The sequence below is a fragment of the Sprattus sprattus genome (assembly GCF_963457725.1).
Source record: "Sprattus sprattus genome assembly, chromosome: 3".
Lineage (NCBI taxonomy): Eukaryota > Metazoa > Chordata > Actinopteri > Clupeiformes > Clupeidae > Sprattus > Sprattus sprattus.
In genome coordinates this window covers 3,664,434-3,736,340 of record NC_137922.1, presented here as the reverse complement: position 1 = coordinate 3,736,340, position 71,907 = coordinate 3,664,434, and the positions used below count along the sequence as shown (strand labels likewise).

General features: G+C 42.0%; 6 protein-coding genes across 6 annotated transcripts in view; 4 read left to right on the top strand and 2 right to left on the bottom strand.

The window, feature by feature from the left end:
• The window catches only part of creg1 (cellular repressor of E1A-stimulated genes 1), a 12,293-nt gene extending 10,899 nt beyond the window's left edge, over window positions 1-1,394 (bottom strand). The window contains exon 1 of the mRNA XM_080834717.1: window positions 975-1,394. Coding sequence (XP_080690843.1) covers window positions 975-1,253 — 279 coding nt within the window. The 5' untranslated portion in view covers window positions 1,254-1,394. The remainder of the gene's footprint in view (window positions 1-974) is intronic.
• Window positions 1,395-1,630: 236 nt separating this feature from the next.
• On the top strand, window positions 1,631-8,388 carry LOC308362226 (uncharacterized protein). Its single transcript, XM_080834789.1, has 9 exons — window positions 1,631-1,743; window positions 2,002-2,251; window positions 4,775-4,894; window positions 5,114-5,346; window positions 5,513-5,650; window positions 6,574-6,767; window positions 7,246-7,325; window positions 7,620-7,703; window positions 8,032-8,388. Exons 2-9 carry the CDS (start codon window positions 2,065-2,067, stop codon window positions 8,175-8,177), a joined length of 1,182 nt encoding a protein of 393 aa, XP_080690915.1. The 5' UTR covers window positions 1,631-1,743; window positions 2,002-2,064; the 3' UTR covers window positions 8,178-8,388.
• Window positions 8,389-15,520: 7,132 nt separating this feature from the next.
• LOC308362558 (keratin, type I cytoskeletal 50 kDa-like) lies at window positions 15,521-18,555 on the top strand (the record flags this gene model as incomplete). The annotated part of the gene is made up of 7 exons (XM_080835273.1): window positions 15,521-15,979; window positions 16,187-16,269; window positions 16,605-16,761; window positions 17,038-17,199; window positions 17,502-17,627; window positions 18,032-18,267; window positions 18,369-18,555. 7 exons carry the CDS (start codon window positions 15,521-15,523, stop codon window positions 18,553-18,555), a joined length of 1,410 nt encoding a protein of 469 aa, XP_080691399.1.
• Window positions 18,556-22,887: 4,332 nt separating this feature from the next.
• On the top strand, window positions 22,888-25,880 carry LOC308362271 (keratin, type I cytoskeletal 50 kDa-like; the record flags this gene model as incomplete). Its single annotated transcript, XM_080834845.1, has 7 exons — window positions 22,888-23,346; window positions 23,546-23,628; window positions 24,016-24,172; window positions 24,424-24,585; window positions 24,813-24,938; window positions 25,357-25,592; window positions 25,694-25,880. 7 exons carry the CDS (start codon window positions 22,888-22,890, stop codon window positions 25,878-25,880), a joined length of 1,410 nt encoding a protein of 469 aa, XP_080690971.1.
• A 4,207-nt stretch (window positions 25,881-30,087) lies between these two features.
• Window positions 30,088-33,300, top strand: LOC308363012 (keratin, type I cytoskeletal 50 kDa-like; the record flags this gene model as incomplete). Its single annotated transcript, XM_080835767.1, has 7 exons — window positions 30,088-30,546; window positions 30,735-30,817; window positions 31,428-31,584; window positions 31,836-31,997; window positions 32,225-32,350; window positions 32,770-33,005; window positions 33,114-33,300. 7 exons carry the CDS (start codon window positions 30,088-30,090, stop codon window positions 33,298-33,300), a joined length of 1,410 nt encoding a protein of 469 aa, XP_080691893.1.
• Window positions 33,301-63,226: 29,926 nt separating this feature from the next.
• On the bottom strand, window positions 63,227-66,301 carry LOC308361476 (keratin, type I cytoskeletal 50 kDa-like; the record flags this gene model as incomplete). The annotated part of the gene is made up of 7 exons (XM_080833834.1): window positions 63,227-63,395; window positions 63,504-63,739; window positions 64,159-64,284; window positions 64,511-64,672; window positions 64,924-65,080; window positions 65,547-65,629; window positions 65,843-66,301. 7 exons carry the CDS (start codon window positions 66,299-66,301, stop codon window positions 63,227-63,229), a joined length of 1,392 nt encoding a protein of 463 aa, XP_080689960.1.
• Window positions 66,302-71,907: the final 5,606 nt, after the last annotated feature.

Here is a 71,907-nt window from a genome sequence, read left to right as displayed (position 1 = left end):
ATTACATCACATTGACATAATTTATGTTATGATTTATGTTATCGATTCTACTTCACAGTACAGTGTTTATCAGTTTTTCATAATCGAGCCTAGTGCTTCCTCTGCGGCAACTCAAACACCTTTCGCCAGCACCTCTCTAGAATTACAATAGAGCCAATCAATGGTTTGGTTTGCTATGTTGACAAACAACTTTGGCCTACTGTCCATGTCAAATGCTGTCAAACTATAAACTGCCCTCCCGTCTTTTTACTGTTTTGTTGTCATCCTGATGTTTCTCCCTGAAAGTGCTGCCATGCTCATGTAGCTTCAGCTTTTTTAAATGATGGCGTCCACAGGCCACACACATTTACTTCTAAAAATGTAAATATTTTTCTCCCAATGTTATGGACGGTTCACCAATTATTTGTTTTTGTCTACATGAACTGAAAACATGATTCAAAACAAGATGCCATATCCCAGTAACTACAGCCATGTAGGCCATATTGCCCTGCCCTAGGCAGCATGTATATCGTAAATTCATTTTGACGATAAACAGTCATGTGAAAGAGTGATAAACAGTCATGTGAAAGAGCGATAAACATTCATGTGAAAGAGCGATAAACCCGGCTGTCTGACACACCAAGACCTATAGTTTTGTGGGACACAAACTCCCCAAAATCACAAAACTGTACACTGCCCAGTTTACAGAACAATGGATTACAATTTTTGTTAAATTACATGGGTTACAATGCTGCTAGCTTTTATCAATGACAGATGATTTTAATGGCATTTTGATGTTTGCAACGCAAGTCGTTGCGTAGCCTATCTATCTGTGCACCTGTCTGACTATCGTCACTCTTAAGACAGCTGACTCGAAGGGACTTGCAATGACACTTGGCAGCTAAACTGCATAACACATGTGAAACATTCACATAAACAAAACAGTGGCTTCAAGTTACTACAAAGGACAGCATATATTCACTGGTGATTCCTACCTCCAAATCCTTCACCGATATCTCCATTCGAGTTAAATACATATACGGAATCCCTGTCCCGTAACCCACTGGGCCATCGCTTATAGAAAATACGTTGGAGAAAGGTTGTCCTTTCACTGGGTCATGAGTAGAGATAGTAGCCATTGAAGCCCACTCGCATTGGTTAACAACAAATCGTGCAACCCGTGCTACCTCTTCATGAGGAGGAATTCTAGGTTGCCCAGTCGCGATACATGTGAGGTCCAACACCAACACGAAGGCGAACAGCAGAACACTCATGTTTAGACACTCTTGAGGCTTGAGGCTTTTCCAAATGTGCGCTCCACCGTTCGTAGCTTCGTGTCACCTGATCTCATTCCGATCATGTGACTATTGTTTATGAAAGATCACTTTAAACACGCCTCTCATCATTATCTAGTATCGCCAGCTGCCCTTAACACAAATGGTATCATGAGCACTTAAATGATAGTTTGCATAGATATTGGGGGCCCGTTTCTTACCGAGCAGAATAGTCTGCATAACTCCGTTCACATTTCTAGAACTGGAAAGTAGTGTCTCCTTTTCTGTGAAATGTTTCAAACAAAGCAGGCGTCCACATTTATGTTGTTTGCATTCCACAGGCTTCCGGTAAAGTTTTGTAACATCGCCAGTGAACAATTACATCATTCAGGTACATAACGCGTACTAATGGAACCAGTCCCTGATAGCTGCCGCTGCCACATGACATTGACGTGACAACGTTTTGTAAGGCTCCGTCCGACCTTCATGGGTAAGTTAGCGATTTTGTAACATATCTTAGCTAAATAAAGAATTGAGCAAACGTGAGCTTGTTACAAATCAGCTCAGTCATATTTACCGCTTTGCCTACGAGTCATCAATATATTTTCTATGGATAGTAGGCTAACTTTAAGCCATAATAAAACGATTTTCTGTAGCCTACACGTTTGTTAAATTAAATAACACTGGGTACAAATGTAAAAGTCATAAGTTGTGACTCTACAAAGAATTGTGGTACTTTGTTTTATAGGGATAAGCATCTTCAACTGGTAATGTAACAGTGCTGTGACGAAACAGCGAATTCCTGACTGCGATGAATCCGATGCAGCGGTTAAGAGGTGAGGCGCTCTGGGGAATGTGCGCCGCTGACGCCATGTCCATGCCAGTCCATTGGTACTACAGCGTGCGAGACATCAAGAAAGATTTCGATGGCTGGATAACTTGTTTCAACCAGCCCAATGATAAACACCCTACGAGCATCCTCACTCTCTCCAACGCAGGTATTGACTGGTTATATTTGCTATATTACGAACACTTATATTACACAATATTATAATATAAACACACACTTTAGAATCACCCAGAAATTACGTATTTATCCATCAAATAAGGTGTAGATTTAATCGAAAATAAAGGAATTTGTGAGTATTTGTTTAATACTCATCTTCCAACCAGTATTTGTTTCATTTGGCCCATTTTAGTATTTTTCTTGCATTTTGCCGGTCTTGGAGATTGCTTTTTTTTTAAACTCTTCCTAGAAGGCCAGCGTTTCTGAGCCTCTTCACTGCTGACGATGAGACTGGTGTTTTATGAGTGCTATTTAATACAGCTGCCAGCTGAGGACATGTAAAGCTTATGCTTCTTAAACTAGATTTTTGATGTTCTTATCCATCTGGACAGTTATTCGCTGGGGCCTCCTTTGTTAAATATCTTTAGCTTCTTGCCAATTGCTGTTATTACCCCATCACTCTTTCTCCCTCTCTCACTCCTCATCAGGGGCGGTTTTAGCAAATTGGAGGCCCTGGGCAAAGAACAATGTTGAGGCCCCCCCACCCCCCCAAAAAAAGAAATCCACAAAAGCACCAACCCCACACACATCCAGACACATACACACACACTTAATGTTATGTGAAACTGACATTTATTGTGAGTTTCTGACCTTAACAATTAATCGTAAATAATTTGAATAATTTGAGTGCAGTGTAATAGTAGTGTTACTTTTTTATTACTTGATCAAAACAATGTAACTTGTTACATTTGATTCATTCTTTATACTTCTGTTTCTGAATGTTTTCAACTGAAAGTTCCAAATGTGTACAGGTCCTGTTTTAACAGGTCCTGTTTTAACAATTTCAATTCTCTATCTGTTAATTTGTCACGCCATAATACTGGGTCTTCACTGATCACTGTATCACCATTGGTGTTTCTCATATTGTTGAAATCACTGCTCTCGTTATCATCCAGCTGTGATTGAGCAGTGATGATGACCATGGCAGTATCATGTGCGTCGTCAGTGCAGGTGTCAGTGTTCCGGATATCAGCTGTGGTACATGATGGCTCACCCGTTTGTAGAAGCAAGGCAGACAGGGATAGTTGTTGCTGTAGTAGCTGTTGTCTGCTGCTGCTAGCTTTAGCTAAACATGGCTCAGCAGCACTTGAAACATTATCAGATCAACTCGAAACATTTTTAGAAATATCTTCCACTTCCACAGACGAATTCCTTGATTGAAAATATTGTGTTACCTAAGGTAATTTGTCCCTGAACTTATCATCCTCCCGTGTCTTTTCTCATGGTCACTTAGAAATCGTTTCATGCTTTACTTTGCAAGTACACATGGCATCACACACGTCAAATTGTCCGTGACAGAAACGTCACGTGACCTGGAATAATTTGTTCCATGATGGATTAAAGATATATTTTAGGCTGATACTTAAAATAAAATAATCGCGTTTTATGCTTACTATGAATTGTCATTCGTTTGCAATGACAAGTGATTCCTTTTAATTATTATAAAAAAAATTAAAAATCGACGTAAATACGATGAGGCCCCCTGGTGGCCGAGGCCCTGGGCAACTGCCCGCTTTGCCCATCGGCACGCACCGCCCCTGCTCCTCGTCTATCAATCTATCACTCCATCAATCCATCCATCCATCGATTCTCTCTCTACTCTACTTTCTATCTATCCATCTACTCTATCACACTAAAAGTCTATTACTATCCCTCTAGCACTATCTGACCATTTTTAGATGCGTCCGGCATCTCTATAAGAGGGTATGTCCGTCCGTCTGTCGGTCGGTCGGTCTGTCTGAAACGCATTCTTTCAATTGTAATTCCCTCCTGTGTCCACAAGGTGGCAGAGTTGAGTTGACGCATCTTGTTGTCCGCTCGGACTTGTTTCACTCTCATATGGTTTTATTTAAAGTGGACATATTATGAAAGTTTCACTTTTTAAGTGCTTCTACACATTCTTCCACACTTCTTTCCTTTCTTCTTTCCTTCTTACACTCTTCTTTCCTTCTTCCACTCTTCTTTTACTCTTCTTACCTTTATTCTTCCTTTCTTAACTTTTGAATTTCATGCACTGGTATTTCCTCCAGGAAATGCATTTTCTAGTTTTAATTATTATAAAAAATTTTAAAAAATCGACGTAAATAAACGTCAGTTTGTTATGGTTCCTCTATGACAGAAAGGATATGTTTCAGCAAGCACTTCAGATTAGCTGCTGCTTGTAACGTCCCAAGAGGAGCTTATTAGTATTAGACCGCCCCAGAGCCATGTAGGGAGTCTCTCTCCCCCATCTTACTTGACCCACCCACGGGATAACAACAGCTAATTTTGCAAATGTACGTCATTTACTGTGCATTTTGAATTGATACTTTTGTTTTGTGTGATGTTTTCTAATGTTCTGTGTGTCGCTTTAGACATATGTTGGACACCGCTATCATATAAGTAACTTTTGATGGTAGATGCAGGTAAAAATGTACTGTACTGTAAGTTAAAAGTGTTTTGTTCTCATTTGTAGCTGGAAGTGGGCGCAATGGCTGGTCAAAAGTCAGCAAACCTTCAGTGGTTGGTAACATCATCCTCCACGACAAGCTGAAATACTGGAAGACACCTGGAGGCAATGTCCACTATCATCAAGGTGGCTGAGGCATCATTTGATGTGAAAGATTCAATGATATATGGTGTATTCTGAAATCCCTTCTCAGGTTTTTTTTACCTAGTGTTCAAAGGCTAGAATGGGCTACACAAGTACTCCCAACATGCCCACAGAAAGTGGGTTTCTTTCACACTTAGATATGTGCTCTCTATAAGAAAGAAGAGAATTCCTTCTTATCCAAATTCCTCCTTTTCTACCCAGGTCTGAAGGCAGGACAGAACACATTGAATACTCTGTGTGCCCTTGGTGTGGGGAGGACTCTCACCTCTGGGAGATTCAGCAGCATGACCGAACCGCTCGCACGAGCTGCAGTCCTCGCCGACTATGTGAAATTTATGACTACACCTGGTAGCCATGACGACACCTATGCAGAGTCATTCCACAGATCTTTCTTCTCTGATTGGCAGGAATCACGACCAACTTCACCAAGCAAGGTAAACAGACTGACAGAAATAGTGTTTCCTTTAGGTTTGACAAGAGCTTGGCCCAAAAAATTATCCAGGTTTTAGCAGTTATTAAATGACCTTGAGTTATTTTACAATCTGATTCTATATTGTATGGAATCTAAGTCACCTATCCATTTCATTTTTCTTAATACAGGTCCTTGAGTTTGCAGAGAAGCGATACAAGCAGAAGATGAATGCGCATCCCCCTGATAGCCAGTTAGAATCCATTGGGTGCCTTCCAATGGCCATACCTTTCATCCTGCTATCAGCTACAGACGATGAAGAGAAAGCTGTGAGTACTTCAACCAGAAATAGCCTACTCTTAGAAAGGTGTCGACTCTTTGTGAGGTCCTTTATCAGTTCTGATGATGAAAAAGAAATGTGTGTATTTTACCCTAGAAGTTGTGTCCCTAACAAAGCATAGGTAGATAGTGAACAGGAATGAATGATAATATGTACGATGGAACACAAGTGATAATATGTATGATATTTCTGTAGAATAAGTAAAAACAACACTTATGGGCATAACTGCTCTAAGGATCAGAAAGGGAAGAACAACCACTTAGCTTGAATAGCAAGACAACTGAACGTCATGTAAACTAATAATATGGTGTTCAGTACTCAGTTCAACCACTAGATATCACTCATGTCATAGCGACCGTTGTTACACGAGTGAGAGGATAGGAAGGATAGGTAATCACAGCTGTATATCCTTCACTAACCCCACAACAACACAAGTTAATACAACAATGGTTCAACTACTAACTAATTGAGTTTGAAGACACCAAATTGTGATTTGTTTAGTGTATTTCGATTTAGTTTATTCATTTTCCCCAAAAAGTATTAGTTTCAACTGGAGCTTTCAGCATTAAGAGTTGTCAAAAATGTCACTGTGCAGCCAAGTCATGGAAGAGAGGCTTAAGTGCCGTTTACATGGAGCCTAGTTTGTCAAACTGATACGGATAGCTACAGATAGCCCTATCATTTACACGAGCACTCTCTATCCGTATTAGTTGTCCTGGTCATTTGGAATTGCACACCATTATAGGGAACGGCAAGTAATATGGCCACTTCATAAGGATCAACCTCAAATGTTCAGACACTGCACTGAATTGCCTTGACAGTCCTGAGATGCTAACTGAGTTGCAGTACAAGAGAAACAAACAGGTGAAGTAAAACTTTGAGTTTATTAATGATATCTCTCCTCTACATCAGGTGACCGCATCAGTTCAGTTCGTGCGGCTCACTCACCCACACCCGAGAACGGAGACATTTGTGGCCCTTTATGCACGAGCGCTCCATGCTACGCTGAACGGAGCCTGTCTGAGGCAGCAGGCGGAGGCGGCGCTGAAGTCTCCCACGCTGGATGTCTGGGACGTCTGCCAGAGCTTCATGCGCAGGGCAGCCAGGTACACATCAGCCCTCCTATCTAGTTTATTGCTATTTTACAAATAAAAATAGCTTAGTTGCAAACATACTGTTCGTGTAGCCGAACAGTATGTTTGCAACTAAGCTATTTTTATTTGTAAAATAGCAATAAACTACTACTGGGTGGATCCTATGACAGCGGCACAATATTTAGCCTTATAGGATTCTCCCGACAGCATAATATTCTTTTCTATAAACTCATCTTAATTTCTTTGTTTATTTTATGTATCTAATTTATTGTTTGTTATTCCATCAGTAAAATTGTACTAATATTGTTGCTGTCAAATAAACAGTTCTGTGTGTTGGTTAACTAAGTGGTTGTTTGATCGATTGATGCATCTGCCGCTTACATTTGTTGATTTACTGACTTCAGGTGGATTGACTGATTGTTTTGTGGGCAGGTAGATTGCCAACATATTTTGATACATCATTGATTGAACTCCTCTGAATTCAATGTAGGTTCCCTGTCGGTTCCGAGGAGAGATTGAAGGTACATCAAAGTGCTGTAGAGATGCTTGGCCTTGCCTGCTACACTAAAGGTAGAACCTCTATCCATCATATCCGTTGCTCTTTTTGATGACATAATATTGCAATACCTTGCATGAAAGGACTCACTTTTGATATGCATTTTGAGTCATTAGATATTGATTAGATAGAAATTCACCACATTAAAAAACAAGAGGAATGATGAGTAGAGGAACTGCATATGAATGGAGCCAGGACAGAATTCTAGCCACACTCATTTTATGAAAACAAACTCATTGTATGTATCTATGTGGAGTTAGGTCAGTGCTATGCATGTGCACATCAATAATATTGCACCCATTTTGTAGGTGCCCTTTGCAGTTTGTTTTACCTGGCCCATGAGTTTCATAGTGATCTCCATGGAGGGGTCTTGGCAAACACTAACTGTGGAGGTAAGTTCATGTTAAGAGTTCTATCACTTGATATTTCGCTACCCTAGAATAATAAGGTTCTATCTGACATTTTTGTCAAAATTGAGTTATTTACATATTCCTATTCTGGCATAATTTATGAACATTATTTAAGGTGTTTAAAAAAAAAAAAAAAAATGTGCCCCATTTGTCAGTTTTGGTAAATGCAATGCTAAAACTTTAAACCTCAATATCTCAAAACTGACCTGAACGCAGATAGAACCTTATTATTCTGAGGTAGCGATTTATATGTGCTTACCTTATAGGTGTTTTTCTGTACTCATTCCTGTTTGTGTGCATGTGTCCACAGGAGAGAACTGTAACAGGGGAGCAGCACTGGGTGCTCTGCTGGGCTCTCAGGCAGGACACATGGGGAAATGTGTCCGTCAGGAGTGGAAAGATGGCCTTCAAAATGCTAAAGAACACATTCCAGACATACTTCAGAACCTATCCTAACACTAATGGTCTATGACTCCCTCCATGATTGTCTTTCACTCGCACAAATCGAGTGTTTTGAGCCACCCTTAACTACCGAGAGCCTGTATCTTCTCCCTCTGTTCCCAATTGCAGCTTATGATTTAGGATATTATGCCATGGACCATCATATCCTTCCCAGTTATGTACGGTGCCTGTGCTATGCTTTTTTATCGATCCAAATGATGTACTGTGCCTGTGCAATGCTTTTTGTTACAGTAAATCTGTGTGAAGTTGAAAGGTATTGCTTGAGAATGTGTTCTAGGAGTTTCCACAAGCAGCTTTCATTCTCAAACTAGAGAAATTAATCATACTCCTGCATTACCCATATCAACAGGAGTATGAGTGCATTTTCAGAACATTTATCCTAAAGGGGAGTTTTTTGAAAGATGATGGACTAAATCTTAAATAATATTGGGCCAATTTACCAATGGTATTTTTATCTAAAGGTGCCGTTATGGATCTACTGCTTTGTCACACAATTGCTTCGACAAAGTCGTGAACATTTATAGTTCTCCGTTGGTCGGTGTCGCAAAGCAATAAAAAAAAAAGATAGTCGTATTTGTACTTAAAAATTGCTTGTTTGACTTTTTTTTTGCCTAGATTTTTTTTTTTTTTTAAAGTTACAGAGAAATAGACATTGTGCAATGTAAAAACCCTGTTATTGTAACTGAAAAATACGTATAAAATATATATATATATATATATATATATATATATATATATATATACATGAAATAAAAAACAATAAAATGAAGTGTTAAAAACAAAAAGACCTGTAGTCATGAATAGGCTGTAGAAAATAAAGAAGTTTTAATTCCCTTTTTAAAAGGGATCAGTTGTGAATAATTAAGCCCGAAATCATGAAGGGTGATTATCCAAGAGGCATTTTTATGTAAGTCATCGGTAAATAAATCTAATGGAAACGCGTATACATCCATGGGGATTTACAGGATTGTGAATACTTGACGCCTAGAGAGTTTGATGACAAAAAGGTCATAACAATGTAGCTTAAAATCACGAATTTCTTGAAAAGTAAAAATGTAGAAAATGTAGAGCTTAAAAACCTTCATATTGCAAATTTAAACACCCATGTCCCGGTCATTTTGAGCCCAAATTCAAGTGTCTACGACCTTCAGAAGCTGAGATACAGATGCGCTGGACGGACGCACACACGTGCTAAAAGAGCTCAGCAAAATCTTGATGTTCGTTCGGGTTACAGTAAACAACACCCTAGTTTTGTTCCTCATGGTCAAATTAGCCAGAAACCGTTGAGAAATGTTGTGCCCCTCATAATCCATACTCAACCTATAGCCTGCTACTGTCGCATAGAGACATATTAATATTTATTTTATAGTTATTTGTTTTTTACTTTTCATGATGACAAGTGAGGCCTCCCCTGCCCGCACGTCTCTGGTAGGCAATATGTTGGCCCTAGATGTACAGGCAGGTGCCGGTAAGCATTCATACCTTCATGGTGATGCAATGTGACCTACTGGTTGTAAGGTCTTGGCTCTGAAGTGCTTGACTACACCACCTGGGGCCTTTCACACCAAGATATACAGGAATGGCTAATTGTACCTTAACAGAAACAAATGGGTTCTCACACAGGAAGGCTCCAGTAATGACGGAGACATGGTATTTCAATAGAACAATGAATATTTATATATACATGGCTAAATTGCAACAAAATACGGAAAAAGACCACTCGCAGCTAGGCTAGAACCACATCAGGCCACCACAATAAAAGTAGCCATCAGATAAGAGGTAGGGTTATGGCTGCCACCAGAAAAGTAGGGGGGGGGAGCAGCTGTTGCAGGGGGTTACCTGTCCTGGGAAAGGAGTGAGACCGACATGCCACCCATGCTCCTGACTCTGGTGCCTACTCGGATGTTCACACACAAGCACACCTGCACACAAGACACCTAGCACATACACTGCAAAAAGGGATCACAGCAAGGTGATGAGCTGCACGTTACCATTGGAATACAGCATGCCGTGCGCAAAGAAAAAGGACTCAGATCCGGCGACCTGCCCCGCAGAACAACTGCATCACTCTCTGTACTGTTCTAAAGAGGAGAGGGAAAGAGGAGTTGGGGTTAAGCCTAACTGACTGTGACAGGGCAGAGTTCAATCTTTTAGGGGGGTTCCTCGAACCGGGGAAGAACACTGGGGCAGCCAATACCACACCTATTGCCTGAGCAACGTGGTGGGGAGGGGACAGCAATGAAGGCAGTAAGCGGCACACTAGGTCCTGATCATGCCGAGGCCTATGCTTTGTCAAACTAATAAATACAAAACAAAAATACTGAGGCAAAACAAAAACACTGAGGCAAAAGCTGTAATTATACTAAATTCACACTTAGCAAAGCAGCAGTGGACAAATCTTCCTGAAGGAAAAAATCTTTACCTGGACATATTTGGTGAACTATAAACACCACAAAATTCATAAGACAATCAAAGATTTCTCAAAGGAGTCAAGAAAGAAACATAAAAGGAGTTCTCTGCTATGGATGAATGAAAATGTTACTCAAATGATGAGAGAAAGGGATCGAGCCCTTAAAACATCCCTGAAGTCCAAACGGATAACTGATAGGCACACTTTTACAGCATTAAGAAACAAGGTGACAAGAACTTCCTTTCCTAGGAATAATCGTAAATTCTAAAGGAGACTCTAAACAATTATTGCAACAAATAAATAAATGAATTGGACAAAACAATATTAGAAAACAGATAGATCTCAGGATCAATGACAGTCTTTCACATGATCCGCCCCCTGTGGCTGAAATGCTAAATGAGTATTTTGTGGATTCTGTGGCTGCTGTTGCCAACAGTTTCCCTTCACACCAGCAGTATGGCATTTCTCATAATCCAACTGTGCCCATATTTAACCTTGAAAAGGTATCTGAAGAACAAGTAGAGAAAATAATCGAATCATTCAAACCCAAAGAGTCAAAGGACATATTTGAAATGGACTCTGCCATGGTTAAAGACCTTTGCCTGTTGTTAAAAAAGCCTACTTCCCATATTGCTAACCTGTCATTCTCTCAAGAACAGGTTTTCCAGAACACTGGAAACCTGCAGTTGTAGTTCCTATCTTTAAAAATGGTGATCCTCACTCAGCAGTCAATTACAGTCCTATTAGTATACTTCCCATAATGTCCAAAGTTTTGGAAAAATTTGCAGTAGAGCAACTAACTCATCATATTCACTCTAATCAGCTTTTACACCCTATGCAGCATGGTTTTAGATCAAATCACTCCACCGAGACTGCAACGGTCTATTTTATTGAAAGGGTCAAGTCCCTTATGGATAGAGGAGTTGTGGGTGCAGTTTTTCTAGATCTCCGGAAAGCGTTTGACACGGTCAACCACAACATACTTCAGTCTAAGTTTGATCAGTTTAACTTCTCTTCTTCTGCATCCAACTGGTTCAAATCATACTTATCAGTCTTTACATTACATTCAGTCTTTACATTAACGATCTGCCATCTGTTTGCCAAGATTGTGAGGTTCTGATGTACGCAGACGACACTGTGATCTTTGGGTGGGGTAAGAATAACGTAGAGGTCGCTGCTAGGCTTACAAAGGTCATGGTTGATGTTTCTGACTGGTTAAACAAAAGTTGTCTTCAGCTTAACAATTCCAAAACCGTTGCTATGTTTTTTTCTAAAACCAGCAAGTCTCACACTGAACCGATGTGTTTATTTCTGATCAAAGAATCAAGATTGTGAAGGAATACAAATATCTTGGTATCTTGATTGATAATCAACTTACTTTAAAAAAAACATAAGACGTAAGAAAAATATGCAAAAAATGCAAAATTAACCTTGGCCAACTTTAGGCATCTTAGAAATCACATGTCCACTGAGGCTGCTAAAATGTATATGTTCTCATTGATTTTATCTCACATTAACTACTGCTTACCCACCTGGTCTACTGCAAACTCCACTACTCTTAAACCAGTCATGTCTCTTTACAAACAGGCTCTCAAAATACTTGATAAAAAACCTAATATACACCATCACTGTTCAGTCCTCCATAAGTACAGACTTTTAAGTTGGGACAATCTGATCACATTTAAGAACTGCTGTTTAATGTTCAGAATCCTGTTTAACCTGGCCCCCCCACCACTATGCAGCCTCGTAAAATTTAGAACAGCAGCAACCACTGCTACTCGAGGGGCAGCAAGAGGAGACTGTGATATTCCTTTAAAAAAAAGTGTATTTGGACAGTCGGTTTTCTCAATTAGGTCAGCCCAGGAATGGAACCATCTCCCACAGAACATTAGAGAATCAACCTCATTTAACAGCTTTAAAATAAATCTTAAAACATGGTTAATAAATAACCAAAAAAGTGAGCATTAGTGGGTTCAGTAGAACTTATTTATTGGGATTTTATTTAATTTTATTGTATTTTATTTTGTCAATGTTATGTTTGATATATATGTTAAAGCCTTTTTTAAGTTGTTTAGCCATTTTCACTCTGGCAGGGGGACTGCCAATGGAAACTAGCCTTTTGGCTACAATTGGGTGCATTTACATTTTAATGTTTATTAATGTACACTGTCCCTCTTCATCAAATAAACAAACTGAAACTGTGGCCAAACACTTAACTTAGATACGAATGGTCATACAAGCTGCACGCTAACCGTGGGAATGCAACATACTACAAGAGCACATACTGCAGCAAAAGCACGGAGAGCAAGAATGTGGACACCCAGAGACCTGAACTTTTCTTCCAGTTGAGCCTGTTATGTGAGGCATTACCATAGGCGCGTTTCTTACCACTTTACTGGAATGATAAGCAGGAGAAAGGAATTTCAGTCAGTCAAAGCTTACCAGCATAGAAGATTAGGCTTATAACCTCATACCTCAATAAAATACAAAGGGCAAGGGCCGAGACAGACGCTAATACATGAGACTAAAATGACATTTGAAATCTGAAATCGAATACGTACTTGTCATTGATTGATTGATTGATTGATTGATTGATTGATTGATTGATTGATTGATTTAAGCCTCGGAAAACACAATGAGGAATAAGACCCACATTTGCAATGGTTCCGAGGGTACAATGAAGAGTTAATACATTGAAAACAAAAAATACATACAAAAATAAATATGCATACTGTATATATATATATACAGTCGTGGTCAAAAGTTTTGAGAATGACACAAATATGCATTTTCACAAAGTTTGCTGCTTCAGTGTCTTTAGATATTTTTGTCAGATGTTACTATGGAAGGCTGAAGTATAATTAAATATATTTAATAAGTGTCACTGGATTTTATTGGCAATTACATGAAGTTAATGCAAAAAGTCAATATGTGCAGTTTTGACCCTTTTTTTTCAAGACCTCTGCAATCCGCCCTGGCATGCTGTCAATTAACTTCTGGGCCACATCCTGACTGATGGCGGCCCATTCTTGCATAATCAATGCTTGGAGTTTGTCAGAAATAGTTTTTTTTGTTTGTCCACCCGCCTGTTGAGGATTGACCACAAATTCTCAATGGGATAAAGGTCTGGGGAGTTTCCTGGCCAATGGACCCAAAATATCAATGTTTTGTTCCCCGAGCCACTTAGTTATCACTTCTGCCAGGAAACTCCCCAGACCTTAATCCCATTGAGAACTTGTGGTCAATCCTCAAGAGGCGGGTGGACAAACAAAAAAAAATATTTCTGACAAACTCCAAGCATTGATTATTCAAGAATGGGCCGCCATCAGTCAGGATGTGGCCCAGAAGTTAATTGACAGCATGCCAGGGCGGATTGCAGAGGTCTTGAAAAAGAAGGGTCAAAACTGCATATATTGACTTTTTGCATTAACTTCATGTAATTGCCAATAAAAGCCAGTGACACTTATTAAATATTTTTAATTATACTTCAGCCTTCCATAGTAACATCTGACAAAAATATCTAAACACACTGAAGCAGCAAACTTTGTGAAAATGCATATTTGTGTCATTCTCAAAACTTTTGGCCACGACTGTACAGCTTAATACAGTAATACAGGGAAACAGTCATAAACATCAATTTTGAAGATTCAATAAAATACTATGGTTAAGTCAACTAACCACAACAGTTTCAATCACTACACAAGAAGTCAGTTGTACATGAGATAAGATTCAAGAATTCCCTTAGTGAAATAAATGAGCATTACCGTAAAGATTTTTGGACCTGATTGCAAATGTAGGGTGCCTTATAACAGAAAGCTGTCTTCCCCAATTTAGTGTTAACATGAGGCAGATATAATGAAAGTCAGCTGTGGGAGCGGGTATTGAGGGCATTACAATTCCAGCTGATGAGAGAGGAGTGATATAGTGGCAGTAGCCCAATGATCGTTTTGTAAATCAAGATCTTCCAATGACCATCCCTTTTTTCAGACAGGGCTGGCTAGCCAACCTTGTTGTAAAGAGTACAGTGGTGTGTGCCATAGCGGTCTCCAGTGATAAAACTAAGAGCAGAATGGTTTACAGCATCCAGGAATTTCAGTGTGCTTTGGGATGCATTCCCATAAATAACGTCACCATAATCTAAAACTGATATAAAAAAACAGACTCAATAATGCGTTTTCTGGCTAGGAAAGTGAAACCGCACCCATTTCTGTAGAGAAAGCCCAATTTTGTTCTTAGCTTTTTTACGAGTTGATTCACATGTGGTTTAAAATCAAGCTTCCCATCAACCCAAAAGCCATTACCTTCACAATTTATGCCAGAGTGGCTGGCCAACGCCAGGTTCTCGGGAACCATGATGTGCTGTAGCCTTTAGAAATAGATCACGCTCTAATCTCGCAAAGTTTCACAGCAACAAGTAAAGGTGCAGTCTGTTTTCTGTTGTGAAAGAAAATAAATGCTTCTAGACGTACAATCATGACGCATATCTGAAAGATAATCACTTACAGTGTTTTGAGTATGCTGTTTTTTAGTTTGAGGTGTTGTTTTATACATTTGTTCAGAATTTAGAGGGTATAAAAGTTGCTAAAACAGAGAAACTAAATGTGTCAGATGGAAGGTCCAGTACAGTATCATCGTAAACCCAGAGACAAACACATTTTCATTTTTGACAACGTAGGCTATATCCCATACAGAGCGCCTAAAGGTTTTAAGGATTATAGCAGAACCTGGCTGAAAATGCCTCACTAATGCAAACTGACCTTTAAAAACGCCTGCGGGACTACTGCAACACCCGAGGCCGAATTGCTGGGATATTTTTGAAGCCATGCCAGTGTACCCTACGGCTTTTGCATTTGTATAAAAAGGCTCAGTGTCCGTCTTCTCATCACTCCTGAGCAGCTCGAAGAAGCATCAGCAGCCTCAACTCACAATGGCAACAACCTTCTCCAGCCGTGTGTCCATGTCCTCCGGATCATCCATCGCAGCCGGGGGTTCGTCCGGGCTCTCCCTGTCCGGAGGTGGAGCTCGCTTGAGCGTCATGAGGGCTGGTAGTGTCTATGGCGGTGCAGGAGGATCCGGAGTTCGCATCTCCAGCGCTTTCGGAGCAGGCGGTGGTGGTGGCGCAGGGTTCGGGTTCGCTGCTGGTGGCGGTGGCGGTTTCAGCATGGCCAGCGGTGGCGGCGCTTTCGAGGCAGTCATTGGCAACGGTAAATTCACCATGCAGAACCTGAACGACCGTCTGGCCTCCTACCTGGCCAAGGTGCAGACCCTGGAAACGGCCAACGCCGAGCTGGAGCTGAAGATCAGACAGTTTCTGGCGTCTAAGATCACCCCTGCTGCCCATGACTTCTCTGCCTACATGGTCACCATCAACGACCTCCAGGCCAAGGTGAGTGTTGCTAGGAGCCCAGTGACAGTGCAGAAATAAAAGGGTTCTTCTGAGACTTCTAATATGGCTTGTAAGATGTATGGACTATCTTAATTATTCTGAAGTTCATGTGATTGTAAAACCATAACAAGTATATAGCCTCATTTCACTGCCTGTTGTAAGACCTAAATTCTTTTTCGTTTTTTTTATTTTTTTTTTTACTTTAAGATTATGGCCATCATCAGTGTTAAAGGAGGAGCTGTGCTGGGTATTGACAACGCCAAACTGGCTGCTGATGACTACAGAGTCAAGTAAGTTTCAGTCCTTGTCTACTCTTTGAACATCATTTGATTGAATTGGTTTTCAGCAAAGAGCTTCCCCAGAGAGGCACTTCAGAAAAGAGGAAGGTTTATTCTAGCACAGTATCCTGCACTCATCCTAGCACAGTTTCCTGCACTCATCCTAGCACAGTTTCCTGTACTCATCTTAGCACAGTATCCTGCACTCATCCTAGCACAGTATCCTGCACTCATCCTATCACATTCACTTGTACTCATCCTAGCACAGTATCTTTCACTCATCCTACCACTGTTTCCTGTCCTTTTTCGGTTGAGATGTTTATTTTGAATGCTTTTAAAAATTTCAGATATGAGGCAGAGCTGGCCATGCGCCTATCCGTTGAGGCAGACATCGCTGGACTCAGGAGGGTGCTGGATGACCTGACCCTCGCCAAATCCGACCTGGCCATGCAGATCACAGGCATCCAGGAGGAGGTCACCTTCCTGAAGAAGAACCACCAGGAGGTTTGTGGTTTTTATTTACTCATTCATATGTCCCTGTAGTCTTTGTTGTTGCCATTTTTATTTCTTTTTGTACCTGTTTGGTCTACACACTTTAATGAAAAGTTGTGCATGTGTAAAGTTAATTATTATGCGGCTCCTCAAAATGCTGCGGAATGCCCCACTGCACGTCGGGTTCTTGTTCATTGTGACGGATGTATTTTGCGATACTGACAGATGGACTATACATAATCCCTTACATATATATTATCATCATCATCATTATTATGTCTTTCCTAGGATCTCCTTGTTCTTCGGGCACAAATCGGCGGCACAGTAAACGTGGAGGTGGACGCTGCTCCTCAGGATGACCTCACTGTCGTCCTGGCAGGCATCCGTGAGCACTATGAGACTGTGGCTGCCAAGAACAGAAAGGAGCTGGAGGTCTGGTTCCAGGCAAAGGTGAGTAGGCTACATGAGCCATCCCACAGAGCTGCTAAGCTTGGAACACATTTTCTCCAGGTCAGGACAGAAACTAATGTCTGCTTATTATAGTATTAGAGTTAGTAAACAAAGGGAAGCCACTAACAAAAAAGTAAGTACCCAAATATTAGTACAGAAGTTTTTACTGCACGATTGGGTTAGGCCATTAACAGTTTTCATATTAACAAAAAATTACAGGAACATATTTACAACCACAAAAGATGCACTAAAGCAACTTGTCACATGTCAACATTGTTGCATCTTCTTCTCAATGTCTGTAGACCGAAGCGCTCAGCAAAGAAGTCATGACAAGCACAGCCACCCTCCAGACGTCCACATCGGAAGTCACATCCATCAGGACCACTGCACAGGCACTCCAGATCGAGCTTCAAGGCCTCATCAGCATGGTGAGTGCATGATAAAGTGAAGGGACTGAATGAACAGTGCTTTGCACTCAACATAGATGGCTGAAGTACCCTTGAGCAAGGCACCTAAACCCCAACTGCTCCACAATCATAATTATCTGCAATATAAATATCAGTACCATCACTGTTATTATCAATATTTCAAATTAATGTTGCAAACCTATTTTTGCTGTCTATTATAGTTATTGTTGAATTGAGCAATAATGATCTTGCTTTAGACATCTAGGTGAATTACGGGGGGAGCTTTCTCTACCTGCCCTTTACCTCTGCATAAGCAAAGATAAAACACAGATGTAACTCCTAGATGTCTGAAACAAGATAAGTATTGCTCAAATCAACAATCAATATGACACTATTTGACTTGTCTTCCTCTGTTTGTGTCTCAGAAAGCATCCATGGAAGCCACTCTGCTTCAGACACAGACCCGCTATTCGGCAATGCTGGCCAGCTTCCAGATGCAGGTGAGCAGCTTGGAGGAGCAGCTTGGCGCTCTCCGCGGAGGCCTTGAGCACCAGGGCCACGAATACGCAATCCTGCTCGACATCAAGACCAGACTGGAGTTGGAGATCGCTGAGTACAGTAGACTGCTCGGCGGTGGAGCGTATGCTCACAGTCACATCTCGTAAGTACTGAACTTGAATTGGGAGATTGAGTAACACAAACATATGTTTAAATTCGATGATTTATCTCGTGTTCTTACATCGTCTCTCCCCTTTCTGCCAGGAGCGCGTCCTCATATTCAGCGTCGACTGTGTCAGCAGCGTCGATGGTGTCAGCAGCGGCGGTATCAGTGGCAGTTGTAGAAGTGCCAGTGGTCACCACTAGAACCAGAGTGGTGACAGTGACTGAGGAGCTGGTTGATGGACAGGTGGTGTCTTCTTCCACTGCCTCCTCCGTCGTCGGTTCCTAAGGAGGTGCCGTCACTGAAGTCGAACCCCTGACCCAAGACTTACCTGTTGCTGATTCACCTGAGCACAAGGCAGGTTTAACCCTGCAGTTTGCCACAGGTTATCTGTGATGTCAAGTCACAAAAACGTCCAATAAAGCAAAAGTCCACTAAAATATACATTCTGTTTGAGCTTCATTATTTATGTGGATTTGGTAAGAAAAAACTAAACAATCAAACCCTGCTTCAAATGGTCTTCAGTTAGACAGTAGCATTCCAGTCTTTGATCTCTTGTGATAAGGTTTTTTTCATCATTAATGAAAAGGTGCAGTACAATGAATTTAAACCACATAAAAATGTGGGATGTGGAGACATGCCATTAAACCTCAGGTCTATAATATTAGCAAGGTGATTGCAAGTAAACAGAAGGCGTTATAAGAGTTAGTTTTGGTAGCATTGATGGTTCGGTCACCAGTCAGGTATCCATATACTCACAACTGTCTCTACATGATTAGTGAGCCTTCTAGTGGTGGTTTATGTCTAATACCACACGATGAGATGAAACTTGTCCACCTAGTGACTCCGGTCTTTTAGTGTCTCTAGACACAGGCACACAGTGCCGCTGCTAGCCATTTTGGTGCCCTAAGCATAACACTTTCTTCCGGGTGCGCGGCCGCCAACAGCTGACCAACAATAATGGAAATCGCAAGGTTTCATTAGCCATACCATAAACCTATTCATTTCAGTGTAATTTTGGCAAACCAGTACTGGACTGGTTTAGATTAATTGTTCAAATTGTTCATATTCATGAATTCATATTCACACATATTAACACCAGTTAATCACGTGTAAAGAATGCTGATATGAAATATGAAAACAACCAGTAGTCAATGTGGAAGAATCGTGATGTAAGATACTCTATTTGGGTTGGGACAGTAGCCTATGACCTTCAGTCGAGGCATGATGATCTCTCGCTAGAAGTTTCACCTGTTCGTGTTGGCGTAACAAATGCTTGTGGAGTCAAGTGCAGTTAAGAGGCGCTTGTCTCCAGGGCACAGATTACACTTAACTGTCATATTTTTCTCTTTTCACGGATAAAAAAAAAAGTCTGTGATTGGAATACGGGACTGGAGCTGTCCCTAACGGGACAAAACAAAATCACCAATAATTCGGGATGTCCCGAACAATTCCCCCCACAGGACTTTGTGCCGCACAGTGCGTAGTGCGTCGCCACTTGTTGTCTAACTCGATGTTCAAATTAGGCTAGTGTATAGTAAGTGATTCCATCTCGGCTAAGTCAAAAGCCTTCCCTTCAAACGACTCTTTGATGTAAAATATCAGACATCCTGAAATCTAAAGCGTTGACAAAGTGCATGTTAGTTAGTCATAGCTTCCCAGTGCATTGAAGAGGCCAATGCTTTAATTTTTCACGGAACAGGACCATAGGAATAACTTAAAGAAAACTATTTTTCATAGTGACATACGTGAATCTAACTGGGCCTACCCTATATAAAAATGAGTCCAATTGTGTGTGGCCTAACAGATATCACGTCGATTTCTGTTATTATGAATTCAAAGTAGGCTAACCTAGGCTATGTGTCACTGTTTGAAATACCGCAAATCTCCAAGTGAAATTTCTCACAACGATATTTTCCTTGGGACGCTGTAAACCTTTCAACATTTTTTTTTTTTTAAGCAATGACGTTTTACAGTCATATAGATGTCACCCACTGTGCTGCTCAAAGTACGCCTGAGCTGCCGCCAGTTGCATTCCTTATCAACACGGACTACAGGGCTGACAAACTGCTAGCATCCCAAAATCACTTAATTGAATGATTTGACCACAACCACCATGTGCTCATGCTGACCATCAGGGTTGATAGACCGAGCATCAGACCTACATTAGCGATATGTAGGCAATATGTTGGCCCTAGATGTAAGAGTAAAGGCAGACCTGTAAGCATTCATGGGTATTCTACCTTGATGGTAATGCGAGATATTTCTCAAGTATGCTGCCAGAAACTGCAGAGAATTTGAAGGAGCAACATTTCGTTTTTTTCTTTACATATGCTTGTAAAATGAAAACATTTCCATAAGCGCATTTCGTACAACTATAGCCTTCTAGAATCAGGGCTGGCGATTGCTATAGGCGAACTAGGCGACTGCCTAGGGCGACAAATGGTTTGGGGGCGCCCTCGAGTTTATTTAATACTAATTGTTATCAGTAGCCTAATATTATTTAGCCTTGTAGCAGTGGTGGCATTAATTGTAATTTATCTACTACAAGTTACATGGTCAGATCAAATGTTTTTGTACATTGCAACTATGTGGTAGGATGATAGAAATGACCAAATACAATTGTGTAACGAACCGCATGGATAAACTCTGTGTTTAAATTTAGCTGCAGGAGAAGGGACATCCAGTACTAGTACTCAAGGGGCCAGTAACACGCAGCCTGCATCAGGTGAGTCTATTTGATAGTATTTATTCAAACCACATCCATACTTCAAAGTACTATAGAAACATGTTAGCATGTATTAAATACAATAGCTTGTTTTCTTAAAGAAGTTCAACCACATTCATGATCATTTCACTTATTATTTTAAACACCCCTTGTCTTGCTATACAATATGCTTGAATACAGGTGAAGGGAAATCCAGGACCACATCAAGCACTCAGGGCACCAGTGAAACTACGCCTGCAGACACCACACCCTCCGCAACTTTGTTATCCAGGGAGAACCTACAGTATAGATCCTGCTGACTGGCCAGCCCTCTGTGATGCGGTAAGGACAGAGTTAGTTTGCAGAGGACCATACCGGCCAGTCCACACTTTACATTTCCAAAAAGAGAGGATGGGAGAAGCTGCCACCACAACCACTTCTACAGGAAATTAGTAAATGGGGAGAAAATCAAGATAAGTTGGCTTGTATATTCAAGGAAAAACAATACCCAGAAACAACTGTTCATCTTCTATTATTTGAGAAGGGGATATAACTACTAAGAACTCCAATCTTTTAATTTTGTAGTGGTACATACCAGATCCATAAAAGCACTTTTGTTTGTAGAGGGTAGGGTATAGAGGGTCATAATACGTTTATGGAGTTAATTTAATCCTAACTTTGAGTGTGTAATACATTATTTAAGATCATACAAATTTAAAGTTCTGAAACTATTGTGGTGTTTTTTGTCCATGCACCATTTATTGTTGAACTGCAATGCAGAATAGTAGAATTACAGTATAAGTGGGTGAAAAAACTGCTATGCAAAGTAAAGCAGTTAAGTTATTATATTTGTTTTCCGTGATGTTATGTGCAAAACTCAATCTCGCCTAGGGCAACCAAAGGGCTAGAGCCGGCCCTGACTAGAATGATGAGATAGTGGCTATCGCCTCAACAGATTATTGAAGACACGCATCAAATCAACATCCATGAATTCATGGCACAATTAAGTATAAAAGAGTATTCTGCTCTTATAACAGACTGGTGTCACGACTCGTTGTCTAACTCAATGTTCATACTGTATTAGGCTAGTGTATGCGATTCTACTTCGGCTGAATAAAAAGCTCAAATTAGCCTACATCCTGATATCTGCGTTGACAAAGTACATAAACTTCAGTCAGTCAAAGTTTATCAGTGCATAGAAGATTAAGCCTATGCTCTCATAATTGAAATTCAACTCAAAGGGCTAGCTCAGAAAGACACTAATACACAAGACTAAAATGACAGTTGAAATCTGAAATCTAAAACTCACTTGTCATTACCTGCACGATTTATGCTACAGTGGCTGGCCAACGCAAAAAAAACCTCAAATTATCTCGGGAACCATGATATGCAGTAGCACCTGATGCAGAAATATATCACGCTCTAATCTCGCAAAGATTCACAGCAACAAGTAAAGGTGCAGTCTGTTATATGTTGTGAAAGAAAATAAATGCTTCTAGACCTACAATCATGACACATCTAAGGTGTTGTTTTATACATTTGTTCAGAATTTAGACGGTATAAAACTGCCTGAAATATAGAAACAAAATGGAAAAGTCCCGTGCCTTTAGAGTTACAGCATCATCGTAAACCCAGAGACAGAGACACTTTAATTTTTTGACAACCTATACCCTACAAAGCACAAAAGGTTTTTAAGGATTATAGCAACCCCTGAGTGAAAATGCCTCACTAATGCAAACTGACCTTTAAAAACGCCTGCGGGAATACTGCAACACCCGAGGCCGAATTGCTGGGATATTTTTGAAGCCATGCCAGTGTACCCTACGGCTTTTGCATTTGTATAAAAAGGCTCAGTGTCCGTCTTCTCATCACTCCTGAGCAGCTCGAAGAAACATTAGCAGCCTCAACTCACAATGGCAACAACCTTCTCCAGCCGTGTGTCCATGTCCTCCGGATCATCCATCGCAGCCGGGGGTTCGTCTGGGCTCTCCCTGTCCGGAGGTGGAGCTCGCTTGAGCGTCATGAGGGCTGGTAGTGTCTACGGCGGTGCAGGAGGATCCGGAGTTCGCATCTCCAGCGCTTTCGGAGCAGGCGGTGGTGGTGGCGCAGGGTTCGGGTTCGCTGCTGGTGGCGGTGGTGGTTTCAGCATGGCCAGTGGTGGCGGCGCTTTCGAGGCAGTCATTGGCAACGGTAAATTCACCATGCAGAACCTGAACGACCGTCTGGCCTCCTACCTGGCCAAGGTGCAGAGCCTGGAAACGGCCAACGCCGAGCTGGAGCTGAAGATCAGACAGTTTCTGGCGTCTAAGATCGCCCCTGCTGCCCATGACTTCTCTGGCTACATGGTCACCATCAACGACCTCCAGGCCAAGGTGAGTGTTGCTAGGAGCCCAGTGACAGTGCAGAAATTAAAGGGTTCTTCTGAGACTTCTAATATGGCTTGTAAGATGTATGGACTATCTTAATTATTCTGAAGTTCATGTGATTGTAAAACCATAACAAGTATATAGCCTCATTTCACTGCCTGTTGTACAAGACCTAAATTCTTTTTCGTTTTTTTTTTACTTTAAGATTATGGCCATCATCAGTGTTAAAGGAGGAGCTGTGCTGGGTATTGACAACGCAAAACTGGCTGCTGATGACTACAGAGTCAAGTAAGTTTCAGTCCTTGTCTACTCTTTGAACATCATTTGATTTAATTGGTTATCAGCAAACAGCTTCCCCAGAGAGGCACTTCAGAAGAGGAAAGTTGAGGAAGTGCACAATGCCCTCTACAGAAACACATGCAACCCAGACCTAGACACACATTCTAGCACAGTATCCTGCACTCATCCTAGCACAGTATCCTGCACTCATCCTAGCACTGTATCTTGCACTCATACTAGCATAGTATCCTGCACTCATCCTAGCACAGTATTTTGCACTCATCCTAGCACTGTATCTTGCACTCATACTAGCATAGTATCCTGCACTCCTCCTAGCACAGTTTCCTGTCCGTTTTCTTTTGAGATGTTTATTTTAAATGCTTTTTTAAATTTCAGATATGAGGCAGAGCTGGCCATGCGCCTTTCCGTTGAGGCTGACATCGCTGGACTCAGGAGGGTGCTGGATGACCTGACCCTTGCCAAATCCGACCTGGCCATGCAGATCACAGGCATCCAGGAGGAGGTCACCTTCCTGAAGAAGAACCACCAGGAGGTTTGTTGTTTTTATTTACTCATTCATACAGTTTGTCCCTGTAGTCTTTGTTGTTGCCGTTTTTATTTCATTTTGTAGCTGTTTGAGCTACACACTTTCATGAAAAGTTATGCGGCTCCTCAAAATGCTGCGGAATGCCCCGCTGCGCGTCGGGTTCCTGTTCATTGTGACGGATGTAATTTGCGATACTGACAGACGGACTATACATAATCCCTTACATATCATCATCATCATTATTATGTCTTCCTTAGGATCTCCTAGTTCTTCGGGCACAAATCGGCGGCACAGTAAACGTGGAGGTGGACGCTGCTCCTCAGGATGACCTCACTGTCGTCCTGGCCGGCATCCGTGACCACTATGAGACTGTGGCTGCCAAGAACAGAAAGGAGCTGGAGGTCTGGTTCCAGGCAAAGGTGAGTAGGCTACATGAGCCATCCCACAGAACTGCTAACCTTGGAAAAAATTTGCTCCAGATCAGGACAGAAACTAATGTCTGCGTTTTATAGTATTAGAGTTAGTAAACAAAGGAAAGCCACTTACAAAAAAGTAAGTACCCAAATATTATTTACAACCACAAAAGATGCACTAAAGCAACTTGTCACATGTCAACATTGCTGCATCTTCTTCTCAATGTCTGTAGAGCGAAGCACTCAGCAAAGAAGTCATGACAAGCACAGCCACCCTCCAGACGTCCACATCAGAAGTCACATCCATCAGGAACACTGCACAGGCACTCCAGATCGAGCTTCAAGGCCTCATCAGCATGGTGAGTGCATGATAAAGTGAAGGGACTGAATGAACAGCGCTTTGCACTCAACATACATGGCTGAAGTACCCTTGAGCAAGGCACCTAAACCCCAACTGCTCCACAATCATAATTATCTGCAATATAAAAATCAGTACCATCACTGTACCATCAATATTTCAAATTAATGTTGCAATCCTATTTTTGTTGTATATTATAGTTATTGTTGAATTGAGCAATAATGGTCTTGGGTTAGACATCTAGGTGAATTACGGAAGGAGCTTTCTCTACCTGTCCTTATGTGTTTTAGCTCTGCATGAGCAAAGATAAAAAGCTATGACTTCCACAAACTCCTAGATGTCTGGAAGAAGATAGTTATTGCTCAAATCAACAATCAATATGAGACTATCTGATTTTTCTTCCTCTGTTTGTGTCTCAGAAAGCGTCCATGGAAGCCACTCTGCTTGAGACACAGACCCGCTATTCTGGCATGCTGGCCAGCTTCCAGATGCAGGTGAGCAGCTTGGAGGAGCAGCTTGGCGCTCTCCGCGGAGGCCTTGAGCACCAGGGCCACGAATACGCAATCCTGCTCGACATCAAGACCAGACTGGAGTTGGAGATCGCTGAGTACAGTAGACTGCTCGGCGGTGGAGCGTACGCTCACAGTCACATCTCGTAAGTACTGAGCTTGAATTGGGAGATTGAGTAACACAAACATATGTTTAAATTCGATGATTTATCTCGTGTTCTTACATCGTCTCTCCCCTTTCTGCCAGGAGCGCGTCCTCATATTCAGCGTCGACTGTGTCAGCAGCGTCGATGGTGTCAGCAGCGGCGGTATCAGTGGCAGTTGTAGAAGTGCCAGTGGTCACCACTAGAACCAGAGTGGTGACAGTGACTGAGGAGCTGGTTGATGGACAGGTGGTGTCTTCTTCCACTGCCTCCTCCGTCGTCGGTTCCTAAGGAGGTGCCGTCACTGAAGTCGAACCCCTGACCCAAGACTTACCTGTTGCTGATTCACCTGAGCACAAGGCAGGTTTAACCCTGCAGTTTGCCACAGGTGATCTGTGATGTCAAGTCACAAAGACTTCCAATAAAGCAAAAGTCCACTAAAATATACATTCTGTTTGAGCTTCATTATTTATGTGGATTTGGTAAGAAAAAACTAAACAATCAAACCCTGCTTCAAATGGTCTTCAGTTAGACAGTAGCATTCCAGTCTTTGATCTCTTGTGATAAGGTTTTTTTCATCATTAATGAAAAGGTGCAGTACAATGAACTTAAACCACATAAAAATGTGGGATGTGGAGACATGCCATCAAACCTCAGGTCTATAATATTAGCAAGGTGATTGCAAGTAAACAGAAGGTGTTATAAGAGTTAGTTTTGGTAACATTGATGGTTCGGTCACCAGTCAGGTATCCATATACTCACAACTGTCTCTACATGATTAGTGAGCCTTCTAGTGGTGGTTTATGTCTAATACCACACGATGAGATGAAACTTGTCCACCTAGTGACTCCGGTCTTTTAGTGTCTCTAGACACAGGCACACAGTGCCGCTGCTAGCCATTTTGGTGCCCTAAGCATAACACTTTCTTCCGGGTGCGCGGCCGCCAACAGCTGACCAACAATAATGGAAATCGCAAGGTTTCATTAGCCATACCATAAACCTATTCATTTCAGTGTAATTTTGGCAAACCAGTACTGGACTGGTTTAGATTAATTGTTCAAATTGTTCATATTCATGAATTCATATTCACACATATTAACACCAGTTAATCACGTGTAAAGAATGCTGATATGAAATATGAAAACAACCAGTAGTCAATGTGGAAGAATCGTGATGTAAGATACTCTATTTGGGTTGGGACAGTAGCCTATGACCTTCAGTCGAGGCATGATGATCTCTCGCTAGAAGTTTCACCTGTTCGTGTTGGCGTAACAAATGCTTGTGGAGTCAAGTGCAGTTAAGAGGCGCTTGTCTCCAGGGCACAGATTACACTTAACTGTCATATTGTTCTCTTTTCACGGATACAAAAAAAAAGGCTGTGATTGGAATACGGGACTGGAGCTGTCCCTAACGGAACAAAACAAAATCACCAATAATTCGGGATGTCCCGAACAATTCCCCCCACAGGACTTTGTGCCGCACAGTGCGTTGTTGTCTAACTCGATGTTCAAATTAGGCTAGTGTAGGCCTATAGTAAGTGATTCCATATCGGCTAAGTCAAAAGCCTTCCCTTCAAACGACATCCTGAAATCTAAAGCGTTGACAAAGTGCATGTTAGTTAGTCATAGCTTCCCAGTGCATTGAAGAGGCCAATGCTTTAATTTTTCACGGAACAGGACCATAGGAATAACTTAAAGAAAACTATTTTTCATAGTGACATACGTGAATCTAACTGGGCCTACCCTATATAAAAATGAGTCAAATTGTGTGTGGCCTAACAGATATCACGTCGATTTCTGTTATTATGAATTCAAAGTAAGCTAACCTAGGCTATGTGTCACTGTTTGAAATACCGCAAATCTCCAAGTGAAATCTCTCACAACGATATTTTCCTTGGGACGCTGTAAACCTTTCAACAATTTTTTTTTTTAAGCAATGACGTTTTACAGTCATATAGATGTCACCCACTGTGCTGCTCAAAGTACGCCTGAGCTGCCGCCAGTTGCATTCCTTATCAACACGGACTACAGGGCTGACAAACTGCTAGCATCCCAAAATCACTTAATTGAATGATTTGACCGCAACCACCATGTGCTCATGCTGACCATCAGGGTTGATAGACCGAGCATCAGACCTACATTAGCGATATGTAGGCAATATGTCGGCCCTAGATGTAAGAGTAAGGCAGACCTGTAAGCATTCATGGGTATTCTACCTTGATGGTAATGCGAGATATTTCTCAAGTATGCTGCCAGAAACTGCAGAGAATTTGAAGGAGCAACATTTCGTTTTTTTCTTTACATATGCTTGTAAAATGAAAACATTTCCATAAGCGCATTTCGTACAACTATAGCCTTCTAGAATCAGGGCTGGCGATTGCTATAGGCGAACTAGGCGACTGCCTAGGGCGACAAATGGTTTGGGGGCGCCCTCGAGTTTATTTAATACTACTAATTGTTATCAGTAGCCTAATATTATTTAGCCTTGTAGCAGTGGTGGCAATAATTGTAATTTATCTACTACAAGTTACATGGTCAGATCAAATGTTTTTGTACATTGCAACTATGTGGTAGGATGATAGAAGTGACCAAATACAATTGTGTAACGAACCGCATGGATACATTCTGTGTTTAAATTTAGCTGCAGGAGAAGGAACATCCAGTACTACTCAAGGGGGCAGTAACACGCAGCCTGCATCAGGTGAGTCTATTTGATAGTATTTATTCAAACCACATCCATACTTCAAAGTACTATAGAAACATGTTAGCATGTATTAAATACAATAGCTTGTTTTCTTAAAGAAGTTCAACCACATTCATGATCATTTCACTTATTATTTTAAACACCCCTTGTCTTGCTATACAATATGCTTGAATACAGGTGAAGGGAAATCCAGGACCACATCAAGCACTCAGGGCACCAGTGAAACTACGCCTGCAGACACCACACCCTCCGCAACTTTGTTATCCAGGGAGAACCTACAGTATAGATCCTGCTGACTGGCCAGCCCTCTGTGATGCGGTAAGGACAGAGTTAGTTTGCAGAGGACCATACCGGCCAGTCCACACTTTACATTTCCAAAAAGAGAGGATGGGAGAAGCTGCCACCACAACCACTTCTACAGGAAATTAGTAAATGGGGAGAAAATCAAGATAAGTTGGCTTGTATATTCAAGGAAAAACAATACCCAGAAACAACTGTTCATCTTCTATTATTTGAGAAGGGGATATAACTACTAAGAACTCCAATCTTTTAATTTTGTAGTGGTACATACCAGATCCATAAAAGCACTTTTGTTTGTAGAGGGTAGGGTATAGAGGGTCATAATACGTTTATGGAGTTAATTTAATCCTAACTTTGAGTGTGTAATACATTATTTAAGATAATAAAAAATGTAAAGTTCTGAAACTATTGTGGTGTTTTTTGTCCATGCACCATTTATTGTTGAACTGCAATGCAGAATAGTAGAATTACAGTATAAGTGGGTGAAAAAATTGCTATGCAAAGTAAAGCAGTTAAGTTAATATATGTTTTCCGTGATGTTATGTGCAAAACTCAATCTCGCCTAGGGCAACCAAAGGGCTAGAGCCGGCCCTGACTAGAATGATGAGATAGTGGCTATCGCCTCAACAGATTATTGAAGACACGCATCAAATCAACATCCATGAATTCATGGCACAATTAAGAATAAAAGAGTATTCTGCTCTTATAACAGACTGGTGTCACGACTCGTTGTCTAACTCAATGTTCATACTGTATTAGGCTAGTGTATGCGATTCTACTTCGGCTGAATAAAAAGCTCAAATTAGCCTACATCCTGATATCTGCGTTGACAAAGTACATAAACTTCAGTCAGTCAAAGTTTATCAGTGCATAGAAGATTAAGCCTATGCTCTCATAATTTAAATTCAACTCAAAGGGCTAGCTCAGAAAGACACTAATACACAAGACTAAAATGACAGTTGAAATCTGAAATCTAAAACTCACTTGTCATTACCTGCACGATTTATGCTACAGTGCCTGGCCAACGCAAAAAAAAAACTAAAATTATCTCGGGAACCATGATATGCAGTAGCACATGATGCAGAAATATATCACGCTCTTATCTCGCAAAGATTCACAGCAACAAGTAAAGGTGCAGTCTTATATAATTGTTTTATACATTTGTTCAGAATTTAGACGGTATAAAACTGCCTGAAATATAGAAACAAAATGGAAAAGTCCTGAGACACTTTCATTTTTTGACAACCTATACCCTACAAAGCACAAAAGGTTTTTAAGGATTATAGCAACCCCTGAGTGAAAATGCCTCACTAATGCAAACTGACCTTTAAAAACGCCTGCGGGAATACTGCAACACCCGAGGCCGAATTGCTGGGATATTTTTGAAGCCATGCCAGTGTACCCTACGGCTTTTGCATTTGTATAAAAAGGCTCAGTGTCCGTCTTCTCATCACTCCTGAGCAGCTCGAAGAAGCATCAGCAGCCTCAACTCACAATGGCAACAACCTTCTCCAGCCGTGTGTCCATGTCCTCCGGATCATCCATCGCAGCCGGGGGTTCGTCCGGGCTCTCCCTGTCCGGAGGTGGAGCTCGCTTGAGCGTCATGAGGGCTGGTAGTGTCTACGGCGGTGCAGGAGGATCCGGAGTTCGCATCTCCAGCGCTTTCGGAGCAGGCGGTGGTGGTGGCGCAGGGTTCGGGTTCGCTGCTGGTGGCGGTGGTGGTTTCAGCATGGCCAGCGGTGGCGGAGCTTTCGAGGCAGTCATTGGCAACGGTAAATTCACCATGCAGAACCTGAACGACCGTCTGGCCTCCTACCTGGCCAAGGTGCAGAGCCTGGAAACGGCCAACGCCGAGCTGGAGCTGAAGATCAGACAGTTTCTGGCATCTAAGATCACCCCTGCTGCCCATGACTTCTCTGGCTACATGGTCACCATCAACGACCTCCAGGCCAAGGTGAGTGTTGCTAGGAGCCCAGTGACAGTGCAGAAATTAAAGGGTTCTTCTGAGACTTGGCTTGTAAGATGTATGGACTATCTTAATTATTCTGAAGTTCATGTGATTGTAAAACCATAACAAGTATATAGCCTCATTTCACTGCCTGTTGTACAAGACCTAAATTCTTTTTCGTTTTTTACTTTTAGATTATGGCCATCATCAGTGTTAAAGGAGGAGCTGTGCTGGGTATTGACAACGCCAAACTGGCTGCTGATGACTACAGAGTCAAGTAAGTTTCAGTCCTTGTCTACTCTTTGAACATCATTTGATTTAATTGGTTATCAGCAAACAGCTTCCCCAGAGAGGCACTTCAGAAGAGGAAAGTTGAGGAAGTGCACAATGCCTTCTACAGAAACACATGCAACCCAGACCTAGACACACATCCTAGCACAGTATCCTGCACTCATCCTAGCACTGTATCCTGCACTCATCCTAGCACAGTATCCTGCACTCATCCTAGCACAGTATCTTGCACTCATCCTAGCACAGTATCCTGCACTCATCCTAGCACAGTATCCTGCACTCATCCTAGCACTGTATCTTGCACTCATCCTAGCACAGTATCCTGCACTCATCCTAGCACAGTATCCTGCACTCATCCTAGCACAGTATCCTGCACTCATCCTAGCACTGTATCTTGCACTCATACTAGCATAGTGTCCTGCACTCATCCTAGCACTGTATCTTGCACTCATCCTAGCACTGTATCTTGCACTCATACTAGCATAGTATCCTGCACTCATCCTAGCACAGTATCCTGCACTCATCCTAGCACAGTTTCCTGTCCGTTTTCTTTTGAGATGTTTATTTTAAATGCTAAATGCTTTTTTAAATTTTAGATATGAGGCAGAGCTGGCCATGCGCCTTTCCGTTGAGGCAGACATCGCTGGACTCAGGAGGGTGCTGGATGACCTGACCCTCGCCAAATCCGACCTGGCCATGCAGATCACAGGCATCCAGGAGGAGGTCACCTTCCTGAAGAAGAACCACCAGGAGGTTTGTTGTTTTTATTTACTCATTCATACAGTTTGTCCCTGTAGTCTTTGTTGTTGCCGTTTTTATTTCATTTTGTAGCTGTTTGAGCTACACACTTTCATGAAAAGTTATGCGGCTCCTCAAAATGCTGCGGAATGCCCCGCTGCGCGTCGGGTTCCTGTTCATTGTGACGGATGTAATTTGCGATACTGACAGACGGATTATACATAATCCCTTACATATCATCATCATCATTATTATGTCTTCCTTAGGATCTCCTAGTTCTTCGGGCACAAATCGGCGGCACAGTAAACGTGGAGGTGGACGCTGCTCCTCAGGATGACCTCACTGTCGTCCTGGCCGGCATCCGTGACCACTATGAGACTGTGGCTGCCAAGAACAGAAAGGAGCTGGAGGTCTGGTTCCAGGCAAAGGTGAGTAGGCTACATGAGCCATCCCACAGAACTGCTAACCTTGGAAAAAATTTGCTCCAGATCAGGACAGAAACTAATGTCTGCGTTTTATAGTATTAGAGTTAGTAAACAAAGGAAAGCCACTTACAAAAAAGTAAGTACCCAAATATTATTTACAACCACAAAAGATGCACTAAAGCAACTTGTCACATGTCAACATTGCTGCATCTTCTTCTCAATGTCTGTAGAGCGAAGCACTCAGCAAAGAAGTCATGACAAGCACAGCCACCCTCCAGACGTCCACATCAGAAGTCACATCCATCAGGAACACTGCACAGGCACTCCAGATCGAGCTTCAAGGCCTCATCAGCATGGTGAGTGCAGAATAAAGTGAAGGGACTGAATGAACAGCGCTTTGCACTCAACATACATGGCTGAAGTACCCTTGAGCAAGGCACCTAAACCCCAACTGCTCCACACTCATAATTATCTGCAATATAAAAATCAGGACCATCACTGTTATTATCAATATTTCAAATTAATTTTGCAATCCTATTTTTGTTGTATATTATAGTTATTGTTGAATTGAGCAATAATGGTCTTGGGTTAGACATCTAGGTGAATTACGGAAGGAGCTTTCTCTACCTGTCCTTATGTGTTTTAGCTCTGCATGAGCAAAGATAAAAAGCTATGACTTCCACAAACTCCTAGATGTCTGGAAGAAGATAGTTATTGCTCAAATCAACAATCAATATGAGACTATCTGATTTTTCTTCCTCTGTTTGTGTCTCAGAAAGCGTCCATGGAAGCCACTCTGCTTGAGACACAGACCCGCTATTCTGGCATGCTGGCCAGCTTCCAGATGCAGGTGAGCAGCTTGGAGGAGCAGCTTGGCGCTCTCCGCGGAGGCCTTGAGCACCAGGGCCACGAATACGCAATCCTGCTCGACATCAAGACCAGACTGGAGTTGGAGATCGCTGAGTACAGTAGACTGCTTGGCGGTGGAGCGTACGCTCACAGTCACATCTCGTAAGTACTGAGCTTGAATTGGGAGATTGAGTAACACAAACATATGTTTAAATTCGATGATTTATCTCGTGTTCTTACATCGTCTCTCTTCTCTCCCCTTTCTGCCAGGAGCGCGTCCTCATATTCAGCGTCGACTGTGTCAGCAGCGTCGATGGTGTCAGCAGCGGCGGTATCAGTGGCAGTTGTAGAAGTGCCAGTGGTCACCACTAGAACCAGAGTGGTGACAGTGACTGAGGAGCTGGTTGATGGACAGGTGGTGTCTTCTTCCACTGCCTCCTCCGTCGTCGGTTCCTAAGGAGGTGCCGTCACTGAAGTGGAACCCCTGACCCAAGACTTACCTGTTGCTGATTCACCTGAGCACAAGGCAGGTTTAACCCTGCAGTTTGCCACAGGTTATCTGTGATGTCAAGTCACAAAAACGTCCAATAAAGCAAAAGTCCACTAAAATATACATTCTGTTTGAGAATCATTATTTATGTGGATTTGGTAATAAAAAACTTAACAATCAAACCCTGCTTCAAATGGTCTTCAATTAGACTGTATTATTCCAGTCTTTAATCTCTTGTGGTCAGGTTATCATGAATGAAAAGGTACAATGAACTTAAACCACATATAAATGTGGGATGTGGAGACGTGCCATCAAACCTCAGGTCTATCATTTTAGCAAGGTGATTGCAAGTAAACAGAAGGTGTTATAAGAGTTTGTTTTATAAACATTGATGGTTCTGTCACCAGTCAGGTATCCATATACTCACAACTGTCTCTACATGATTAGTGAGCCTTCTAGTGGTGGTTTATGTATATTACCACACGATGAGAAGAAACCACCTTGTCCACCTAGTAGCTACGGTACTAGCTAGCTAGCTTTAAGTGCCGCTAGACACAGACACACACCTGTGTCGCCACTCGTGGTCTAACTGAATGTTCATATTAGTTTAGTGTATAGTGTAATGAGTGTAAATAACTCTTATTCATGTAATGATGAATGTCCACACTGAGCGTTATCTTTAACATGTCTTTACTCAACTCCTAACTCTTACAACAACCACGCACGTCACGCAAGTATCACGTGATGACGTATCAACATATTCTTAATGTGATCATTCCATGACATATCCCTCTTTTAAATTAACATCCTGCTTCATATCTCAAATTACATATTCCATTACATCTCCCCCTTTTAAAGCACTTGTTAATGTCTCAAATCTAATCATGAAAACCAACAGACAAGATTATTCTTGAAATGCAAAACAAAGGTGATTACTTCCTTGAGCATTAAAACTATTTTCAACTATTTTGTTTCTTTTTAAACAATTGAAACAATTTCCATTCAATTTTCAACTCTTTTGTTACATTCTTGCAACCTGTTAAAGGAGGAAACCACTTAATGTTGTTACTAAAACGCCCAATGCAACACCAGGGTTTTCAGACCGTGCGTTTAAAATAAATAAAAACTTCAAACTGCGACACGAGGTCAAAGTGGGCAAAAAATATTGCATCTCTATGGGTTGTAGCACTACCATAAAGAATGCATGGGCAACGTTTACGTCGATACTGTTAAACCGTTCTCGGGTGGACAGAGAAGAACAGCATCTATTGTTTTAGAATTCTCGCGGGAGGCCCGGGTTCGATATCCGGCCAATGCAACTTCCCTTTTTGACGGGATGCATTCTTGCTTCTGCCTCACCAATGTCTGTACATTGTATTTTGCCTTTCTGAAAGCGTGCCACATACATTGTTTTGATTGAGACAGAGACTAAGCATTGGAACAGCTCGATGAAGTCGTAGTGCCACCAAAAATATATTACATCGAAAGTGGCGAATTCTCGCCTGCCACGCAGGAGGCCCATGTTCGATTCCCGGCCAATGCAACAATCCTTTTGAGAGATCATATTCCTTACCTACCGACCTACGCCATCTCCTGGCCACATTTATGACAACAAACAGTATTTATTGTTTCTTGTAATCAAAACAATTGACACTAGATCTCGGTGAGGCGAAAGCAAGGAATAAGAACTTTTAAAAGGAACGTTGCATTGGCCGGGAATCGAACCCGGGCCTCCCGCGCGGCCGTCGAGAAAAGTTTACCTAAACCGACCTAAACGCCTTTTAACATGCATTTCAATGATAGTGCAGTGTGAATGTAATATTCTTTTGGCCACTCTTCCGGTTGTGGCGCTGTTCCGACTTTTTCTATAGACCTGCGGTCCTCAAATTTTGTTTTGACTTCAGGCAAACCTCTAGCGGGAGACGGTCATAGACAAGTCACCGGAGAATCGCCAGATATCACAAAAGACGGTACAAGTGACCAGATCATCGCTACATTTTCGCGTTTATTCACTTCAGTGTTCATTTTCATTCGTCAAAGGTAAGACACGTTGCTTTATTTTCATAAAAGTTAGACTGCTTTGTGATAACATTAGTTCGCTGCTAATTCGCTTGGTTGATGCGATAGAACTGCCCGGAATTAAGTTTGGGGTAATTATGGGCTAAATAATGAATGAACATCATGCTATTTCTTGATATTGTGTGTGGTTTTTAGGTTGTTGGTTAATTTTATATATTCGTCAGCGCGGTATTGACAGTAATGTCGTGTCAGCAGTTGCCTAGCATCACTCGCAGTCGCAGGGTAACGCAGAAGATTTGTGGTGAAATAACACGTCAAAGTATTAATGGACATGATCCTTTTATAAAGTCATGTGTACAGCTTTCATGTCCTGACGTTAAATAGTCTTGTCAGTTCGTTTCTGACAGGGTTGTATAATGTTGTGTTGATAAGTTAGCTACCTATACCTCAGCATTGCTAGCTTGCTAAGAGATTGACGCTATAGGCTTGTGTTTAAATAACGTAATAATGCATGAACAGGATTGTGTTTTATATTTATGTGTACGGTTTTCATGTTCTGATGTTAACTCATCCTTACACCATGTATTTGACTTGTAATGTGTTGATAACTCGTCAGAATCACTGGCTTGGTAAGAGCTATTGGCTTAATGCATTGCACTAACTGACAGCTGGACTACTAAGGGATTGATACGAGCTCTCTTTTACGATATACAATATAACATACATTTAATGTACAAATTACGTTGTAAATACTATACTAGAACCACAGTAGACTTTCAAACAATCAACTGAAGTCTGTCTACAGTGTTAATCAAATGTAATTTAATTTCCCCTCAGTCTTTGATCTATGCAACACCTCTCCTGCCCCCCTCTCTTCCTTCTCCCATCTTGCTCTCTCTCTCTCACACACACACACACACACACACACACACACACAGCACTTCTTCTGCCCAGGCTCACAGAATGTGAAAGAACACACAGACGCACGCACGCACACATACACTTAGTTACACTCACAAACACGCCAGGACACACACACACACACACACACACACACACACACACACACGCACACACACGCACACGGTCACACACACAAACTCTCTTTCTCACTCATTCTCACACACAGTCCACTTGTTGTAGACCAGATAGTGTTTGGTTTGGTTAGACTTTCCTTCTCCGTCCACTACAGAAGAGAGAGTGTTTGGTGGCTGTTCAGTTGAGTATCTGACCTCCTTCCTGCTCTCATCTCCTTCCTCTGTTTCAGCAAACCAAGAGAAAGCTGGATGTCGCCAATAAACGCCAGGACCTGCTGTATGACAAGCTGAGGGAACAGAGTGTGAGTAAAACCTCTGTGTGTGTGTGTGTGTGTGTGTGTGTGTGTGTATGCTGTGAGATGGTGTGTGTGTTTAGATAGGAGTATCTCCTTGTGGTGTGTGTGAAGCCTATTCTCCCTCCTATCTCCCCTCAGCTCTCTCCAGTCATCATGTGTGGGTTGCACAACATGGCGCGCAGAAAACAGATGTGGACACACACGCTAGGACACACACACACTCATGCCTGCACGCACAGCACTTCTTCTGAGTAGAAGTACGAGTATCTACTTAAAACACTGTGTGTGCGTGCCTGCGTGCGTACGTCTGTGCGTGTGTGCATGCATGCGTCTGTGTGTGCCTGCCTGCGTCTGTGTGTGCCTGCCTGCGTCTGTGTGTGCCTGCCTGCCTGGGTGCGTACATCTGTGTGAGTGTGTGTGCGCGTGCGTGCGTCTGTGAGTGCGTATGTCTGTACGTGCCGGCCCGCCTACGTCTGCCCGCGTGCCTGCCTGCTTGCCTGCCTGTGTGCGTGCTTCTGTGTGTGCCTGCCTGCCTGTGTACCTCTCTGTGTGTGTGTGTGTGCGTGCGTCTGTGTGTGCCTGCCTACGTCTGTGCGTGCCTGCGTGCGTGCTTCTGTGTGTGCCTGCCTGCCTGTGTACCTCTCTGTGTGTGTGTGTGTGTGAGCGTGCGTCTGTGTGTGCTTGCCTGTGTCTGTGCATGCCTGCCTGCCTGCGTACCTCTGTGTGTGCGTGCGTGCGTCTGTGCCTGCCTGCGTGTGTACGTCTGTCTGTGTGTGCGTGTGTACGTCTGTCCGTGCATGGGTGCATGTTGTTTGTATGTATCTGCCTGAATCTGTGCCTGCCTGCCTGCGTATGCCTGTGTATGCGTGCGTACGGTCGCTGTGTGCGTCTGTGTGTGTGTCTGCCTGAATCTGTGCGTGCCTGCCTGCCTGCGTATGCCTGTGTGTATGCGTGCGTCCGTCTGTGTGTGTGTGCCTGCCTGCGTGTGTCTGCGTGCCTGCCTGCCTGCTAATCAAATGTGTTCATTTCAGTCACATAAAAATAATAACTGGTTTATTTTACTGTCCCCTAGGCTCCAGCCTTACCAGGTGTAAAGAGTTTGGCAGTGCCAAGAAGAGAGTGGATGGCCACTGAATTGTTCCAGGCCCAGGGCTGACAGGGGCAGTACAGTGGCTCTGTCCACACCTCTGACAGAAGACTCCATTAAGAAAATTGTGGGAGGCATCTAGGAGAAGCAGCAGCACCAGCCAGAACAGAAGAGAAGATGGACAAAGACCTGTCTTGCCTGTGGACAGCCCAAGTCTGAATTTGAAACTGATGGATCCACTTCTGTTGAGCTGAATATAGCTGTAAAGTTTTTTCTTTCTTTTTTTTCTTTTACTTAATTGTTTTACTTACTTTAACATTAATGCATGACCAGAAACACCAGTTTTCTACTTGTCATATTAACCAGCACTGTATCTATCACTATATACTCCCCCTCCCTATGTATGTACTGTGTCATTGTCATATCTAATTGTTGTCTTAAATTATCCATATTATTTCTAAAACTTACAGTCCAATTATTTCATTTGTCATATATACATTATTTCACATGTTCATAAATAAAACTGTAACTTGCTTTGAAATATTGCACACTGCCTTTTTGTCCTGCTTAAATAAAAACAATATTATAGTATGTATATATCTATATCTCAGCTTAATTACACCATCTACAACAATAGGTTCTGAGTCATAAGAAAGGAGGATTTTAATGATAATTAAGCACACTGTTACAAACAAGTGAAGAACTAGAAAAAACATTAAAAGATTTCCACAAAGACAAAACGTTCTGAGTCATAAGAATGGAGGATTTTAATGATAATTAAACACACTGTTACAATCACGTGAAGACATTAAAAAAAAAACATTATAAGATCTCCACAAAGACACTGGAAATATGTTGAAGTAGTATTTCACCATATTCAATGTTGTAGCATTTACATTCTATAAACGGCAAAAATATATATTTTTACTTACAAAAACGTAATTAATTGTTAATCTCCACGTATTTTCAATGCTTTTTACTCAAAAATATCACATTCAATAACAACTCGATCGGGATACGAACCCGTTCTTTTGGGGAATCGGAAATAAATAAATAAATGAACGGACCCGGAGAGAATGCTTCGATCCTATTGGCTTGCTGGACTCGTCCAGTATTCTCGACTGGCCCCCGCGCGGCCGTCGAGAAAAGTTTACCTAAACCGACCTAAACGCCTTTTAACATGCATTTCAATGATAGTGCAGTGTGAATGTAATATTCTTTTGGCCACTCTTCCGGTTGTGGCGCTGTTCCGACTTTTTCTATAGACCTGCGGTCCTCAAATTTTGTTTTGACTTCAGGCAAACCTCTAGCGGGAGACGGTCATAGACAAGTCACCGGAGAATCGCCAGATATCACAAAAGACGGTACAAGTGACCAGATCATCGCTACATTTTCGCGTTTATTCACTTCAGTGTTCATTTTCATTCGTCAAAGGTAAGACACGTTGCTTTATTTTCATAAAAGTTAGACTGCTTTGTGATAACATTAGTTCGCTGCTAATTCGCTTGGTTGATGCGATAGAACTGCCCGGAATTAAGTTTGGGGTAATTATGGGCTAAATAATGAATGAACATCATGCTATTTCTTGATATTGTGTGTGGTTTTTAGGTTGTTGGTTAATTTTATATATTCGTCAGCGCGGTATTGACAGTAATGTCGTGTCAGCAGTTGCCTAGCATCACTCGCAGTCGCAGGGTAACGCAGAAGATTTGTGGTGAAATAACACGTCAAAGTATTAATGGACATGATCCTTTTATAAAGTCATGTGTACAGCTTTCATGTCCTGACGTTAAATAGTCTTGTCAGTTCGTTTCTGACAGGGTTGTATAATGTTGTGTTGATAAGTTAGCTACCTATACCTCAGCATTGCTAGCTTGCTAAGAGATTGACGCTATAGGCTTGTGTTTAAATAACGTAATAATGCATGAACAGGATTGTGTTTTATATTTATGTGTACGGTTTTCATGTTCTGATGTTAACTCATCCTTACACCATGTATTTGACTTGTAATGTGTTGATAACTCGTCAGAATCACTGGCTTGGTAAGAGCTATTGGCTTAATGCATTGCACTAACTGACAGCTGGACTACTAAGGGATTGATACGAGCTCTCTTTTACGATATACAATATAACATACATTTAATGTACAAATTACGTTGTAAATACTATACTAGAACCACAGTAGACTTTCAAACAATCAACTGAAGTCTGTCTACAGTGTTAATCAAATGTAATTTAATTTCCCCTCAGTCTTTGATCTATGCAACACCTCTCCTGCCCCCCTCTCTTCCTTCTCCCATCTTGCTCTCTCTCTCTCACACACACACACACACACACACACACACACACAGCACTTCTTCTGCCCAGGCTCACAGAATGTGAAAGAACACACAGACGCACGCACGCACACATACACTTAGTTACACTCACAAACACGCCAGGACACACACACACACACACACACACACACACACACACACACGCACACACACGCACACGGTCACACACACAAACTCTCTTTCTCACTCATTCTCACACACAGTCCACTTGTTGTAGACCAGATAGTGTTTGGTTTGGTTAGACTTTCCTTCTCCGTCCACTACAGAAGAGAGAGTGTTTGGTGGCTGTTCAGTTGAGTATCTGACCTCCTTCCTGCTCTCATCTCCTTCCTCTGTTTCAGCAAACCAAGAGAAAGCTGGATGTCGCCAATAAACGCCAGGACCTGCTGTATGACAAGCTGAGGGAACAGAGTGTGAGTAAAACCTCTGTGTGTGTGTGTGTGTGTGTGTGTGTGTGTGTATGCTGTGAGATGGTGTGTGTGTTTAGATAGGAGTATCTCCTTGTGGTGTGTGTGAAGCCTATTCTCCCTCCTATCTCCCCTCAGCTCTCTCCAGTCATCATGTGTGGGTTGCACAACATGGCGCGCAGAAAACAGATGTGGACACACACGCTAGGACACACACACACTCATGCCTGCACGCACAGCACTTCTTCTGAGTAGAAGTACGAGTATCTACTTAAAACACTGTGTGTGCGTGCCTGCGTGCGTACGTCTGTGCGTGTGTGCATGCATGCGTCTGTGTGTGCCTGCCTGCGTCTGTGTGTGCCTGCCTGCGTCTGTGTGTGCCTGCCTGCCTGGGTGCGTACATCTGTGTGAGTGTGTGTGCGCGTGCGTGCGTCTGTGAGTGCGTATGTCTGTACGTGCCGGCCCGCCTACGTCTGCCCGCGTGCCTGCCTGCTTGCCTGCCTGTGTGCGTGCTTCTGTGTGTGCCTGCCTGCCTGTGTACCTCTCTGTGTGTGTGTGTGTGCGTGCGTCTGTGTGTGCCTGCCTACGTCTGTGCGTGCCTGCGTGCGTGCTTCTGTGTGTGCCTGCCTGCCTGTGTACCTCTCTGTGTGTGTGTGTGTGTGAGCGTGCGTCTGTGTGTGCTTGCCTGTGTCTGTGCATGCCTGCCTGCCTGCGTACCTCTGTGTGTGCGTGCGTGCGTCTGTGCCTGCCTGCGTGTGTACGTCTGTCTGTGTGTGCGTGTGTACGTCTGTCCGTGCATGGGTGCATGTTGTTTGTATGTATCTGCCTGAATCTGTGCCTGCCTGCCTGCGTATGCCTGTGTATGCGTGCGTACGGTCGCTGTGTGCGTCTGTGTGTGTGTCTGCCTGAATCTGTGCGTGCCTGCCTGCCTGCGTATGCCTGTGTGTATGCGTGCGTCCGTCTGTGTGTGTGTGCCTGCCTGCGTGTGTCTGCGTGCCTGCCTGCCTGCTAATCAAATGTGTTCATTTCAGTCACATAAAAATAATAACTGGTTTATTTTACTGTCCCCTAGGCTCCAGCCTTACCAGGTGTAAAGAGTTTGGCAGTGCCAAGAAGAGAGTGGATGGCCACTGAATTGTTCCAGGCCCAGGGCTGACAGGGGCAGTACAGTGGCTCTGTCCACACCTCTGACAGAAGACTCCATTAAGAAAATTGTGGGAGGCATCTAGGAGAAGCAGCAGCACCAGCCAGAACAGAAGAGAAGATGGACAAAGACCTGTCTTGCCTGTGGACAGCCCAAGTCTGAATTTGAAACTGATGGATCCACTTCTGTTGAGCTGAATATAGCTGTAAAGTTTTTTCTTTCTTTTTTTTCTTTTACTTAATTGTTTTACTTACTTTAACATTAATGCATGACCAGAAACACCAGTTTTCTACTTGTCATATTAACCAGCACTGTATCTATCACTATATACTCCCCCTCCCTATGTATGTACTGTGTCATTGTCATATCTAATTGTTGTCTTAAATTATCCATATTATTTCTAAAACTTACAGTCCAATTATTTCATTTGTCATATATACATTATTTCACATGTTCATAAATAAAACTGTAACTTGCTTTGAAATATTGCACACTGCCTTTTTGTCCTGCTTAAATAAAAACAATATTATAGTATGTATATATCTATATCTCAGCTTAATTACACCATCTACAACAATAGGTTCTGAGTCATAAGAAAGGAGGATTTTAATGATAATTAAGCACACTGTTACAAACAAGTGAAGAACTAGAAAAAACATTAAAAGATTTCCACAAAGACAAAACGTTCTGAGTCATAAGAATGGAGGATTTTAATGATAATTAAACACACTGTTACAATCACGTGAAGACATTAAAAAAAAAACATTATAAGATCTCCACAAAGACACTGGAAATATGTTGAAGTAGTATTTCACCATATTCAATGTTGTAGCATTTACATTCTATAAACGGCAAAAATATATATTTTTACTTACAAAAACGTAATTAATTGTTAATCTCCACGTATTTTCAATGCTTTTTACTCAAAAATATCACATTCAATAACAACTCGATCGGGATACGAACCCGTTCTTTTGGGGAATCGGAAATAAATAAATAAATGAACGGACCCGGAGAGAATGCTTCGATCCTATTGGCTTGCTGGACTCGTCCAGTATTCTCGACTGGCCCCCGCGTGGCAGGCGAGAATTCTACCACTGAACCACCAATGCTCACGACAACAGAGAATATTGACAGTCATTTTTACAACACAGAGAATGCTGTTCTTCTCTGTCCAACCGAAGAAGGTTTAGCTAAACGGCCCTAAACCGTTTCCCATTCATTCTCTATGTTAGTGATAAACCACTACGGATGTAATATATTGGTGGCCACTTTATTGCGCTGTTCCCATGCTCAGTCTCTGAAAACTTATATTCTAGACAAACTTCTGTTGGATGGGTTTATGCCCTATTATTCTTCTCGGTTGAACAGAGAAGTTCAACCGAGAAGAATAATAGGGCGTAAACCATTTCCCATTTATTCTCTGTAGGGCTAAAGCCCATAGAGATGTTATATATTTTGCCTACGACCTTGTGTCGCAGTGCTGAGTTTAAAAAAAACTGCACAGTCTGAAAAACCTGTATTTCGTGCGGCTAGTGTTCATTACAGGTTGTTTGGTAGGCTAATGTTAAACTACAGGATACATTTGATGCACCAACTGAGAAGCAATTTTTTTTTAGATTCCCGGCCAATGCAACTTCCCTTTTTGGAGGGTTTATATTCCTTGCCTCTGCCTCACCGATATCTGTACACTGTATTATTTGCCTTTCTGGAAAGATCTAATATTCTAAATGGTTTGGGTGAGCGTGCAACTGAAATGGTTTGACAGAGACTGAAGGCATTTTTATACTTCTACGATTCTCTCCGTTTTGGTCGTAGAGGGACACTTTGGCACGCCTTGGCACGCCTTGGTAACACCTTCACCCAGGTGTTGCCGCCCATCCGACCCGTCGGAGAGCCGTCGGAGAGCTGGTCGGAGACAAACGCTTTTTTCTAACTTTTCTTAAAGAGACGGAGAGAGTCGGAGACCCCCTTGGCTGTGATTGGCCAGCTTACGACATCATTTCCAAAACAACATCATTTCCGGAATCACACATGTCAGGACCTACATTTCCATTTCCATTGAGGGTCGGAACAGGGCCATGAAGTCTTTGTGGTCAGAAATATATTACACTCGTAGTGGTTTAGCAACAAAGAAGAATAGGAAACGATTTATAATAAGCCCTTGTCCCGCATATTAGGATAATGTCCCACTTTGTCCCGGTCATTGAAAAACACGAATGTGATCAAATTATTTTTCCTGGTTTTTCACCCGAAGATTGGAAATTCCAACACCACGTTTTGAATGTCATCTCAGTAGCCTACTCAGTACTGAAACTATTAGTGTTAAATTATTGTAGTTAGGTTAGGTTTTATATGAGAATGTGTTATGTAAATACGTTGTTGCTTTATAGTTAACAGTTAAAGAAGCAGTATACACTTAAATGTTTTTTTTTTTTTTTTTTTTTTTAATGTAAACTAAATAGCTAATCTACGGCATCTACTGTTTTAAATCATCCTGAAACTTGCGTGCCAGATGCTGATGTAGAGTCAACTGTTTGGGACGGCCCACCTCCCCCAGCCCCTACCTGTTTCATTTGCTGATCGAGACTTGTCGTTCACAGGTGTTACAGTAATGCCTCCTCAGCTCCTTTCACACTTTTTAGCATTATTTCAAAATGAGGTTAGGTTCAGGGCGGAGGGTATACTTAGACTTTATTATATTGTTCAATTTCTAGTTCAAATGTTCTGGTGTAAGATGGCATATGCGTAAGACAATGTTGCTAAGGGAAGAATTTTAAGTCTGGTTAGTAAAAAATGTAGTCTACTCTCATGTACGTAATTGAATTATGACCTTTAAGAAAAATATGGAACGCTCAGATGGTCTTTTCGTCGGAATTAATGACCAGGGAGGGGATGAATTGTCTTCACTGGGAATTAAAAAAGCAAAGGCAGATGTTGCCAGTAGAAAGCAGTTATTTGCTAAGGTGTTCTGTAATTGCAGTGGTGGTCTGTGCTGTGGCTCATCACAAATTAGTTTTCAATGGTGCTATCTCCTGCTTAATTAGAAATGTAAACAAACATTTGCCGTCTAATGTTTAGTTTTGGGTATAGAGCAGCAGACATCATTTTGAGTTACAAGTAAAAACATTTTAAAAATTGTTTTTGTACAGTGGCCTAAGTGAGAAATTGAAGTTAGGCGACAGATCATGGATTCTACACGCCATCAGATGCATGTAGTTATTGGCTTGCAAGTAAATATCGGTAATGTTGTAATACCACTTTTCTCCGCTGGGTGGGAGAGTCGTATTATAACTCAAATTAAACATTTAATCTGGACGCATAGCCCTTACCAGAGCACACGATGTAATGTTTGTGATCGATACACTTAATTTCATAGACATTACAAGAACCTTCCATGAGATCGGACTCAAATAAACTTTTCTTTATATAGCCTACTCGTACCTGATTGGTTGAGGGGACACCTCGTGTCACGTCGCATCAAAAGTATGTTCTTTAAAGGATTAAACGTAGTGATCTTTGGACTTTCAAACTCTATAAGTAAAACAATGAAAAGACAACAATTTGCCAGACTTGCTCGCTAATAAAAATACGTTTCTTATTTAGTAGTAGACATCCTATATAGTAGTAGACATCCTCGCTTCGTTTAGAATATCAACTGCAACAGTAGGCACTGAGAATCTTGCTAGCTTTGGTAGTAGTTTTGATTACTTCTGTTTAAAGACATCGTTTTGCATTTTTGAATCTCTGCTTGTCTTGACAGGAAGAAATGAAAGTGTTTGACTTTACTCCGCATCTGGGTCTTCAATATAAGAGTTAAATCGATTACCAATCCAGCGACCCGGGTTCGCTTCCCGACTCCGGAGACCTGACAGAACGTCGCGATCATTATGGATCCAGCAGAGCAAATGTCTCAACGATGGGAGAGAAGGTGAAAACATGCAATCGTGCAACCTCTGGTAAAATGTAAAAAACGTTAAATGTTACCTCCCCGTCGGGGAATTGAACCCCGGTCTCCCGCGTGACAGGCGGGGATACTATCCACTATACTAACGAGGATTGGCACAAACCGACAGTTTGACAGAGAACATTGACAGTCAGTTTTACAACACAAATGATGGTGTTCTTCTCTGTCCAACCGGAGTACTTTGACAGAGAAGATTGACAGTCAGTTTTACAACACAAATGATGGTGTTCTTCTCTGTCCAACCGAAGAAGGTTTAGCTAAACGGCCCTAACCCGTTTCCCATTTATTTTCAACGGTAGTGCTTAACCACTACGGATGTAATATTTTTTTGTCCATTACTGACTTTTGGCGCTGTGGCTATTTTATTGTTTTTTAAGATTTTTTTATTTCAGGCAAACATCTTTGGAGATGGGACAAATCACCAGGGACTGCTAAACATAGCACAAAACGTTTTTTTTTTTTTTGTAACAATGCTTTTCTGCAATACATCTTATACCGTTGGATAGCCTGTCTAGTTCCCTTTTAAATGGTGCCACATTTGTAAGGAACATGCATTTGGATGAGCAGCACAGCTGAGTATGTGGGTTGCGCCCATGAAAATGTGGCAAAATTCTCCTGTTGGTATTCACTCTTGTTTTTAGATTAGATTAGATTAGATTCAACTTTATTGTCATTGCACAGAGTACAAGTACTGAGACAACGAAATGCAGTGTGTGTGTGTGTGTGGCAGTCAGAATCTGAGGAGACAGATGGACCTTCTTTAGTCTCCTCAGAAAAAAGATACGCTGGTGTGCCTTCTTTACTATGGATGAGGTGTTAAGGGTCCAAGAAAGGTCCTCAGAGATGAGTTGTTTGTTGGATTGGATGATTGAACTCTCGATCAGTAACAGGGAACAAACAAGAACTATTTTACACCAATATGTCTTGTTGTTTAAAGACATCGTTTTGCATTTTTGAATCTCCCACGGGGCTGCCGTGGATAATTTAGCTAAACGGACCTAAACGCTCTCCCATGCATTTCCAATGGAAGTTCTAACCACTTCGGATGTAAACTACAGGATACATTTACAATTAGCTATATCGCCAGATATTTATTCACGCTAGTCTAGTGTCCATCCATTAAAGGTAAGATGTGTTGTTTGGAGTGAATGTAAAACTACAGGATACATTTACAATTAGCTATATCGCCAGATATTTCCATAAAAGTTAGCCTGCTTTGTGGTAACATTAGTGTTCGCTGCTAATTCCCATCGTTGGTTGCGAGAGAGCTGACTGGCTTTTCTCTCTCACGCTTGGGGGTAATTATGTGCTAAATAATGAATGAACAACATCATACTATTTTTTGGTATTGTGTGTGGTTTTCATGTTGTGACATGATTCTATATTGTCAACGCGGTACTTCACTCGCTTGGTAACGATGAAGACTTGTGGTGAAATGACACGTCAGATAATGAATGGACATGATCGTTTTATATATTCATGTGTATAGTTTTCATGTCGTGAAGTTAAATAGTCTTGTCAGTCCGTTTCTGACAATGTTGTGTTGATAAGTTAGCTATAACTCAGCATCGCTTGCTTGCTAAGAGACTGACGGTACGGGCTTGTAGCTTGTGTTGTAATTACGTGATACTAATGGATAAAAACGATTGTTTATATTGATGTGTACGGGTTTTCATGTTGTGATGTAAAATTATCTTTACACCATGGATCTAACTTTTAATGTGTCGATCATTCGTCAGCAACGTTCGCTTGGTAAGTTAACTTTACCCTAGCATCACTCCCTTAACTTGAGGTGTCTGACCAGTTACACATTCAGTTCCCCCAGGATTTCGCGGGCCTTTTTTGTGATAGTTGCGGACGAAAATTACTGATTTCGCAGGGGCTTTTCCAAAAGGTTGTGGTGAAAATTGCGGTGTTTTCAGGTGTTTATTGCGGTGACATTGCGGGAGCAAGTGAAAGTTGCGATACAAAGTTGCTTATTTCCCTCTTTGTAATTATAATTGAGTTATTTGTTGAAAAATAAATCATGAATAAACAAACATTCTCTAAAGAACCAAACCGTTGAGAAATGGTCCTCTAAATAACCTTACCAACATGCCAAACAAAAGATTACCAGTACTACAAAAATTTAGCATAATAGGCTGTTCTGCCCTCTGCTTATTTAGGTCAGAAAATGTATATTGATTGTATTGTTGTTATGGAAACGAACACAGGACTTTTACTTTGACATCATTCAAATGTTCGTCTCGTGGGAATGGCAACAGCTGCCTGGTGTGGCCATTCTCATTGTTTACAACGGATTAGAACTCTGCTATGTCTCCACTGTGAAAGTTGTGGGAGACGACAATGATTTGTCAAATTTGCGCGAAAATTGCGGTGATGTGTTAAAATTGCTACGTCGCGCTGAATTTGCGGGTAATTGTTGAATTCGCTTGAATTGGCGCGATCGCGACATCGCGAAATCCTGGAGGGTTTGGGCAACGCTCCGGCGGAGTGAGGCGCCCTGCTCCGTCTTGATGAGGTAGGATCTGGGTGTGATGCTCTCACCTTTCACCACGGCTGGGTTGGCCCAGGACTTTTGGTTGTCTAGCCTGGTGAGGACGTGGTCTTCTGGCTGTAGTGGTGGAAGGCTCCTCGCCCCGTGTCGCTGGTTGTAGTAGTGGGTTTGTTTCTTTTTCTCAGCCGCGTCCTTAGCTGCAACCTTCTGCTTGCTGTGCCACCTAGGTTGCAGGTTTCTCTCTAGTGTTGGCAGAGTGGTCCGAATCTTGCGCTCCATCAACAGCTCTGCTGGGCTAATTCCTGTGCTGCTGCATGGTGTGGATATGTAGCACATGCACGGAGAGGGTCCTTTTGCTTAAGAATCCCTTTTGCTATCTGCACCGCTCTCTCAGTGTGCCCATGCCTTGTGGATGGCGTGGGCTAGATGTTACATGTGTGAAGTCAAGTTCACATGCCAGTTCTCTGAAATCTTCACTGGAAAACCGGCCCGTTGTCACTGACCACTTTGTCTGCTATTCCATAGCGGGCAAAAGTAGCTTTTAGCTTTGTGACCACTTGGGCGGTGGTGGTGGTGGGCATATGAAGGATCTCAATTCATCTTGAATAGTAATCAGATATGACTAAATCATTGTGCTGTTAGATTTACTTTTGTTTTAGAGAAAAATCGAACTTTTATTTTGAAAACAGTAAGTAGTCCTAATGCCAGGAAGTAGGAAGCACAGGTAGCTCGTGAGTTTTGCAAAGCACATGTTTACTGTGGATACATACGCTCTGTTCCATTTTCCCTACCTACCGTACCTACCATCCTTAGTGTGAGTATGTAGGGTGTATACCCAAAGGACCCGTAGAAGTATACCCAAAGGACCCGTATCTGTACTCATAACGGTCAAAACGCTGAGTGTGGAAGCAGGGTACACTGTCCATTCTCAACGGCCGCCATCTTGTCAACGTAGCGGAAGAGGCGGACCCAGGCAGAGCCGCTCAGCTCGAAAAAGACGAACGCGGGGCTTGTCGCGATCGTAATTTCCGGTAAGTGCACCACGGAGTATTAGATTTGGAACAGCACTCACCTGCTGAGAATCTGCGTACCTAGTGAGTGTGTACTGTGTACTGCGTATAAGTATAGGTACGGTAGGTAGGGAAAATGGAACATAGCGATGGTAAATTGGGGAGTTAATTTGCTGTCCATTTCCAGGGATGCTACTGGTAAGATCTGTTTTTATGTGTTCGATTATCTGTTGATCTGTGTGAAGTAAATTCCGATCAATTGTAGGATCTGTTTAATGTTAATTCCGATCATTTTGTAGGATCTGTTTAATGTTAATTCCGATTATTTGCTGATCTGTTTAATGTTAATTTCGATTGCTGTTAGATATTTGTTTGTGTATTTGATGGAAGGCAGTTTTGTGAAATTGCTGTATTTTGTGTTTTGTTTCCTGTAAAGGTTTTCAACCTATGAAAATACTGCTCTAAAAAAGACTTATTGATGACTACAATAAATCAAAGAACAATAAGAAACGGTCTTGAGTTGACTCCATACTAACCCTTTTGATGGCTAAGGCCTTTTTCAAGTTTGGGCAGAAATTAAAATTCCCCTGATAACTTGACAATAATTATGTTTGTTGTGTTCACACAAATCAATGCCAATTCTCTTTCATAGTCTGGCAGGAAGCGGTGTGGAGATCAATGGCTCTCTGGACTGAGCCCTTCTTTGTTCCTGACATGACTGGCAGGATAAGACTCTCTGTTTAATGTGTGCTGATATACCCGGCCACCAGACAGCAGAGTTAGCTCTGTCGCGGCATTTAGTCCATAGATGACCATTATGTATACACTCTGGCACATCCGTTCTTAACAGAACTGGGATTACTATCCTATTGCCACTAATCACCAGGCCCTGGTGGGTCGACAACTCGCTTCTGATGGGGAAGAACTCCCTAACGGTGGGGTGTGCCTTACTTACGTGATCAGGCCACCCAGACTGGATGTATCTGCTCACGGCTTGCAGTGTGTCATCAGCAGTGGTGGCATCTCTGATGCTGTCCATCTTCCGCTCTGTAGCTGGAATGTTGTCCACGATGGATGCCACGTAGCATTCCACATCTGTGTGCGTGTAGTCTCTCACCTGTGGCTCTCCCACCGGACTCCTGGATAGAGTGTCCACTGTCACAAGGGTTTTTCCTGGTGCATACTCAGCCATAGGATTGAACCTCATGAGTCGCATCAGTAGTCTCTGGCAGCGAATGGGAACATTATCCAGATCTTTGGCGTTCATCAGGGGGACTAATGGCTTGTGATCTGTAATCAGCCGGAACCCCTCTAGGCCGTATAAGTATTTCCCAAACCGTTCACACGCCCAGACACTTGCCAAACACTCCTTTTCAATCTGGACGTACCTGGTCTCTGCCTCATTCAGGCGCCGGAAACAGTAAGCGACAGGCTTCCAGCCCTCGCTGTGTTGCTGCATCAGCACGGCCCCGATGCCATAACTGCTGGCATCTGCAGAGACAGCTGTGTAGAACGCCAGAGTGGGTGGGGTTGTGAGGAGCTCTTTGATGCGCTTGAAAGCTGACTGCTGTGGTGGGCCCCACGTCCATGCAGATTTGGACTTCAGCAGCTCAGACATGGGCTGTCCGACTTCAGCTAAGTTCGGGAGGTATTTCCCTAAATAGTTTACCATCCTGAGGACTCGCTTTAGCTCCTGCACGTTCTTAGGTGCCATCAGCTTGTCTATTGCTGACACCTTAGCTGGGTCTGGCCGTGTGCCGTCTGCGTCAATCTCGTGACCCGGGAAGTGGAGTCTTTTTTGCCCCAGAGCACACTTTTCTTGATTTAGACCCAGCACTCTCCAGACGTTCCATAGCTTTCTGAAGACATTCATCATGCTGGCCGGCATCTTTTCCATGAACAATGATGTCATCCATGTAAACAGCTGTACCCTGTAGGCCTTCCAGTGTTTCAATCATCTTCCTTTGAAAGATCTCGTGAGCACTGGATATCCCAAACGGAAGGCGTTTGAAGCAATACCTGGCAAATTGCGTGGTGAAGGTTGTCAGCTTCTGGCAGTCCTGGTCTAGCGGTATTTGCCAGAACCCTGATGCTGCGTCCAAGGAGGAGAACACAGTGGACCCGCTCAGCTCAGCTGTGATTTCCTCCGCCGTTGGCAGAACAAACCTCTCCCTCTTAATGGTCTTGTAAAGTTGCCTCAGGTCAACGCAGATACACACCTGGCCTGATTTCTTAGGTGCAGGCACCATGGGGAACACCACTCTGTAGGCTCCGTCACCTTTTCTATGACACCTTTTGCCTCCATCCTGTCCAGCTCCAGCTTAACAGGTTTCATGAGAGGGATGGGAACTCTGCGCGCAGTGTGGACGGCATAGGGCTGGGCATCGTCATGGAGCACTATTTTTACTGGCTGTGTGTTGAGCAGGCCAAATTCTCCAGCCCCACTGACCTCGTAGACTCTCTTCACGAGCTCCATAGCCTGTGCTGCTGCCCTGCTTAGAAGATTGCTCAACCTCTCTCCTCTAACTACGTAGACTTGAAATTAATGCTTTTTGTTTTTGTGCCATGTTCTTGCTTTGAATTGGCCCATACAGTTCAGCTGTCCACCTGGGCAGCACAGCATGGCCTTTGAAGGGTGTAGGTCAGTCACTTGCTTGAGAGTTGTTAAAGAATAATGACTTTATTCTATCTTTGCGTGCTGGTTTAAGGAGATGAGACACCGGACGAAGCTTCTTTTGTAGCAAGATGAGTTTACTTGGTATTCAATAGATACAGTACAGCCGTCAATGCAATGCAGTCACAAGTGATACATTCAACACCTATGGCTGGAGAAGATCTTCTGACTATCACCCCTAAAGCTTTGGCTTTTAACCTCTAGTTCTGGCCCACTTTCTGTGATGTCATCCTCCTTGGTCAGCAACTAAAAAGCCCCCCTCCTCTCATCATGGGATGTAGTTTCATATCAATGTCTGGTGTTCTTTGTGCACAGCGGAACACCCAGCAAATGTGGTTTGGGCTTGTGCCCATTTTAGCACATTTGCCCTAACTGTTTGTAACTGCAGTGTACCTCACAATCTCAAGTGTTTCTTCCTGTCCTTTCAATACCATCCTTTTCCTCCTATTCTATCAATACAGCCTTTTCCCTCCCTAGGTCAAGGCCTGTTTACATTATTACAATGTTACAATATTACAATGTTCCCTGTTTAGAACCTACATAACACCAATGTACACTGCTCATTTGTGGTCTAATTACAGGAAAAGGAGTATACAGAAACTGAAAGTAGCTTACAATGATGCTTTTAGATTGCTGCTTCATGTGCCTAGGTGGCATAGTGCTAGTCAGTTGTTTGTTTCTAAGCACGTACCAACTTGTGAGGCGCTCTTGAGAAAACTGATGTATGGTTTCATGTGTCGACTGGACAAGTCTGAGAACTGCATAGTAGAGGCTCTGGTCAACCCTCTAAAGAGCTGTTATCGCTTTACCTCAAACTTAAGACGAAATTGGCACAAATGTCTTCATACTTTTTAATGCACTGTATTATGTGTGTTGTATCTTTTTGTTTTTCTTTATTTCTATTTTTATTTATTTATTATAATTGTATGTCTGTTACTTTATATGGAACTTGGTGTCTGAAATAAAGAATAATAATAATTATCTGTCAATACAGCCTCTGGGCCTTTTCTTACTCTGTCTTAACCAGTGAGTTACAGCTTTGTTGTTCTGCTGAGCTGTATTCTGCAACTGCCAGGTGTTTACCAGCTTCCTGTAAACTTACTTGCCATTTTGTCATGCTATGGGTATATGCTTAATTTTATCTTACAGAGTTTAAAAAGTTTCCTCACTCATAATGCTCAAGTCTGCCCCCGTATCTATTTTAAAAGTAACTGGCGTGTGGCAGATGTTCAGTTTAACTGTCCATTGTTCGCCACTGCTCACAGGGGTGCTTTTTACTGAGTCCAAAAAGTAAGCTGTATTTTCTTCCTGTTCAGTAACTTAATTAAAAACTTTACTTTTGCACATCCTTTCCCAGTGTCCTACCTTCTTGCATCTGTTGCATCTGGACTTAATTGCTGGACAGTATTCTTGTTTTTTGTGCATTCTTTTCCCACATCTATTGCATGTCTTACCGTGTTCGTTGTGTCTGTGTTGTTGCTCCGTTTCATGACGTTCTGTTTGGTCGTCCATTTTGTATTGTCTATAGCCCCATGCGACCTCCTCTACAGCGCATGCAGATTCACCTTGCAGGCTAACTTGGGCTTTTATCTCCTCATTCTGACGAGCCTCTTGTACGGTCATCTCCAACGTGAGATTCGGTAGCATCTGTAATTTCCAGGATAACTCTTTGTACCTGATGCCCACCACGTTTGGTCTCTAATGTGCTCGTCGCGAGCTATTCCGAACTCGCAGTGTTCAGAGAGTTCATAAAGAGCTGTTCAGAGTGTGCGTGCGATCAAATCCACGTCAAAGTACAGATTTCTAAAAAACGTCTTAGACGTAGAAAAGGACGTATCTCTACGTCTGGTTCTAGTTTGTGTAAGTACATTTCCTTGTGGCAATACTGGAGTACTGCAGGAATTCAGAACTCTCCGAGCACCAACACAGCTTCATTATCATCATCATCATCGTCACCACCACTGTCACCATTAGGGCTAATGGTGAAAGGCCAAATTAATGTTTCACTCAATAAAATCAATTAAACTCTTAGAATAATTCACACATGAATGAAATTCACGTCTTATAGGTATTCCGTTTTAATTTCACAAGTGTAAAACATTTCGCTCAATCTATAGCCTATAAAAAGTCTATTAGTGGCTTCGTTTTCAGTAGGAGATATGGCTGCATTGGCGTTGTTAGAGGATATTGCCAACTGCGCAATAAGGAGAGAAAGGGCTTTTTCGTGATCGCGCAGACTTTTTGACACAGGATGATGTATGGCTGATAAGCAGGTAGCCTACCGCTTGCAGAGAACGGCTCTGTTAGAGCTTTGTGCCCAAATGGCCCCTCGTCTACAGAGGCACACCAGATGCAACCAGGCCATAGCCGTTCAGATTCAGGTTTTGTCTGTTCTTGGATTCCTGGCTACAGGGACGTTCCAACGAGAAATTGGAGACCAGTCGAGTATATCCCAGTCATCAATAAGCAGAATTTTGCCAGATGTTCCTCACAGTATTATCCCTCTATATGTACGCAATTTATTCGTTTTCCATACAGTGCCTAGGAACAGCAAAATGTGAAAGAGGATTTCCTGCGTAAAACAGGGTTCCCAATGTATTCTCATCCAGATTGCGTACACTCAGACAGCCTAGGAAGCCCACATCAATACAGCCAGTGCGCGGCCATAGTGGAGTGCAGCAAAGGCATGCTGAAGGGACAGTGGCGATGGCCGGCGAGGCCCCGATACTGGAGCGTCTTCTGGTGCTGCTCGTGCAGCAGGTGCGGCCGCTGGTGCTTCGAGACGTGTCTACTACATGTCACATACTTTGCTTTTGCCATTACGCCACCAGACAGGCTTTCTAACAATGTTTTGGCCAGCATCTCCTCTTTCATCAGCAGAACGTGGATGTCAGCCTCACTATAATTCTTTTGTTTACATTTTTTTTTCTTGCTTGCCATTGTCACAGAGACTTTGTGCATTGAGGATGCGCTCTATTTGTGCATTGATAATATGCTAATTATACTAAATAGGGGCGTTGTGAGGGCGGAGATTCAGTTGCGCACAATTCCACGATCATTTGTGAGTCATAACCGAAGGATTGGCGTACACATGTTTTTTGTGTGTACGTATGTTTTCTGTGGATCTCACTTACGATCATTTCAGAAAATGTCTTTTTGCAGGATGGTTTCTACACAACCTTTTATAAATGAGGCCCCCTTGTCCCTGCACGTTCAGGTATGTCTTATCTTCTTATTACATTAATGCTGGAAAATGCGTAGCTGCTTTCATACTGGCTCTAATTAGCGCACATGTTTATAGTGAGGAACCGTACTTCGCCGCTGACCTTGCCGTTCCCGTTGCAAATGTTAAGCCTCATCTGCTTAAAGGTGTATTAAGGATTAATAGCTATTCGCTAAAGGTATGCTAGCAGCTAAAACTAACGAAATCTCTTGAAATATGCTGACTTTGACATTATGACAAACTAATTACTCAACGACTGTCCTTACACAGTCAAACATCAATCATGTGCAACACAAGACTAAGCAAGATGGCAAATAAGCTACTTACTAGATCGGCCGAAGGTAATCAAAGTCAGGTCGGCGGGCATCGGCAGGCAAAACTACAGAAGGCAGTTATATGCCTATCGACCCTGCTATGCCATTGACACGGACGCAATTCTCCATATTAAAAGTCATTGTAGCGCCCCAATTTTTTTAAGCTGTTATTTTAAGGTTAAACTGCTTATCCTAACCCTAATCCTGAAGCATAATTGTTGCATATTGTGCCTTTAACCAGTGAGAATCGATGACAGTGCTGAAGGGCCTGAGCACAAAGGTGCTGCTGTTTTGTTTGGACTGATAACAGTTATATGACCTAGCATGTTCATGAACTACACCGCACTGTTGTTGTGCATGCCTGTCTGACTTATTTCTGTTGAGCTGGGTTTTCGTTTTCTTTGTCATTTACTTTTGTCTTGTAATCATGGCATTGTACCATCTCTGTGTTGTCAAACTCTCTCCAATGGTGTAATTGCATGTTTGTTATTTCTTCTGGTCTGTAGTTAATATCTATGATTGATTGTTATTATGGTCTGAGTGATTCATGCTTATGATTGACTGTTGGTATCTCCTGGTGCAACAATTGTTTTAGTTTTATTCATTTAGCAGTTGCTGGGTGCTTCCACAGGGAGGCTAGGCACCTGGTGGTGGGCCCCTGTCACTGCATGTGGGTGTATCAAGCTGGTTTGTGTGCTGTGGGTGTGCCGTGTTGTGCTGTGTGTACAGTGTGCTGTGGGTTGCTTGCCGTGTAATAGTTCACCTTACAACCACTTTTTTTAATGTTTTTTTTTTAAGATTTGTTTTTGGCCTTTTATGGATAGATCAGTGCAGAGTTGGACAGGAAATGAGAGGGAGAAGAGGTGGTGAGTGGACAGGAGAAATGGCATCGGGCCGGATTCGAACTCGTGACCTCCTTGAGCTTCAAGCCCGTATGTGGTCGAGGCTACTGTGTGAGCTACAGTGCCTCCCTACACCCACTTCTTTGTGTGTGTGTGTGTGTGTGTGTGTGTGTGTGTGTGTGTGTGTGTGTGTGTGTGTGTGTGTGTGTGTGTGTGTGTGTGTGTGTGTGTGTGTGTGTGTGTGTGTGTGTGTGTGTGTGTGTGTGTGTGTGTGTGTGTGTGTGTGTGTGTGTGTGTGTGTGTGTGTGTGTGTGTGTGTGTGTGTGTGTGTGTGTGTGTGTGTGTGTGTGTGTGTGTGTGTGTGTGTGTGTGTGTGTGTGTGTGTGTCTCCCTTCAGTAAGTCCTACTTAGCGCTGCCTATACTCTAGTCAAGTTATTTCCCTGTTTTAGCCTTACTGGCATAGATTATATCCAAGAAATATATTTTTTTTTATCTTGCTTACTGGTGAGTCTCGTTTGTAGGTTATTTCACAATCAACCACTTTACTCCAACTCCCCTTTCCCTCACTTATCAATAAACATTCTTGAACCGGAATCCCGTCTGTCGCCTCGTGCATTCGAACCTGTTTTTGCCTTCGTGTCTAAACTGACATCAACAGTATAATAAACGGTATACTGAGAGTTACTTTAAAGTATTCCCTGGGGCTTACTGGTGTAAGGTTTCCCTGGGGTGGCGTAGTCGGACTATAACTTGGGGTATAACCATCTTCCCCTCTTTTGCCCTCACTACACATGCATCAAAACATATTCTGCTCTTATAACAGACTGGTGTCACCACTCGTTGTCTAACGAGATGTTCATATTAGGCTAGTGTTTAGTATGTGATTCGACTTCGGCTGAATAAAAAGCTCAAATAAAAGAAAACCCCTCATTTTCTCCGGAACCATGATGTGCAGTAGCACCTGGTTATCACGCTCTAATCTCGCAAAGATTCACAGTAAGAAGAAAAGGTGCAGTCTGTTTTTTTCTGTGAACGAAAATAAATGCTTCTATAGACTGAGTTCTGAGTGTTTTTTTTTTTTTTAAGGTGTTTTATACTTTTGTTCAGAATTTAGAGGGAATAAAACTGGCTGAAACAGAGAAACAAAATGTGTCAGGTGGAAAGTCCCGTGCAAACTGAAATTAAAAAACGCCCGCGGGAAAACAGCAACACCCGAGGACGAATTGCTATGATATTTTCGAAGCCATGCCAGTGTACCCTACAGCTTTTGCATTTGTATAAAAAGGCTCAGTGTCAGTCTTCTCGTTACTCCTGAGCAGCTCGAAGATGCATCTGCAGCCTCAACTCACAATGGCAACAACCTTCTGTGTCCCCCAGGCCAGATCCGGCCCGCCAAGTGATTTTTTTTATTTGGCCCGCCGGCTCCTCAGAATGTTGCAAAAAGTTCCATTAATTTGAATGAGCCACAGTGTAATTTTATTTGGCCTGCCAGATAATATGTAATGTCTATCAGAGCCGGTCTGCTGCGGCCACCGGTATGTTGTATGCACCACTAATACTGCACGTCCCACAATGCAGTGACACCCCGTTGGTAGCCTCTGCAATTTAGACGCGCAAGCCCTTGCCCTTGCACCACTGTCTGCAGCTTAGACATATGCTATGACCCGAAACACCAAGACAAGTACAAACATCTGGACATTAAACAAAAGCTCCAGAAGGTAGAGGAGTTGAAAAGAAGGGTGGTTTCCCAGCAGACTGTGTTCGTAAAAGCCAAGTCACAAAGTGAGGCTGCTGTAAAGGTAAACTTTATGGTGGTAGCGGAGATCGCTAAAGCAGCCCAACCCTTTACCGAGGGAGAGTTTGTCAAGAACTGCATGATAAAAGTTTGCGACATTGTGTGCTCTGATAAAAGGCAAGTGTAGCCCTATGGGAAAATAGGAAATTACAGCGACAGCTAGGTCAGCTCGAATTTAGCTTTGTGCTGTGAAAGGAGATCAAGAACTGCCAGAGAGAGTAGCCAGACGGCCACGCATTCGACGAACGGTTCCAGGATCATCAGTACCCGAAAGCTGTGGACTGCTGCGACGACATCTCCACTCCCTTTTGCCTTTGACGTGCAGCTGGCGGGCCTGTGGGCCGCAGTTTGAGACCCCTGATGTAGAGACAGTTGTGAGTATATGCATACCTGACTGGTGACAGAACCATCAATGTTAACAAACAAACTCTCATAACACCTTCTGTTTACTTGCACTCACCTTGCTAATATTATAAACCTGAGGTTTGATGGCATGTCTCACATCCCGCAATTTTATGTGGTTTACAGTTTTTTACAATTGGATACACACTAAAATTAAAAGTATTACACAATTATCAAAACCTTTACTCAAGGAACAAAACAATGGCTCAGATTTGCACAACTGTAAGCACATTTAAATATCACACTTTTTGCCAAACCATACACACAAGTGATTTGCAAAGCACTAAACACACTTGTATGCTTTAGACACAGACCAAGAGGTCACTACCTTGCAATTCCAAAACACTCCGTCAAGTTACCACACCTATGAGTCAAATAAACACAGCCCTCAAGTGCCCAAACACATGATTGCTTGTTGTAGACACAACAGATGAGTAACTGTAATCAGTCTTCAACCAAAATGGAAGGAGTCAGAAGAAGAAGAGTGAGGGTGAGAGGGGGAATCCACAGAGGAGGAGAAGGAGGAAGAGGCCGAGGCCATGCTATGAGGCTGAGGTCAAGGTGGAAGTAGAGGAAGAGGAAGACCTGAAGCAGGAGGAAAATGTGAGCGGTAATATGTTACCCGGACGTTCGATATTCAACAGATATTTGTTTTCGAAAGACGTGTTCGGATTATGATTGCATATACATTCTCATTTTGATTGCTGTAGTAGTTGCCAGTGGTAAGCAACTACATACTACAGGTGAAATCTTCCTCATATCTGCCTTCATAGTGAAACAGCATGCATTTAAATATTTAAAATATGCACCAAAACTCAACCGAAAGATATTTTCTCATTCCGATTGCTGTAGTTGTTGCCAATAATAGGCGTTTACTTACTACAGGTGACATTTTATTGATATCCGCCATCGTAGTGAAGCAATATAAATATGAATGTTTAAAATATTCACCAAAAATCATTAATAAGATATTTTTTCATTCTGATTGCTGTAGTAGTTGCCAATGGTAGGCAGCTACTTACTACATGTGAAATGTTGCTGATATCTGGCATTATAGTGAAACAGTATGCATTTGAATGTTAAAAATATGCACCAAAACTCAACCAAAAGACATTTTCTCAATCTGATTGCTGTAGTAGTGGTGGTCAAATGAGGACTGACGAACTCTTCAATAACTGGTTCTTTAGGTCCTGAATGAAACAGACATACAGTTCGTAGGTGTACTCGGGATCTCAGACAGGCAAAACTATTCTGCCTGGTTACGGTAACTACATATATGTAATATACAGCCGCGGAAAAAATTAAGAGACCACTTCAAAATTATCAGTTTCTCTGGTTTTACTATTTATTGGTATGTGTTAAAGTAAAATGTACATTTTTGTTTTATTCTATAACCTACTGGCAACATTCCTACCAAATTTCAAATAAAAATATTGTCATTTAGATCATTTATTTGCAGAAAAATGACAATTGGTCAAAATAGCAAAAAAGATGCAGTGCCTTCAGATCTCGAATAATGCAAAGAAAACAAGCTCATATTCATTTTTAAACTACACAATACTAATGCTTTAGCTTAGGAAGAGTTCAGAAATCAATATTTGGTGGAATAACCTTGATTTAAAATCACAACTTTCATGTGTCTTGGCATGCTCTCCACCAGTCTTTCACATTGCCATTGGGTGACTTTATGCTACTCCTGGCGCAAGAATTCAAGCAGCTCGGCTTCTTTTCATGGCTTGTGACCATCCATCTTCCTCTTGATCACATTTCAGAGGTTTTTTATGGGATTCAGGTCTCGAAATTGGGCTGGCCATGACAGGGTCCTTATCTGGTGGTACTCCATCCACACCTTTACTGGCCTGGCTGTGTGGCATGGAGCATTGCCCTGCTGGAAAAAACACTTCTCAGAGTTGGGGAACATTGTCAGAGCAAAAGGAAGCAAGTTTTTCTTCCGGGACAACGTTGTACTTTGCCTGGCTGAGGTTTGTAAAAGACCATAAGGATTGAAAAAAGCGGACTGGAGGGTCTTCTAGTTCGTCTTCTCTGATGAGTCCAATTTTCAGCTTTGCCCAACACATGGTCGTCTGATGGTTAGACGGAGACCTGGAGAGGCCTGCAAGCCAGAGAGTCTTGCACCTACTGTGAAATCGGCACTCTCAACGGCGCTCCACTTCATCCACCTGATTGGACAGTTCTTTAACCAATCAGACCAACGATACTATACAACGATACAACGATCGGTAATAAAGCAAACACATATTTTTTCTGTATGAATTGTTCCAGGGCAAGTTTCTGTTCTGTTTTCAAAGAAAACTTGCCTTATCGAAGTTTTGCGGTGCTTCGGCGGCCACCATGTCCAATGTTTAAAAACTCTCCGTGCAGTAGATTTTGTAACGTAGCCGTGGTAAGTTTAAATCCGCCAATGGCACGCCAGGTAGCCAAAAGCCAGTTTGTGATTGGCTCCAAGGATTCTGGAAATCTTGAAATGAACGGGTATGCAAACTTGGCCAGACCCAGTTCTGAGGCAAAATCAATTTGGCCGGAAGAAGTGGGGCGGGACTTCCCAGACTATGCCAAGACACATGAAAGTTGTGATTTTAAATCAAGGTTATTCCACCAAATATTGATTTCTGAACTCTTCCTAAGTTAAAGCATTAGTATTGTGTAGTTTAAAAATGAATATGAGCTTGTTTTCTTTGCATTATTCGAGATCTGAAGACACTGCATCTTTTTTGCTATTTTGACCAATTGTCATTTTTCTGCAAATAAATGATCTAAATGACAATATTTTTATTTGAAATTTAGTAGGAATGTTGCCAGTAGGTTATAGAATAAAACTAAAATGTACTTTTTACTTTAACACATACCAATAAATAGTAAAACCAGAGAAACTGATAATTTTGAAGTGGTCTCTTAATTTTTTCCGCGGCTGTATATGTATGTAGTTATGTATTATCTTTTTATTGATTTTTGGTGAATATTTAAAAAACTCAATTTCATACCGCTCCACACGTAGTAAGTAGCTGCCTACCATTGGCAACTACTGCAGCAATCAGAATGAAAAAATATCTTTTTATATTTTATATTTTTTTACATTCAAATTTATATTGCTTCACTAAGATGGCGGATATCAATGAAATGTCACCTGTTGTTAGTAAACGCCTATTATTGGCAACTACTAAACTACGGTTGAGTTTTGGTGCATATTTTAAATATTGAAATGCATGCTGTTTCACTATGATGGCAGATATGAGGAAGATTTCACCTGTAGTATGTAGTTGCCTACCACTGGCGACTACTACAGCAATCAAAATGAGAATACATGCAATCAGAATGCGATCACGTCTTTCGAAAACGAATATCTGTCGAATATTGAACGTCCGGCTAACTTATTACCACTGAAAATGTGCTCAAAGAAGAAGAAGACCAAATTTATCAAATAAACTTGAAAGGAGGACAGGCCCATATTCACGCAAGAACAAGATAGAGAGATCATAAACATGCTTTTGGCAAATACGTAATGCTATCAGGCTCAGAGAAATTCAAGCGAACATTATCGTGACCATGCTATTTTCAATACAGTAATGTCCATCAGGTCTCTCAGTCAACACTGGAAACACTGACAAATCCTAAAAAGACATCAGGGTAAAATGCAACTTTATTACCTCCAGCAAGGAGGTTATGCGATCGGGTCCGTTCATTTATTTGCCCGTCTGTTTGTCTGTCTGTCTGTGGACAAGATTTCTCAGAAACTACTGGGCAGATCTTTCTGAAATTTCATTAAAATTTCAGGATGATCCGGATCTGGATCTTTGTTTTCACACCTAAAGTGACATTTCTCGAAAACCAATGACCGGATTTTAATGAAATTTACAATGAATGTAGACTTTGGGCTATTGTTCAGATGAACGTTTTAGATCTTGCTTTACTATCAACGTCAACCCTTGCTGGAGGTCAGAAATCTCGGATTGCTCTTGTTTGTACTGTATTTTCATTTTTTTTCTGATCTTTTTTTACTGTAAATGGAATTGTAACCTGTACTGGAAACATCTTTTCACGTTTGTATGATATTTGCTGAGCTAACAGTGTTATGCACACTACTGAAGTAGCATGAAAACTGGGACATGTTTTGTTGTGATTCTCCATGTTGACTGATTTGGGTATATGGAGAGAATTACGTAAATAATATTTTCATCAGCATTGGTCTTGGGTAGTGTTTTTACTGTATTTTGTATTTTCACTTTCTCTGTGTACTTCACTTACACTACTCTAATCACTGAGAAGTAGTATTGCTAAAAGTGTTTTAGGTTTATAACAGAAGTGTGTAAGTGGTATAAACAGAATTCAGTATATGCAATGTGTGTGTTTCATATGGTAACAAAATATGTTTTGTTAAATTAGTGTATAGATTTTACAAGAGTGTTTCATTTTGCAATGGATCTGAGGTGTTTAGCTCATTGGGTGTGTGGTTGTGCTTATTGTGCGAGGAGATTGAAAAACAAACCCAAGCAGTCAAAATTGTGTGTATCCGATCGTAAAAAAAACTGTAAGTTCATTTTACTGCACCTTTTCATTCATGATAACCTGACCACAAGAGATTAAAGACTGGAATAATACAGTCTAATTGAAGACCATTTGAAGCAGGGTTTGATAATACATAAATAATGAAGCTCAAACAGACTGAAGTTTTTAGTGGACTTTTGCTTTATTGGAAGTCTTTGTGACTTGACATCACAGATCACCTGTGGCAAACTGCAGGGTCAAACCTGCCTTGTGCTCAGGTGAATCAGCAACAGGTAAGTCTTGGGTCAGGGGTTCCACTTCAGTGACGGCACCTCCTTAGGAACCGACGACGGAGGAGGCAGTGGAAGAAGACACCACGTGTCCATCAACGAGCTCCTCAGTCACTGTCACCACTCTGGTTCTAGTGCTGACCACTGGCACTTCTACAACTGCCACTGATACCGCCGCTGCTGACACAGCCGACGCTGAATATGAGGACACGCTCCTGGCAGAAAGGGGAGAGAAGAGAGACGATGTATGAACATGAAATGAATCATCAAATTTCAACAAATGTTTGTGTGACTCAATCTCCCAATTCAAGCTCAGTACTTACGAGCGGCGACGGTGATCGTACGCTCCACCGCCGAGCAGTCTACTGTACTCAGCGATCTCCAACTCCAGTCTGGTCTTGATGTCGAGCAGGATTGCGTATTCGTGGCCCTGGTGCTCAAGGCCTCCGCGGAGAGCGCCAAGCTGCTCCTCCAAGCTGCTCACCTGCATCTGGAAGCTGGCCAGCATGCCAGAATAGCGGGTCTGTGTCTCAAGCAGAGTGGCTTCCATGGACGCTTTCTGAGACACAAACAGAGGAAGAAAAATCAGATAGTCTCATATTGATTGTTGATTTGAGCAATAACTATCTTCTTCCAGACATCTAGGAGTTTGTGGAAGTCATAGCTTTTTATCTTTGCTCATGCAGAGCTAAAACACATAAGGACAGGTAGAGAAAGCTCCTTCCGTAATTCACCTAGATGTCTAACCCAAGACCATTATTGCTCAATTCAACAATAACTATAATATACAACAAAAATAGGATTGCAACATTCATTTGAAATATTGATAATAACAGTGATGGTACTGATTTTTATATTGCAGATAATTATGATTGTGGAGCAGTTGGGGTTTAGGTGCCTTGCTCAAGGGTACTTCAGCCATGTATGTTGAGTGCAAAGCGCTGTTCATTCAGTCCCTTCACTTTATTCTGCACTCACCATGCTGATGAGGCCTTGAAGCTCGATCTGGAGTGCCTGTGCAGTGTTCCTGATGGATGTGACTTCTGATGTGGACGTCTGGAGGGTGGCTGTGCTTGTCATGACTTCTTTGCTGAGTGCTTCGCTCTACAGACATTGAGAAGAAGATGCAGCAATGTTGACATGTGACAAGTTGCTTTAGTGCATCTTTTGTGGTTGTAAATAATATTTGGGTACTTACTTTTTTGTAAGAGGCTTTCCTTTGTTTACTAACTCTAATACTATAAAACGCAGACATTAGTTTCTGTCCTGATCTGGAGCAATTTTTTCCCAGGTTAGCAGTTCTGTGGGATGGCTCATGTAGCCTACTCACCTTTGCCTGGAACCAGACCTCCAGCTCCTTTCTGTTCTTAGCAGCCACAGTCTCATAGTGGTCACGGATGCCGGCCAGGACGACAGTGAGGTCATCCTGAGGAGCAGCGTCCACCTCCACGTTTACTGTGCCGCCGATTTGTGCCCGAAGAACTATAAGATCCTAAGGAAGACATAATAATGATGATGATGATATGTAAGGGATTATGTATAGTCCGTCTGTCAATATCGCAAATTACATCCGTCACAATGAACAGGAACCCGACGCGCAGCGGGGCATTCCGCAGCATTTTGAGGAGCCGTATAACTTTTCATGAAAGTGTGTAGCTCAAACAGCTACAAAATGAAATAAAAACGGCAACAACAAAGACTACAGGGACAAACTGTATGAATGAGTAAATAAAAACAACAAACCTCCTGGTGGTTCTTCTTCAGGAAGGTGACCTCCTCCTGGATGCCTGTGATCTGCATGGCCAGGTCGGATTTGGCGAGGGTCAGGTCATCCAGCACCCTCCTGAGTCCAGCGATGTCAGCCTCAACGGAAAGGCGCATGGCCAACTCTGCCTCATATCTGAAATTTAAAAAAGCATTTAGCATTTAAAATAAACATCTCAAAAGAAAACGGACAGGAAACTGTGCTAGGAGGAGTGCAGGATACTATGCTAGTATGAGTGCAAGATACAGTGCTAGGATGAGTGCAAAATACTGTGCTAGGATGAGTGCAGGATACTATGCTAGTATGAGTGCAAGATACAGTGCTAGGATGAGTGCAAGATACTGTGCTAGGATGAGTGCAGGATACTATGCTAGTATGAGTGCAAGATACAGTGCTAGGATGAGTGCAGGATACTGTGCTAGGATGAGTGCAGGATACTGTTCTAGGATGTGTGTCTAGGTCTGGGTTGCATGTGTTTCTGTAGAGGACATTGTGCACTTCCTCAACTTTCCTCTTCTGAAGTGCCTCTCTGGGGAAGCTGTTTGCTGATAACCAATTAAATCAAATGATGTTCAAAGAGTAGACAAGGACTGAAACTTACTTGACTCTGTAGTCATCAGCAGCCAGTTTGGCGTTGTCAATACCCAGCACAGCTCCTCCTTTAACACTGATGATGGCCATAATCTTAAAGTAAAAAAAAAAAAAAAAAAAAAAAACGGAAAAGAATTTAGGTCTTGTACAACAGGCAGTGAAATGAGGCTATATACTTGTTATGGTTTTACAATCACATGAACTTCAGAATAATTAAGATAGTCCATACATCTTACAAGCCATATTAGAAGTCTCAGAAGAACCCTTTTATTTCTGCACTGTCACTGGGCTCCTAGCAACACTCACCTTGGCCTGGAGGTCGTTGATGGTGACCATGTAGGCAGAGAAGTCATGGGCAGCAGGGGCGATCTTAGACGCCAGAAACTGTCTGATCTTCAGCTCCAGCTCGGCGTTGGCCGTTTCCAGGGTCTGCACCTTGGCCAGGTAGGAGGCCAGACGGTCGTTCAGGTTCTGCATGGTGAATTTACCGTTGCCAATGACTGCCTCGAAAGCGCCGCCACCACTGGCCATGCTGAAACCGCCACCGCCACCAGCAGCGAACCCGAACCCTGCGCCACCACCACCGCCTGCTCCGAAAGCGCTGGAGATGCGAACTCCGGATCCTCCTGCACCGCCGTAGACACTACCAGCCCGCATGATGCTCAAGCGAGCTCCACCTCCGGACAGGGAGAGCCCGGACGAACCCCCGGCTGCGATGGATGATCCGGAGGACATGGACACACGGCTGGAGAAGGTTGTTGCCATTGTGAGTTGAGGCTGCTGATGCTTCTTCGAGCTGCTCAGGAGTGATGAGAAGACGGACACTGAGCCTTTTTTATACAAATGCAAAAGCCGTAGGGTACATTGGCATGGCTTCGAAAATATCCCAGCAATTCGGCCTCGGGTGTTGCAGCATTCCCGCGGGCATTTTAAAGGTCGGTTGGCATTAGAGAGACATTTTCACTCAGGGGTTGCTATAATCCTTAAAAACCTTTTGTGCTTTGTAGGGTATAGGTTGTCAAAAATGAAAGTGTCTCTGTCTCTGGGTTTACGATGATGCTGTAACTCTAAAGGCACGGGACTTTTCCATTTTGTTTCTATATTTCAGGCAGTTTTATACCGTCTAAATTCTGAACAAATGTATAAAACAACACCTTAGATATGTGTCATGATTGTAGGTCTAGAAGCATTTATTTTCTTTCACAACATATAACAGCCTGCACCTTTACTTGTTGCTGTGAATCTTTGCGAGATTAGAGCGTGATATATTTCTGCATCAGGTGCTACTGCATATCATGGCTCCCAACATAATTAGAGTTTTTTTTTTGCGTTGGCCAGCCACTGTAGCATAAATCGTGCAGGAAATGACAAGTGAGTTTTAGATTTCAGATTTCAACTGTCATTTTAGTCTTGTGTATTAGTGTCTCTCTGAGCTTGCCCTGTGAGTTGAATTTAATTATGAGAGCATAGGCTTAATCTTCAATGCACTGATAAACTTTGACTGACTGACTGAAGTTTATGTACTTTGTCAACGCAGATATCATGATGTAGGCTAATTTGAGCTTTTTATTCAGCTGAAGTAGAATCGCATACACTAGCCTAATACAGTATGAACATTGAGTTAGACAACGAGTCGTGACACCAGTCTGTTATATGAGCAGAATACTCTTTTATGCTTAATTGTGCCATGAATTCATGGATGTTGATTTGATGCGTGTCTTCAATAATCTGTTAAGACGATATCCACTATCTCATCATACTAGTCAGGGCCGGCTCTAGCCCTTTGGCTGCCCTAGGCGAGATTGAGTTTTGCACATAACATCACGGAAAACATATTAACTTAACTGCTTTACTTTGCATAGCAGTTTTTTCACCCACTTATGGATTGTATGTAATTCTACTATTCTGCATTTCAGTTCAACAATACATGGTGCATGGACAAAAAACACCACAATAGTTTCAGAACTTTACATTTTTTATTATCTTAAATAATGTATTACACACTCAAAGTTAGGATTAAATTAACTCCATAAACGTATTATGACCCTCTTCACCCTACCCTCTACAAACAAAAGTGCTTTTATGGATACGGTATGAACCACTACAAAATTAAAAGATTGAAGTTCTTAGTAGTTATATCCCCATCTCAAATAATAGAAAATTAACAGTTGTTTCTGGGTATTGTTTTTCCTTGAATATACAAGCCAACTTCTCTTGATTTTCTCCCCATTTACTAATTTCCTGTAGAAGTGGTTGTGGTGGCAGCTTCTCCCATCCTCTCTTTTTGGAAATGTAAAGTCTGGACTGGTCCCGTATGGTCCTCTACAAAAACATTTTATCTGACCATGTAACTTGTAGTAGATACATTACAATTACTGCCACCACTGCTACAAGGCTAAATAATATTAGGCTACTGATAACAATTAGTAGTATTAAATAAACTCGAGGGCGCCCTCAAACCATTTGTTGCCCTAGGCCTAGGCAGTTGCCTAGTTCGCCTATATAGCAATCGCCAGCCCTGATTCTAGTAGGCTATAGTTGTACGAAATGTAAAGAAAAAAACAAAATGTTGCTCCTTCAAATTCTCTGCAGTTTCTGGCAGCATACTTGAGAAATATATCGCATTACCATCAAGGTAGAATACCCATGAATGCTTACCAGTTCTGCCTTTACTCTTACATCTAGGGCCAACATATTGCCTACACATATCGCTAATGTAGGTCTGATGCTCGGTCTATCATCCCTGATGGTCAGCACATGGTGGTTGTGGTCAAATCATTCAATTATGTGATTTTGGGATGCTAGCAGTTTGTCAGCCCTGTAGTCCGTGTTGTCTTAACAGAGTTATGAGACCACGCCTCTCCTGACGTGCCAAGGTGGATTTTAACCAATTGTGGGAACGCCATCTTTCTTTTGCTTCAAGGGTAACCTCATGGTAAGTCACGCTTTGCTGAGCTGTTCTAAAAATACATATATTCAAGTAATTATTTCCTCTAAAATTGAAAACTTTATGTCTGCAGTTACTACTTAGCATATTAACAGTGAAAGTATACTTGTACAAGTTTGATATGCAAATAGCTAGGTATAATATTTTAGCCATCTTTTCTAACGGCAGGCTAGTCTTGGTTAACAGAATGTGAGTTAATTGGCAAAGTTCGGAATAGTCGATGATTTTGTTAAAATATGGTGTATTGTTTCAATATTTTAGCTTTCTTGTGTATTTCAGTTTTAATGACTCCTACATGAACATACAGCATAGATGGTTACAGTCTCATTTTAATTTTTTTATTCCGTGTCTGTTTGCTAGTCCTAGTTAGCTAAACCATTATAGCCATCTTCTCTTACGGCAAGCTAGTCTAGTTAAACAGAATGTGAGTAAATTAGCGAAGTTGGGAATAGTCGATGATTTTGTTAGAATATGGTGTAGTGTTTCAATAGTTTAGCGCTCTTGTGTATTTCCGTTTTAATGACTCATACATGAACATATACAGCATAGATGGTTAGTCTCATTTTCAAGTTTTTATTCGAGGTCGGTTTGCTGGTCCTAGTTAGCTAACGTTAGTTGTTCGGCTAGCACAATTCTTGTAGGTATGGGCAAGGCAAAGGCATGCTTAAAAACATAGGTCTAAAAAGTATGTGCCTGCATTAACATGCCAAACAAATGTCAACCAGGTAACGTTCTGTTGGTAGAAGAGCTAGTTAGCCCAACCGTCAATAGGGGGTTGTGTTCGTCATTACAGGCTGGTAGCCGACGTAAGAGGACAAGCATACTGACTGACTTCGCAAGCAAGTAGTCACGATGTTCGTTCGTTAGTAAAAGGGTGTAAAGCAAACCAGCTAATCATGTAATTTGTGAGCAAGGAAACTGCACTGCCTATGTCACGAGGGTTTTTAAAGGAGCCCAAAGCAACATTAGGGCATCAAAATGGAAATATTCTGGATAAGACCATCTTTATGATACTGACATTTACTTCACCATATTAGCACATTTGCATCATTATTTGTTACTTTGGGTGTTAAAAAGAGCGCTAAAACTGCAAAACTGCCACCAAAAAACGTACTACGTATAAAAAAGACTAGAAATTGAACGTTTATTATACGAGTCTCAAGCCTCTAATGTTGTCTCGGGCGCCTTTAAGAGAGAGAGAGATGACTGTTTGCGTTGCACCCATTCTCTAACATGAACACAATCTGACCGTTAATTTGCGAGCAAGGTAGGCTAAATAAATGTCGTGTATGTTGCCTATCGAAGGGGTTCAGGAGAGAGGTTATAATTGTGTTCCCGCGAGAGAAAGGGTGCCAAGTAAACCATCTGATGTAACTTTAGTGTGCATAACTACTACGTCATACTAACTTGCATCAATACTATGAAAAGAAGGCTGTAGTGTCTGATTTTTGCCAATAGATCGACATGAGCTTTAACCTGTTAAACTCTGGCCTTTTTTTTGGGCAATTTCCGCCTAAAATTGCATACCTAAATTCCAAGGCCTACTTTTTAATCTTTGGCATAGGATGGTGGAAAATTTCAATTTGATGTTACACAAAACCCCTCAAGCTATGATTAAATACCATTAGAGTACCATATATGCTATCTTAAATTTTAGAAAGATGTTGATAACCTTCCCAAAATGTAGGCGTTTTCTATTATTTTTTTCTTTTTGATCTAGATTACTGTGGGAAATTGAATTGGAATGGGCAGTTTTGTCATATTATTGTGTGCCCACAAGGGTATGCCATCACCTGAAAAAATTTGGACCTCAATTCTCATCCCAATCAAAAGTTATTCAAGTTAGAAGAGAAATAGTCGATTACCTCACCAAAGTGACCAAAACCTCTCGAAAATGTAAAATGCCAGCTACACAAGGCTTGAAGTACCATATTCACTGTTTGTGATGTATTTGCACCACAGACAGTCTCTAGATGAATATCAGACATGATAGATAGTATAATACATTATTTTTATTGTATCAATTATATTTCTCCTTTTACGTGTGTATGTAATTAGTGTCATATGTATGTGTTGACTCAGCTTTTGCAATAGTGTTCCAAACCATTCATGCCATTACAGCTTTTTTGAACTATAGTAACATAACCATATCATATATTAGTACTGAGTAAGAGGCAAGGCACAGAAGCTTTCTTTTGTTTTGATTCACACAAATACATTTATTGTTCATTGTTGTGTCCGCCATCATGCCAGTCCCTAAAACAGTTCCGCGATGGAACCTGGCACAAAGGCACATCGCATTTTGTGCAGCATATTGGGGTTTTATTCAGTAGGCCCTTCTTTTTGCAGAGTGCACATTTTCTTCTTGCAATAGTGGAATCATTGCCATAGAAGGCAGGCAAGCACATGACTTTTTTTTTTTTTTACAAGGCTGGGTGGACGAACCTGCTTCATGTTCAGGTTCAGGTCTGTCAGGCTCCATTGATGGTTTTGCAAGGTCTCTCAACTCGAGCTGCAGAGTTTCTCTAAAGAGCTTTTGTGTTAAACCTTTCTGTACATGCAATTTAGATAGTTCTTGGTGCAAAATGAAACCGTTTACAATGGCGATATCAATGAAATGAAAAAAAGAAGGTCTTATACCATTTCCTTGTTTTATGAAGTACTTTGTAGTACCCTATCAGTGCATCAGATAGGGCTACACCCCCCATGGACTGATTGTACTCTTTCACTACAGCAGGAATAGGTACCAACTGTCTTCTCCATACCCCTTCTTTGTTTTTCACCCTGCGATGGACCTTGTCACCACCATATGCCTGGTGAATTGTGGAACAAAGGTTGACCTCTCTGGTGTCTTTCCATTTGACAAAGAGTAAATGTTCACGCCTGTACCAGCGGATTGCCTCTGTCAGCTTTTCGAGGAAGATCATTTTTGGTTGTCTTGGGGTACCCTAATCTATGGGTTCGAATAGTGCCGCAAGCAGCTGTATGTTCTCTCCATAATGAGGTGAAAAGGACTGGGCTCGTATAAAAATTGTCCATGAAAATTTTGTAGCCACGGCCAAGGAAAGAAAAGTCCATCAGTTCCATGACAGTCATAGCTAAGGCCTTTTCCACTGGCCATGGTATTCTTACCCTCATATACAAATAAATTCCAAGTATAGCCATTTGAGGTATCTGCCAGAACAAACAATTTGTAGCCCCATTTGTTGGGTTTGTCCTTCATATATTGTTTCAGGCCACTCTGTGCTTTAGATGCTACCATCCTCTCATCAATTGAAATTTCCCTTCTGGGGTGGAAAAAAGCGCAACATGAAGCTACCATGTCTGTATAGAGTGGTTTTATTTTGTACAGCTTGTCATGGTGTTGGGTTCCCTTTTTTTGTTATTTTCCTCATCACCTTCAGGATCACATAAATGAAGACAC

Coding starts and splice junctions, on each gene's coding strand:
- LOC308362226 (XM_080834789.1), top strand. CDS start 2,065: ATGAATCCGATGCAGCGGTTAAGAGGTGAGGCGCTCTGGGGAATGTGC. Junction 2,252..4,774: donor CCTCACTCTCTCCAACGCAG/GTATTGACTGGT, acceptor TCTCATTTGTAG/CTGGAAGTGGGCGCAATGGC. Junction 5,347..5,512: donor GACCAACTTCACCAAGCAAG/GTAAACAGACTG, acceptor TTCTTAATACAG/GTCCTTGAGTTTGCAGAGAA.